Source organism: Cupressus sempervirens, chromosome 6 (assembly GCF_028749045.1).
Source record: "Cupressus sempervirens isolate cs-2001-9-10 chromosome 6, ASM2874904v1, whole genome shotgun sequence".
Lineage (NCBI taxonomy): Eukaryota > Viridiplantae > Streptophyta > Pinopsida > Cupressales > Cupressaceae > Cupressus > Cupressus sempervirens.
Window position 1 is genome coordinate 576,634,900 of NC_143123.1, and position 72,089 is coordinate 576,706,988.

The 72,089-nt window shown below is 34.6% G+C and overlaps 1 protein-coding gene across 1 annotated transcript; it reads right to left on the reverse strand.

Moving 5' to 3' along the window:
• Nucleotides 1-9,412: 9,412 nt before the first annotated feature.
• LOC149553568 (uncharacterized) lies at nt 9,413-47,286 on the reverse strand. The gene is made up of 9 exons (XM_089788974.1): nt 47,016-47,286; nt 46,716-46,916; nt 12,163-12,382; nt 11,320-11,390; nt 11,158-11,215; nt 10,782-11,020; nt 10,512-10,630; nt 9,873-9,987; nt 9,413-9,755 (listed from the first exon to the last, which is right to left on the reverse strand). The coding sequence occupies exons 1-9, from the start codon at nt 47,125-47,127 to the stop codon at nt 9,655-9,657; spliced, it is 1,236 nt and encodes a 411-aa protein (XP_089645100.1). The 5' UTR covers nt 47,128-47,286; the 3' UTR covers nt 9,413-9,654.
• Nucleotides 47,287-72,089: the final 24,803 nt, after the last annotated feature.

Here is a 72,089-nt window from a genome sequence, read left to right on the forward strand (position 1 = left end):
AGGAGAGGGAAAAAGACAAACTTTTGAAAATAAATGAAACTTTTATTAAATCAATAAATCCATTTATCCTCACAAAATGAAAATCCTTCTTTTATATTATAAAGAATTGAGAAAAATTCACATTTAGCCTCAAATCAAGACTTTTGAGCTCCTCCTCTTGTCTTTTATGAGACATTTTAGTTGAAAAGAAAAGTCCACATTTAGCCTCAGATCAAGACTTTTGGGCTCCTCCTCTTGTCTCTTATGAGACATTTTAGTTGAAAAGAAAAATTCACATTTAGCCTCAAATCAAGACTTTTGGACTCCTCCTCTTATCTCTTATGAAACATTTTAGTTGAAAAGAAATGCGCATTTAGCCTCAAATCAAGACATTCGAGCTCCTCCTCTTGTCTCTTATGAGACATTTTAGTTGAAATAAAACCCATATGTAGCCTCAAATCAAGACTTTTGGAATCCTCCTCTTGTGTCTTATGAGAGATTTTAGTTGAAGTAAAACTCACATTTATCCTCAAATCAAGACTTTTGAGCTCCTCCTCTTGTCTCTTTTGAGACATTTTCAATTTCACTTCTATCCACCAGTTAAAGGTAAAACCCAAATTCTTACCCCAACCCCCTCTAAAATCTTATAAATAGAAGGAGAATTCAAGAGCAAAGGGACCCAAGTTTTAGGCATCTGCATTATAGGCATATTCAAAGTTGCATTATTGAGCATATTAGCATTGTCATTCTAGCAAATTGATGTCATTTTGATAGTATTTTAGTTCTCATTTTATTTAGCATCATCTTAGCACATGTTTAGCTCATTGCATGTTTATTTTGATAACATTCTAAGAGTTATTATTTGCATGTAATCTACATTTTCATCTTAGATCTTGCATACATATTGATAGATATGCATTTTAAGCATACTTCTCATTCTAGAACTATCACTGAGATGTTGGTCTAAGAGCATTCTTAGCGGTTGTAGTTAGAGAAACATGGGACGTTTGTAAAATTTGCATTCTGACAATGATTTCTTGGGTTTAGTCTAGTTCATTGTCATTTTATCTGCACTCTGCATCAAGGTTTCATGAATACGTGAATATTTCGTGTACAATTAGTATTTAAACTTAACATTTATTTTGAAGGTATTAGTATTTCAAATCAACCCTAATAGTGGGGACATTACAGTGGCTTCCTTACTCCTTGGCTTGAACTTAAGAGGAAGTTCACTATTTCAAATTCCCAAATGGAGGACCTACTCCACCTTGTGATAAAATTGGTTTTCCTAAATTTTGTTGCTTAAGTGATAATTATTCCTTCCAACTTGCCTAGTCTAATTCTACCATCCTGTTAGAAACAATAGTCCACCAAGATAACTGAGAGGGGGGGGTAAATCAGTTATCCAACAATTAAAACATTTATCTTACTTAAACAAACTTAACCACTCAACCAAAGTAAACAGCAACCATACAAAGATGCACATAGATAATTACACCAGATATGTTGACTAGGGAAATCCTTGATCAAAGGGAAAAGCCCAATGGTAGTGATGCCCTCAAGATGATGTACTAATATAAATATTCCTTGTTAGAGGATGGACCCTATTAGGAGTCTATTATAACATTTAGTACAATGAGTCCCTTTTAGGAGACTTTGAATCCCTATTAGGAGATTTCAACCCTGTTAGGAGTTGTGGTATAATGTATGCAAGAAGAGCCCACTACCCAAACATGCAATTTCAACTACAAGAAGAGGTCATTGCTTGAACAAATAATATACTATTATCTTCTTCTTTTCTCTATCCTGTCAACTAGACCAATCACTGTCAAACCTTGTAGACTAGGTCATGAACCTCGGATCCAAAAACCAAACCTTGGATCACTCAGCAAAACCTCAGCAAATGAAATTTCCTTCACTTTCACACTGTTCTACTCAACTTCATATTTCGCACTATAAAATGTCCTTCCTTTATACCAAGCCCATAAAACAATTCCCTGAGTCAGTTGTTAGTCCTTCTCAATTAATTATTACAGGACCACATTAAGAATACATTACACTTAGCAATAACCTTAATCTTCCACCTTGCAACTTGAATAGCTTTTCGTACATACAATATTATGATGAGCGATCTTAGCCACGTCATCCTCAACATGTCTTCTTCATGTCGTCAACCTCGATCCTCAAGATATCAACTCTACTAAGAGATATAACAAGTTTACCAAAATATGCCTCTGTAAACTCTATCTCAGAACAGACATCACCAAAACATACATAACTTCTTCTGGACTTATCCTTTCTGCTTCCAACATTAACTGCATATACCAAATACTCCAAATTATCTCCCATAACCTCCAGAGGTTATCATGCTCAACTAGCCATCCATACCAACTTGATCTTTCCATTGATCTTCTATCAAATACCGTAGAGGACATCAAACATGCTATGTTAACATCAATGAAAAACTCAGTCATGAATGTAACATATCATTATCAAACCAATCTTCCAAGAATCTCCCCCTTTGGCATTGATGGAAACATAGATGAAAAACGTCTAGTTCCAAGAATACCAACAAAAGACTATCAGTCTTCAAATCCTCTTCATCAATCATACTCCCCCATTGATACACCTCAATGTGCTTTGTACCAAACTGTCATTCCCCATACTGTGCTCATGCTGAGCATCTTCCTCAACATACTACCAAGCTTCTCTCCTTAGCATAATGTTTTTTCTGCAATACTTCTTCCACATAGTGTGATGTTTTTCATGCCAAACTCTCCCCTATTGATATTAACATCAAAAGTTTTTGCAACCAACATCTTTGCATCAAACTCTACAACAACTGATACTTATTCAGCTCGAGTGTCAAAAGACATTGTTCACATAACATCAATAAGAGTTCTAAATGACTCTGTCTATCACAGATACTCCCCCATACATGAAGCATCAGCATCCAGTCTAGACAAACAATGGTGCTTTGTTACCCTGGACTAATGCACTTTTGCATCTTCTTACTCTGATGTAGGAAGGGGCATAACCCCAAGCATACCTCGCAAATACTCAAAAGTCCCTTTGGGAAGAGGCTTAGTGAATATATTTGCAATCTACTCTTTAGTGCTCACATACTCCAAAATAGTGAATTCTTAAACATATTTACCATGCTTGTGTTGTCACAATGTATAACAATAGGTTCATTGATTTCTATCATTATATCCTTTAGAATCTACTTCATCCAAATAACTTGATTGCAATTATTTGTTGTTGCAACATACTCTACTTCTGGTGTACTTTGAGATGTACAATCCTACTTCTTGCTCAACCAAGAAACCAATCTTTCTCCAAGAAAGAAAGCTCCTCCACTAGTGCTCTTCCTATCATCCATATTGTCTACCCAATCTACATTAGTATAAGCACTTAGAGTAAAATCATTAGATCTATCATACCATAATCCAAACTCAGATGTTCCCTTCAGATATCTAAATATCCTTTTCTCTGGGATCAGCCTGAAATCTTGCAACAATTCCAACTACATTTGTTATATCCAACCTTATGTGAGTTAGATATTGCAAACTTCCAATCATAGATCTGTACTAATTCTACTGAATAGTAGGTGTCTCATTTTTAGTAGATAACTTGTGTCCAGTTACCATAGGTGTTCCAAAAGGCTTACATGTTTCCAAACCAAACCTTTTTAGTAAATCCTTCAAGTACTTAGTTTGAGAAATAAAGATTCCCTCTTTATTTTGTATAATCTACAATCTTAGGAAATATTCCATTTCTCCTATCATACTCATTTCAAGTTCTTTCTTCATTTCTTCTGCAAATTGTTTACTTTCTTCATCATTGCCTCCAAATATAATGTCATCAACAAATATTACCAGAATCATCAAACCATCATCAATTTATTTTCAATACAAATTACTATCTGCCATTTGCTATATCTGAGCTTTGTCAAATGCTTGTCCAGCCTTGCATACTAGGTTCTTGGTGCTTGCTTCAATCCATACAATGCTTTCCTCAGTCTGCATACTATGTCCTTCTCATCTGTCAAAGGACATCTTTAGGTTGCTCAATGTATGTCTCTTCTTCAAGTTCTCCATTTAGAAATGCTTACTTTACATCCATCTGATATACTTTGAATTTCTTTTGTGTTGAATAGGCTAAAAATAATCTTATTGCTTCTATTCTAGCCACTGGAGCATAAGTCTCCTCATAATCTATTCCTTCTTGTTGTGAGTAACCTTTACATACCAATCTTGCTTTGTTCCTTACAACTCCTCCTTGCTCATTCATCTTGTTCCTGAATACCCATTTAGTTCCTATCACATTCTTGTCTGCTAGTCTGGGGACCGATTCCCATATTCCATTATTTTCTATTTGATCCTATTCCTCTTTCATAGCATGCTTCCAATAGTCATCTTTACATGCTTTGCATTCTTAGGCTCAACTTGAGATATCAAGCATAGTTCTTCATTCGCTCTACTTCTTGTCATCACACCTTTGTCTTTGCTTCTAATGATCTATTCGGATGGGTGATTCTTTATCATGTTCTTTCCTAAAGTAGGAGTTGTTATCTCAACTCTTGGCTCTACTAAAGGTTCTAAGCTTAATTCTTGTCTTGGCTCTCCTTCATTCTGAAAATCATTGTTAGTCTCAAGAAATAACTCATCATTCCTTGGCTTAGTAACAACATCATCATCTGAATTGTAATCAACTATTCTATATAGTATTCTGAGTTTCTCATCAATTCTCACATTAGCACTTTCCATAATAGTCACCAAAGTTGTCTCTTCTATTACTTGTTCTTCATTAATCAATCTAGGCTCATTAACACAGTCTTTCAAGGTTCTTTCCATATTTTCTCTAAATTCTTCACCTTTATCAAAAAGTAGACTCTTTCTAGCTTTTATCAACCTCTTAGGACATTTACTTGAAAAATGACCAAACTCTTTACATATCCAACAAACAAAAAATTCCATACCTTCAGGTTCTCTCTTTGTAAGCAAATCAATAATTTCCTTTATCTTTATGTCATCTTTTGTTCTGGATATATATTCACTTGTGTTATTGTTCCCTTGAATACAACAAAAGGATTCTGGATTTGTAAACTCAATACTCTGCTCTATACACAAATCCGATAACTCACCAAGAATTTCCATAACTTGGGTGTCGAAATTTCTTCTGTCAAATGTAGGACTATTTTCTCTAAATTTGTTCACCATGGATCTCCTAAAGCTGTTAAACTTTTTCTTCAAGGACCTAATGCTCTGATACCAATTGTTAGAAACAATAGTCCAGCAAGAAAATTAAGAGGATTTAATCATTCAACCAAAGTAAATAGCAACCATACAAAGATGCACATAGACAATTACACCAGATATGTTGACTAGGGAAACCCTTGATCAGAGGGAAAACCCTGGTGGGAGTGATGCCCACAAGATGATGTACTAATATAAATATTCCTTGTTAGAAGATGGACCCTGTTAGGAGTCTATTACAACATTTAGTACAATGAGTTTTTGTTAGAAGATTCCAACCCTGTTAGGAGTTGTGGTATAATGTATGCAAGAAGAGCCCACTACCCAAACATGCAATTTCAACTACAAGAAGAGCTCACTGCTCAAACAACTAATTTGTTGTTATCTTCTTCTTTCCTCTGTCCTATCAACTAGACCAATCATTGTCAGACCTTGTAGACCAAGTCACGAACCTTAGATCCAAATACCAAAGCTCGGATTACTCAGCAAAACCTCGGTAAATGAAGTTTCCTTCACTTCCACACTGCTCTGCTCAACTTCGCATTCTGCACTCTCTACTGCTTTTCGTACATTCACAATTCGCATTCATTCATACCATGATAAAAGAAAATGTCCTTCCTTTATACCAAGTCCATAAAACAATTCCTTGAGTTGGTTGCTAGTCCTTCTCAATTAGTTATTATAGGACCACATTAAGAACATGGTACACTTAGCGATAACCTTAATCTTCTGCCTTGCAACTTGAATAACTTTCTATACACGCAATATTATGACGAGTGATCTTAGCCATGTCATATTCAACATGACTTCTTCATGTCCTCAACCTCAATCATATCAACTCTGCTAAGAGATATAACAAGTTTATCAAAACATGCCTCTATAAACTCTATCTCAAAACAGACATCACCAAAATTTACATAATTTCTTCTAGACTTATCTTTTATGCTTCCGACGTTAACTACATATATTAGATACTCCAAAGTATCTCCCATAACCTCGGGTGGTTATCATGCTCAACTAGTTGTTTGTACCAACTTGATCTTTCTGTTGTTCTTCTGTCAGATACCACAAAAGACATCAAACATGCTATGTTGACATCGATGACAAACTCAGTCATGAATGTAACATATCATCATCAAACCAATCTTCCAACACACCCTTCACTTGGTCAAATCTAAATTAATTTATTCCCTCCTTACTGACGCAATGCAAGACAGGAGAATCCCCAAAGGGGATGTCTTAGCCCATAGCAAATGACCATATAGCGGAAGTATAAACAATAACACGGATATTTAGATCCACACAATGTCAATTCTCATAATAAGATTTCCATCCAACATGCCCAGTTGTAACGCCTTCCGAGTTACAACCAAATACATCAACAATTACAATAAAAGTTCAACAAGATCTTGCAAGATCCAAACCACTAGCAAGCCCAAATCTGCAACCTGGTAGAGCACTCCAAGAAGAATCTAAATTCGTGCTCGCAAGCCACCAAGCCACCTTCTCATTTCCCAAGAAACACTGAGCTACTAACTCTGCTACACTTCGCTCCTCTCAACTACTCCTTCTCCATGTTGAATGGTATCTCCCAAATCCTGATGCCTACAACACTACCCAAACCCTCCTTAAATGTTTACATGGCCACAGGTTAGCCTGTTGCAATTACATTAATTAAATACACCCTTACATTAAATATTAACCCTCAAGCCACCAGTTGGCTTGCAAAAAACATTAAATACATAACATAAAATTAAATACTTAGGATAGGCCCCAAGTTTACAATGTGTAACTAGCTCATAAGACCACATAAGAATATGCACACTTGGACATAGGTCCGCGTGCCAACCAACTATCCAAATCCAAGAGCATACACACCAACTCCCTCAAATCTCAACTCATAAATACAATCTCCAAAGCTCTGCCAATAAATAGGAACACATTACCAGCAACCACTAAAATGGCTCTAACTCCAAGACGATGACTCCAAATATCACGTGCACTTGAGGAAAGGTTCCCAATATGCCTCGAACAAACCCCCAACCGCGCAAATAATAACTTTACAAACTTGAGCACAAAGCCCCTACATACAAGATTGTTGACTTCCCTAAGATGCTCCTACATTGCTTACTCATAACTTGGACATTTTTAATCACCTAACCCTAAATGGAACCTCTACTTTGAGCCTTCAATTTGGAGCATAATGTTGACCAACCTTTGGAAACACCCCATCGAGCCCAAGTTGTCTTGTTGCTTATGGTCTCTTCCTACATAAACTACCTTTTAAGAACTGAGTAAGTGTTGTGTTTGTAGAAGCTATTAATCTGTTCACCATGTTTTCTTTCAATGCATCTTTTCCAGGGAAGTTTGGAATCAGTTTGGTTTGACCCTTGATACATACTTTTCTTTTGTTAACATTATTTCTAGTTGCATTGACAATAGTAGCAAGCTTTGTAACATCTTTTATTCTATTTTTCCTTCGGTCCTCTTATGGAACATTTGGAAAAGTAGGAATAATAATGTTTTTGAGGGGAAGGATAGGCATCTTATTGCAGGTTACAACTATCATCAAAATGAAAGAACCCAAATTCCTCCAGATCCTGAATGAAGGAAGAATTGTTTTAGAAAAGAAAGAGGTAGCCTATGGATAGGCCACTACTAGAGAAGGGAATGAATTTGATATTACTCTAACAAGGTTTATTCAGCAATTGAAGAGCGATGAATAGTGGAGGAATAAAGGAGATGCTGGAGTTGTTTGCCACAGAGATCACTTCAGAAGTGATCCAACATCTTCCTAAACCCGATTGTCTCTCCTAACACCTCTTCTCATTTGAGTAGTGATCTCCTAGACTATGTTGTGGATAACTCAGATGATAATATGTTTTTCTAAAATGTTATATTGCTGTTGTAATTTTTGAACCATTTGGCATCTTAGACAATAATGTATATTTTTTTATTATGGGGTTGGAGTCTCTCATGTATTGCATTCAATGATCTAAGTTGGGATAGATCTTTAATCATATAGGCACTATAATGCGTTAATTTCATTTGATCAATAATAGTCAATAGGAAAAAAGTTCCGTAGAAACTTTTAAAATGCATTGCAACACTGTATTACTCAATTATACATGGAATGAGTGCTTTTGCAAACTTTTTTTTTACTTTTGTTGTTTTAGCTTGATCTTTATGTTATGACTATTCTATAAGCTCGATTTGCAACATTTAACTTCATGTCCCAGTCCACTGGCAATTATTCATGACATGTAGATCCATGTAGACTCTCTAAGAGATCAAGAGCTATACTAAAAATATTTCAACTCATCAAATAAAATGAAGCACGACTGAAATTATTTCATCGATCTCTTAAATTGTTTTCTTTCCTTGTCTCTTTCGTAGAAGGTTTTCAGAAAACATAATATCCTCTTCCACTCATGATTATTCGGAACTTGCATTGATTTAATTATTGAAAATCAACCATTAAATTGATTATGTTAACGGTCATCATGCATAACAAAAAAATTATTCCAACTTTGACTTCAACTATATTCAGCTGAATATCACAACGATGCCACAGAAAAGTAAGCATCGTGCACTTAACTAGCTAGTTAATATTTGCCTCCCAATTCAATTATCTACAGAATTTTCTGTGTGAAATCAAGCAAAAAAGTTCTTTTTGACATTAACATCATCAGGTTTCCACAATCCATTTGTAAATAAGAAGTTTTCTTGATTCGATTGTGTGTGTTTTTTTACCATCAACATTTTGGATCATACTACATGATCCATCATCAAGATGTGAAAGAGTAGGATAGTAGAGATATGCAGACAAAGCTTAACTCAAGAGATACAAGAAGAGAAGTGGAGAGCACACAAATTCATGAAGAGCAAAAAAAGAGAGAAATGTCTCACCTAATGAAATAAAAAATAAAACAGACTTGAGATTTCATTAGGTGAGACAGTTCTCTCTTTTTTTGCTCTTCATGAATTTGTGTGCTCTCCACTTCTCTTCTTGTATCTCTTGAGTTAAACTTTGTCTACATATCTCTACTATCCTATTCTTTTTGACATCCCACAGGCTCTTGGGATATGGGAACCAACAATAAAATTATTCCTCTGATTACATTAAATATTTCAGTGTTCTATAATTGAGAATTACAAAAACCACAACAAATGAATTAATAGTAATAATTGAATGACATAATAGAAAATCTCCAAGTTGAAAATAATGTCATATTATTGTTACAAATCACATGAGCTTCTTGTTTCTACAAGTATTTTATTGTGTTGGTAGAAAAATATGGGATAGCTAATGTCCCCTCAACGACATGCACTCACAAATTTCTTTACATTTGCCCGAAAGATCAGGGAATAATTGTACAGACAATTAGGATATTGGTCCTTGCAGAAGGCCAAAAAATTATTTCAAGTTGACTCGATATATTGTCTCATCTCCTTGTTGCTCAATAGTCAAACAGTTCATGCGGACAAGCAGAAGCAAAAAAGGTTTTGCCTTTGGACCTGCAAGATGAATAAAATGAGTTCATATTGATGCACCAAAAGAAAAAGTAGTCTTCCAAAATATATTTGCAATCATCAAGAGTATATCCTCAACAGTTAAATTCATGAAAATAATACCAAAGCCAAGAGGTTCCAAATCATCTTGGTCAAGCCACTCTGCACCACTCTGATAGCCCTGCTTGGCTCTACTGGACAACAAATTATTTATTTTATGAATTGCATCATCCAATTCCTGAAAATAAGTATCATAATGTTGTAAGGTTAAAAAAATCATGACAGCTGAAGATTTTTCACATATAAGCTTTGTGTTTTGGTGTAGTAGGTTAGAGATATGATCACCGATCCTCTAGCTATTTTTAGTTTCCTAATATAATCCAACAATTAAACACAAATAAAAGGAACAAAGGAATTGCATGAAGCTTAACCTGAATATGACATGTGATTATTGAATAATTTAGCCTAATAAGTTGTTGCAAAACTCAAATGAATTCTTCAGATCTTCCCTTGAATTCTCTAATTCAAATATAGGAAGAAGCTCAAAAGAAAATACAAAAATATGCAAAAATATTCCTGTAGAAAGGTGGAAGAGAGAATAAATCATGTAAATGTCAGAAGGGCAAATAAGAAAAAATCTAACCAGGTAGTATGTAGCAATTAAAACAAAAGCATTCATTGAATGTCAAAAGGACACATGAGAACTGTAAAAAAATCTTAAAGCTATATCATAGAATAGGACAAATCATACACAAACATTACCTCCCACGAAGCCAAACCTCTTAACCATGAGGGTGTTTTGTCATACTCTTCTTTGCTGACCTCTAATAAACAGTTAGCAACGCATTCCTCTTTGAAGGTCTCAGTGTTTCCTTTATTTTCTGCTACCAAAATCCGTATCACGGAGTAAGCTAATAGTCATGTCAGATTAAGCCCCACAACCTACCCCTCATAGTTCAGGAAATATTAAATATTAAACTGGAAGCTAACCTCTGTAAGAAGAGCTACCAAAAGTAGACAAAATTTAATAACCTGTAGTGCTCTGATAGCTATCGATTGGATGATGTGCATCAAATAAGACACCTTGATCATTCCAGTGATATGTGCTCTGGTTGCTATCAATTGGATGATGTGCATTGGACAAGACACGTTGATCATGACAGTGATATTTGCTCTGATAGCTATCAATTGTATCTTGTGCATTTGACAAGACATCTTGATGATTCCAGTGATATGTAGGTGTTTCCTTGCCTTGATGTTTAATCCTTTGACTATACAAATAAAAATGGTTAATCAATACTTATATAGTATTTCATTTTTTTCATTCTAAAAACATAAGTAAAACGTCTACATAGCCTTCCTAAAATTTGGACTTGAGCATTGTACTCAATGTACACTTTACACCTACCGTTGTATTGGCGGATCACACACTGGACTACACACTGGGCTACAGTTTTCTGTGTTGGCTGAGAAATGCATATCAATTGAATAAGGTTAGCATGCAAAAACATTTATAAGCCAAAAGGTGGACAGATAAGAAAGGATGGAGATAGCAAAACCAGTCACTAACCTTCATGTGCTAAAGTAGCAAGGCATGCATCTGAAAAACCAAGGTCCTGCAAACTTATGGAGTCCCCAAATCTTGTTTTGTTAAGAAAAATAGAGGTCTGGCATTGTTAAAGAAAAGTTTACACCCTATTGTCACATACCGTGCTATAGATTCATTTTAAGACTTTTCAACAAACAAAATAATTCTTTATAAGAAAGACATCGTTTAAGATTTTATAAAAGTGAAGCAAAACAGAACCCATTCGTAATCTACTAGAACTTGCAAAACAATTTATTGCTCCAATGACATGTATAGATAAAAACATAAACATGTGTCACTTAAATCATTTTAAGCATACAAACCTGTCTATTGACCAAGGAGCACACCATCTCATAAAGATGGTATACATGAAGCCCTGTCATGAAAATCAATAGAAGAATCACAGGTTAGCTATGCTCTTGACAGATATTTAGGCATAGTGTGAGTGTTCAGCAGAAATTCAATTCATCAAAAGCAATACGATATTCAAGAAGACTTAGTTCAACAGCTTGTCAAATTATCTTTGATGTCTTCAAAGAGAGCTTTGCCCTGGATCCAGCATACATTAACATACATTCATGAAATCCCCACAAACTGAAGAAACATCCTGCCTACATCGTTAATTTATCTTGAAGTTACTTGACAGAACCCAAGAGTCCAAAATTAATAGGACTCTTAAACAAATAGAAAATCATTTACTTTCTTATCACTAACAGATTCTATGTTGCTGAAAATATTTGAAAACTTAATATCAGGCTATTAGAAATTTATTTTAAAAGCTCATCAACCTGTTTATTGTGAAACCAGACCTAACAAAAAGGATACAGTGGATCATCTTCAAACGTATTGTTGCTGCAGCCCCTTGCAGATGCTGCTGTAAACGATAAGTAAGATGCAGCTGACCTGCTTGTCTTGTAATCAGTTGTCTGTGCAGGGGTTTGACTTGCAAGAGTACAATTAGAAAGGGTTTCCAGCACAGAAACCTTATCTTCTCTTGGACTACTTCCCTCAAAAGGAAAAGGTTCTTCACTCTTATCAATTTGTGCTGTAAAACACACCAGATACAATAAGTCCACACCTCTAATATAAAATATCAATACAAGCAAGATAGTTGTGAAAGGACAAATTGAAGTTGTCAAACAAAATAATGGCAGATGTCTGAAATGAAATTGTCACAAATGTAGCAAAAGTGAATATACACAAGCATATGCATCTTTGATCTGGAATTACACAGAATCAACTCATCCTTCAAAGAGATCATAAGACCACCATCAGCATTCCATCCTTCAAACAATTAGCAATGAAAATACACATGTATAAAATTTGGTCTTGGAATTAAAGTGCATGACTCCACATAAAAAAATTACCACTACATATAATCTAAGATGCAGAATACTACAATGCATATAATGTTATAAATCGACAACCACAGGAAGAAAAAATACGATTCCAATGATGTAACCCAGGGACACAGCCACACCCCTAAACCCAGGCATTCCCACAACAAGGACATCCCTGGAATGTGGGGACAGTGTTCCCAAGTATTTCCTCACTGCAGCTCGTCAAACACTTGATTGCCACTGGAATGCGGGGATGTCCCAATGTTCCCAGAATGTCAAGGGAGATGCTCAGGCATCCCTCAACCTTCCCAAGAACATTTGGGCATCCCCCAATTAAAGATGTTTTTTGAGATGAGTTTTAATAAACATTTGCATGTTTTTTAATTTGTTTGTGTTCTATTGGAACCTTACTGGATATGTGGCCCATTTAAGGCCTTCCAAACCTACTAAAGGCCCTCCCTCCAAGCTTCATCTTTATTCACATTTTCCTTTCTAATTGTTTGCTACAGAAAGAAGAGTGAAAAGCTGAGAAAAGAGTGATTGGAGAATAAGTGAAAAAGGAGTGACAAGGAGCAAAAAGAAGAGGAAGATTCTTCACCTCATTGAAGAGATTTTTCAATCCCAATGTAGGGTTTTTAATTGTTTTTTTTATTTCCTGACTTTCGTTTGTATATTTAAATTTTAATTGTCATTGTTCACTCTTGTTTCAAATTCCAATGTTTTTTTCACTTTTTGTTGTTTCGTTTTCTAAATCAAATTGTATGTTGAATCTTTAGGGCAAAATGAAGAATCATTGTAATTCTACATTTTGCCCTCAAGAGTAGAGATTGAAAAATTAATTTAAATTTTGTTTTACAGTTTAAAATTTGTTTTTTAAAAAATAGAGTTTCAATTTTTTGAATTTAAATGTAGGCTGAAAGTAGGTGCTTATTGATTTTATTTTCTTTTTGTAGAATGCAGTGTAACAATGAGTCCCCATAGTCATGATATGAGTGAGGATGAGAAGGAAATTCATTCTCATGGTACAAGTCAATTAGCATATAAAACAAAGCATGAGGATGAGGGGGATGAGCATGGGCCAAACTCGGAAGACCAAGCTGGTGCCATGGCTAATGCACCAGATGCTACTGATTGCCTCTCCCAATTTTTGGAACCATTTGCTAGGGGTCCTTATGATCCCGAATCTACTCTTAAACAGTTTGCAACAAGAACAACCTTCATAGTACCAATAAGTGATGGCACAGGGATATGGAAATGTGACATTTGCGGTACAAAATGGTTGGGAGTATCCCTAGAGTTTATGCACACTTCCTCTTCTGGCCAGGAAAAAAGTGTGGAAGAATGTAAATTTTTTTAAGGATGCTAAAAATCTGCACTACAAAATTGAGTTCGACAAGCTTTGGGGTGTTTCAAATGGCATTGGATTTGGTCAGCAAAGGAATAGACAAGCCAAGCCTCCAGGATGCAACATAAATCAATTAGTAGTGGAGGAGAAGCATTTGCTCAAAGGAAGGTATTTTGTCTCGAGTCAGGTAGGAACTTAGGTGCATGTGTCAATTCCACATTGTTGAGGTGGGCACACCAGCCTAGGCCTGGAATTTGTGAAATCAATCATTTTGGCCATTCATTCCTATCAAATGCTCCACTAGATAAGTTGTCTACATCAGAGGCAAACGCATGTTTTATCCGCTTCACCACCCAAAATTTCTAGGCCTCATAGAATAGTAGGGCTTGGAAGATTGCAGTACATACTAACTTGTCTAGAAGGCAACTGATTCAAACTAATCAGCCTCAAGACCTTCATCCACTTGTAGTGCTATTGCTGAATTACAATAGAACGAGAGGAAACACAAGATGCACAATAACCCCATAGCTGATTTGTTCAATGTGCAATTAAGGGAATAGATAGATGATGCCATTGTCAAGTGTTCTCATCCAATGGCTTGATCTCCCTTATTATAAGGAGATGATGTCAATGGTGGCGAAGGGAAGACCCCTCATGTGTCCCACCAAGTGACCACAAATTGAGGTCCATGATCTTGGATAACAAATATGCCAAGATCCATGAAATGATAGAGATGATGAGGACATGTAGGAAGGAGAATGGGTGCAACATAAATATGGATGGGTGGACTAACATTAGGCATTGTCCACTCATCATCATCATAGTTGCATGCTCAAAGGGCCCTTTCTTTCTCAAGGTAGCTGATTGCTCAGGGCATTGAAAAGATATTTCAATTTGACATCCATCAAACCGCTATTGATGAGATTGGGTTGCAAAATGTGGTTCAAATAGTGATAGATATAGCACATGTGTGCAGCACTGCAAGGAAGCTTGTTGAGGCAACATACAAACATATTATTTGGTGGACTCCATGTTGGGTGCATGTTATTAATTATAACAATACACTCAAGAAAATGAGGAAGATTGACTGAATTACAGTAGTGATCAAGGATGTGACAAATGTGCGAATGTTTATTTGCAACCACCACACTTCACATGCACTCTTTAGTAGCTTTGTGAAGTAATTCTTAAAACCAATAAGACCAAATATGCATCCTATTTCTTGAGTTGCAAGACCCACTATAACTCATGGTTATGGTGCAAGATTAGAATCAGTGGAATGAGATCGGGACAAAATAGGGGAGGGTGAAGGACATAGTGAAGAATGATGCATTTTGGAATAATGCAAAATACATAGTCTAACTCATTGTTCTAATTTTCGAAGTCATTAGAAATTGGGACGAGGATGCACTTGTCCTTGGAGAGATGTATGATTGCATTGATTCTATGCTTGACCAAATGAGGGCAATTGTGCAAGAGAACCCCACCTTAACATTCTACAATGAGCACAGTCGGCCAATTATTCAACACAAATGGGACAGCATGAACACTCCCTTGCAAATGGTTGGTTATCCATTGAATCCGAAGTGGTACCATGCCTAGGCCTAGTAAAGCTGCATCACTTCATACTTGCGGTGAAGGAAGGGTTCTTCAGGTGTATTGATAGGATGTATGATGCTGAAATTGCTAGCAAAATTTGCACTAAGCAAATGAAATTTGCCACGCCTAGGGTTTATAAGGTTGTTACAAAAGCAGATATATCAAGACTATGACACGGGAGGTCCCAATTTTGTGGTGGAAATGTCATGGAGAGAAATCAGTGACTACCAAACTAGTCATTCATCTACCATATAGGGTTTCTAGTTCTCTAGATTCATAGAGGAATTGATCTTCTTATGGCTTCATCTGAGATCTTAAGAGGAGTAGACTTACTTGTGGGGGAATAGAGAAGCTAATTGTTGTACATGGTGCCTTGCATATCATTGCCTACAAGACGTGTGTACAAAGAGATTCCAATAGCACAATGGGATGTAGAGCCAGAGGAGCCATCACAAATTAACAAGGACGAGGATGTAATAACTTTAGATGTAGGGTTGGTTGGTGCTTATTTGGCAAATCTTGACCCATCACTACATTTTGACATTTTTTTTTTGTTTTGATATCATGCTACTCATTTTAATCATCTTTATGATATTTTTTATATAATAAATATCTTCGATTTGCCAATTCGACAATTTAAGTTTTTATTTAGTATTGAGCATTCTAATTTCTAATTTAGTAATTCAACATTCAAATCTTTAATGTTCAAGTATTCACTATTTAGTCTTTGGCATTTGCAATTTTGCTATTTTACTTCTTAATAGTCATAAACATCTTTTTAATACTTAGTAGCACTTTAAGTATTATATGTGCCTATTTAAGGGAGTGTCTCAATACATTTACATATCTACAAATAGCATAATTCATAAAGGTCAACTTCTTCAACCAATATTACCCACTTCTCTCTTATATGCATTGCTATACACTTATCCATATCTTCATACATTACATTCACCCCATTCATAAAAACAAATACACATATCTCCATGTGTACCCATTATCTACTTTGACTTGGTGCATGGTTGTAAGGTCCATTTAAGTGTGAATCAGCAAAAGGTGCAATTCATGGCAAGTATTTGTGAATTGCATAAACTTCTGCTTTTACCCAAAAATTTGCAAGATTTTAGAATCTAAATAGTTTTCTATGGTCATTATTTCATTTTTTTCTTAATAATCATGAAAACATGTTGCAGCTTAACCTTTCAATCATGTATAGTGACATGCTTTACCAATTTCTCACCATTCACCAATGAGTTTGAGTTCAGCAAGCAGTTTTTGGTTTGAAACACGAATAGACATACTCTATTCAAATCAATTGTAACAAAATCTGCAAATTAAAAATGTAAACAACCAATTGTATAAGGTAGTGCTTTCATTTTACAACCGGTTTTGATTTTTTATAATATCCCCATTTTTGTGAGCATCAGCTTTTAGTGGTTTAGCCTCTCATTGGGTCCTCGTATGCTGATAATGATGTTTAAAAGGGCCCTATTTTGAAGATATTTGGTATCTTTCTTGGTAGTTGGCAACATTTGTATTTCCAAATCCTTCGTGTATTTTGAGGCAATTATTTAGGGTGTTTTGGCTCAATTTTAATATACTTACTATTTGCAGTAAGTGAGTGGTTGATAAAGGACTCTTACTATTTTTAGAAAGGCAATTGGGTGCACAATGGACATAATGATTGACTTCCAAGTTCTAACGGGACAGATAAGTAATGATCATTTATGGAGTAAAGTAATTATAAATGAAGGATTGTTTTATAAATAATGCGCAATTATAATATAAGGCATTAAAAATCACTTTATGTGCAATGGGGCCATGACCCTCAATTAAATGCCATTTAGTGTACATTATTAATTGCATCAAAATGAGTGCCCAAGTTGACAAGATAATATTAAGTTTTTATTAAAAAATTGAAAGTGGATTTAAATGCTTTTAAGGAGATTTTGAGTTATAAATAGGTCTCAAAAAGCAAATAGATTCATTCTTGATAATATGAGAGTTCTGCTTTTCAGAGTTCTTTCTTGGAGAAGGAACCAGCTAGGGTTTCATCCATATTTGATCATTTCGTACAAAAACTCTCATTAATTCCAGCTACCAGAGGTTGTGGAAAATCAGATCAGGATTACTTAAAGGGTCGTGTTATCACTGGAAATTACACCCTTGTCATATTCAACAATAACTCGACATTCCAAGATAACAATGGAAACACACATAAGTTGTGGGCAACCTATAAATGGAGTGAATCTCCAGATAATGCCTGCTCCTAACTTGCTCACACTTTACACTGCTTAACTTTCCAAGAAAAGGAAAGAAAGAAGACTTATCCAAGGTGCTAAAACTGAGAAATACATAAAAACATAATGCTTGGGCTTAAATTAACCTTAACAAAGACGAAAACTTGTGAATGATACTTAATCTCAAATGCAAAGAAAAGGAAATCATAACCTATTATGGACCCCAATGCATAAATATTTTATTAACTGGCCTGAGTAATACGAACACTAATAAGGAAAGATGATTTTCATAAACTAGCACTTGAGACACCTTTATGACACAGCTAACAACCTGCACAAAAAGCCACTTGCAGAAAGATGAGGAAATGTGAGACAGAAGCTATGAAACAAAATGTCCTTAAAAACACTTTATATTTCTTCCTTTATCAATCACGTGACACATTGAACTGCAATAACAAGTAGGACGAAGAACTCTGCAAATGAGATAAGACCTGCAAAATATATTCAATCTTCCACTAAAACACTGAGTTGCAGACCAATAATGCCAAAAAACCAAGGATAAAAAATCACTTAGTCTCTTCAAGTTACTAGTCAAAGCTCAATACAATATGAGTTCAAAAACTCACTAAGTACACCTCAAACAACCCTTAGGTCGAATGCCAGAAAATAGCCCCCCAAAAAAGGACTTAGAAACCCCCAAATAATGTCCAATCAATCCCTCAAGCTCACTAAGTCATAATAAGACCTATGACTCATCGTTAACTGTCCCTAAAAGGCTCAAACTGACATAAAGACCTCTTAACTAACAAGCAAAAGTCAAATTCAACCTGCAGTCTCCTATATTCCCTCCACATGTCTCCAAACTGACTCATAACTCATAAGTCAAATATAATATCCTAACAACCACTACACTCCACATGTCATGGTTAATCTTTTAATGCATTTAAAAAATAACAAATGTATTTAAATGGTTTTTTAAATACAATTAAATAATTTGTTTCACAAGGTGCAAATGCATTAAAATTTTAAACAATGACATAGGAAGACTAGGATATTAAAATCCCCCCCAACCCCGCACAGCAAAAGAATTATCATGGACTTAGCGAAAAATAATATAAACTCACCGAAATGATCGGACCTCGAGATTTTGTCAAATACAACTTAGGGCATGATATATTTGATATTGATAATCCACAATTCATCTCATTTCTCCTTGTCAACCTTTCTGGAAACCTGGAGCTAGAGGTCGACTTAGGTTTTGGAGACAAAGATACTCATAAACTCAGCCACCATTAATGGTTTTCCTAGAGTCTGCCGTTTCAATTGCTCTACAACTTGGTAAGATTTGCTCTCAAAAAATTGCAAAAATGTTTACTTTTCCTTGCTGTTAGAGGTATTGAGGCCACCATTAATAATTTTTTCTGCTTTCCTTGCTGTTGGAGGCGTAATCTCTCTTTAATTTCTGCTTCTTAGAAAAAATTTGGGATGTCAAGGGTTTCGGGGTTTGTATTTGAAGGTTACCGTCTTTGACATGATAATATCATATGCGTTTCATTTGATTTTCCCTTTGTTGGATGCCATAGATATAAATTGGTACTTCATTCTTGCTGTGAGGGTTTGCTGGAAAATGCAATAGTTGTTGTTAGGGTTGAGATAGCCGCCATTGATGGGTTTATCTGATTCTTCTTTACTGATTTCTACAGCATATCTTTGCCCTTTTCTCATGAAGGTTAGATTCCACAGCCTGGGTCTGTAAAATTCATATTTCATGGGTTTCTGAAACATTTTAAAGCCACCATTCTGAGGAAAAGACCAGGCACTCTCAGCTTTTCGTACACAATGTAATGCTTCTGAGAAGTAAAAATCTGGTCCTCACGCAAGTTTATGAAGGTAAGGTTACTTCTAGTTGTGACTATACTCATTCAGCAATTTACCTTCATTTCAAGAATGATTTCTTCATTCTTCACCCAGATTCGTAACAAGCTGCAACCCAGTGCATTTTATTTATATTTTGGGTGATTTTCTCATAATCACATTCAGATCTGAGCAATGACTTCCTTCCAACTGATTAGTTTTAGATTCGCATTCCGTATCATATTGTTGCTTATCTGCATATCATTCTTTCTCACTTGTCATTCTAGGAAAGCTTCCACGGCATGTGATGCATTAAGAGAAAAAACTAGTAAGTCCAAGTTCATGCAGCATAATGCATTCATCGGAGACACCACATTCATGCAAAATTATCTGAGAGGGAGTTGCTACTTATGTACCCAATCCTGACAAAAATACCTCACTAGCAAAACTCTGGAACCCTGGAGATAGATGTCCAAGGAAACTTAATATAAATCTGGCCATGACCCTCATAACTTGGGCAGTTATTCAATGTTTTCATTGTTTTGTGGTTTCGCAGCATGTCTTTCTTGTGTCATCCTTATAGAAATATGAGTTTTGTAAAAAACTTCAGTCTGACCAGAACCAAAGCCAAGGTTTCTCTCTTTAACCAAAACATTTCTGCAATTATAATTCTTTTTCTCCATATCTAGAATAAATGCATGTTCAAAATGCTCTACAAAATTCTTCATCAACACATCTATACCCCTTCGCCCAGCCCTTCATCACTGCTGCCAAGAATTCATCCAATGTTGTTGAACCATCAATTCGGAGTACTTGACTAACACACTCATGCTTTTATTTATTTAAAAACTCTTGTAGCTGATTGCACATTTTGGAAATCATGTTGTTTATCCACTCACTTGTTCTCGTTGTACAAATTTTCCTTTTCCTTTATCAAACTTGGAACGAGATTTGCTGTTTGGTGTTAAGTCAAGCATATCACTTCTGATTTGAGGCCCTGAAGTTTTCTCGTCATGTATTTTCCCTGGTAAATATTGCACCTTTGGCATAACCTGCTTAAGGATTTCTTCCTCTTATGTCTCATGAAAGTTTTCCCTTGCTTCTGCATTCTAATTTTTTACCCATAAACATGATTGACATTCTAAAACTGTCTACTGTTCCTTAAAAAATCACCTGGCTGTCTTTTATGATGCATAAGAAATAAACAAACATGTGGCTCTTCCTTTCCTTTGCATAGCTGAAATGATAGACGGATCTTATCAAATCTGATCCTTTTGTTTTCCTGAGATGCCTACATACCTATGACTTTAAAAGATGCGCTGCTCTTCATTATTTTTTTCTACTTGTTCTCTGCTCGTTACTATGAATATACTTCATTTCCAAGCTGATTTCAAACAAGAATGAACTTGTAACTGTTTGGCAAAAGATATTGCAGCTAACTGTAAGGTTTCAAACTGACATAAATCTGTCCCTTAAAAAATTAGAAAATACCATGCCCTTTTTCCTTACTGAATAACTTCTTGTAGCATTCTTTGTTTTAAATATAAAAGTTTTCATAAATGAATACATCCCTTTGATATCCTTATTGTACTTTTGATCAGCTCCGATGATCCAACCTCTTTTAAGCATGCCAGGCTCAATAACCCTTGTGGAAGCCTGCGGTTATATCTGTGTACTTGTTAAGAGATTGGATGTGGCACAAGAAACAAACTTGTTTGGAAAAAAATAAGTCAAAATTTTTGGATTTTTGGATGTAAATGCGTATGTGGGGCAGAGGGTGAGTTTGTTGGCCATTGCTTAGATCATTTTGATCTAACTCATCTTTGCATTTGCAGGATTTGGAGCGGGAGCATGGAAAAACAGGACAGCGGAAGTGAGCACATGGAAAACCAGCGACAAGCCAGTCATTCCAAGCAATGGCTGGCACCTATGAACCTTTTTGCTTTTCTATTCTTTGTTTCTGCATTTGTATTTATATGTAAAAATCAGCTTCTGATTTATGTTTCTTTGCTGGTCAGTTTCACGGCTTGTGTGAAACACTATGGACATTTAATAAATAAAATTACATTTTTGTAAAAACTTATAATACTTGTTTTATATTTGCTCTTTTTGGTAATGCTTTTCATCATAAAATGTAATCTATAGACATGGAATACCAAGCGTTTGATAATAAATCATTTCAGCAGTACGACCTTTCTGTTTGAGCTGATAGGTCAAATAGATAACAGGTTGCTTACTACAATGGTCATATTTGAGCTTGATTGGTAAAGTTTTCAAGATTTTGGAGGAGGGTTTGAGCATGTATTTGAAGGTTAATCAGCTGCAAAACCTATTGATAAGTTTGCAGAATTTGTTTGTTGAAGAATTTATCTGTTGCTGGTATTCATCCTTTCAAAGGGTATTAAGGCAAGTACTCCCTGAGTTCATTAATTGGAACGCCTAGGTTTTATGGGTAGTGTTTTTTTAGATGCTAATTCATTATTATATTGTAACAAATCTAAGTATTCAAGCTGGTATAAATCTGGAATTTCCAGCTGTGTATTATCCATGCAATTTCAATTTTGAGTTGAAATTTTTATTATTTCAATATCCTTCATTTGTTGCAATATTTTGTCACATCAAAGTTCAAACATTGCAAATATACCCCATTCAAAACAAACACAAACAAGGCAAAATATATGTATTTACACAAATCCACCTTGATAGGGTTCTTAAAGCAGTATCAAAGCATGCATGTATGTCAACTATTTGAATAAATGTGTTCAATAAAAGTACAAATTGGAAGTTAGAACTTGTTAGGGTTGTTATTTTCATGTTTCTTTTTTAATTTTTTTACTTATATTTTTAACTTTATTCATATCACTGTGAGTTTTAGTTTTTAGGTTTTAAAATTTCCACTTCTTTAAATAACAAATTTTTCATTAAAAATACTGTTCTTATTATTAATTACTAATTATTATATTTTTGGGTTGGTGACAAGTGGCAAAAGGGTCCACACCTTTAAGTAATAAAAATATAATATGTATCAACCATAAAGAGGGATGTTTAAAATAAACAATAATAACTTAACATTCATAACCATCATATGTAATTTAATATAAAGAATAATTTAGGGGTCACTTAAGAAAATCAATAAAACTCAACCCACACAATGGTGATGTATAAATCACCCCCTTTCAATTGCTACTAAATTCTTTTTATTTATTTCTAAAATTAACAACTTACTCAACCAAGCATCTTTGTTCTAGCTTAGAGATGTAAACTTCTTAATTTTTTCACCCAATATGCTGGCAACAACTCTACGCCTCCATTTATGCTTACATGGAAAGGTGGTAAGCTCTTTATGTCAAGGTCAATCATCAACATAGACCTAAGCTTCAACGATTCATTCTTAATGGCCCTACTTAAGTATATCGTCGTGGAAATCAAAGGGCTTTTGTAGCTCACACTACAAAGTTGGAGGAAATTCATTCTCTTCTCTAGTATGAAATCTTTGATCACTCTTAAAATTCAAACTTTTAATTGAGCATAATCAAGTAACTTAGTTTGATTATAAAATAACTTGGTGACAAGAGCTAATAATGTGACTAGTTCAAACACATGGACATACACAGTGACTAGCTCTAGCATACATCATAACATAATTATAAATACACAATGAGTAGCTCAAGCATACACCACATATGCATAATGATTGGCTTCACCATACATCATATATATACAGTGACTAGCTTTAGCATGTCATATATATACAATGACTAGCTCCAACATACATTACACATATACTAAGAAGTGGGGTGAATCGATATACAACAATTTTCACTTGTTTTAACATTAGCAATCACAGAGAAATAATCACAAGTTCTAGCAATAAACACAAGATGCACACATGATTGTACATGGAAACCCTTGTAATGGCAAAATATTGATTCGTTTATGGATCTTCCTACAAGCGTCGTAGGTAGCAACACACATGAGACACCAATACCCTCTACTGAGCTCCTAATGACCCTACCTATGTCTACCCTTGTCGAAATCAAAGGCCTTGTAGTTCACACTACAATGTTAGAGGAAGTTCATTCTTTCATCTAGTGTGAGATCTTTGATCACTCTTAAAACCCAAACTTTTAATTGAGCATAATCTAATAACTAAGTTTGATTATAGTGTAACTTAGTGACTCGACCTAACAAGGTGACTAGTTCAAACACATGCACATACATAGTAACTAGGTCTAGCATACATATTAACATTAATCATAAATACACAATGAGTAGCTCAAGCATACACCACATATACATAATGATTGCTACCGCATATATCACATATACATAGTGACTAGCTTCAACATGTCATCATACACAATAATTGCCTCCAACATATTGTTGATTTCTAGGATCGCTGCAAATGTGCTAACAATTGTCATTCTATTGAATGTGTTCCAAATGCAAATGAAGGATTATAAATAAAAGAGGAGATGAAGAGACATGTCTCTACGGTTAACCATCACTAGTTAACATATTAATATATTAGTAATATAAATAACCATATATATAATGTATTATTATATATGTATAACAATTTATATATATATATATATATATATATATATATATATATATATATATATATATATATATATATATAATTTAACATTGATAAGTACATATAGAAAATGATGATTTACCAATAACAATAATGCATATCAGATCGAATCAATTTGACTGAAGCTACAACTTTAACACATATATCACATATATACTAAGAGGTGGGGTGAATCAATATACAACAATTTTCACTTATTAAACTTTAGCAATCACAAAGAAATAATCAAAAGATCATTCTACCAATAAACACATGTACACATTGTTTTACATGGAAACCCTTGCAGAAGAAATTCAGAGATAATATTTTTTCATATATGGATCTTCTTACAAGCTTCGTAGGTACCAACACACAAGAGACACCAATATCCTCCACTGAGCACTAACTCAACAAGAGATGTTATGGTAAATTGATGTTGTCACACAGAGGAGATGAAAGCTCCTTAATTAGATTTACAAAGACATTGTTTCTATTATGAAACAATTTTGAACTAGAGATGAAAATAGAAATTAAATAATAAACTCAGGAATAACTAAGATGGCCATTAAAGAAATGTAAGTACAATACCAGCAGAAATCAGAAACCATCGCTCAAATATGAAGTATCCAACACGAACATGGAATTTATAACTTGAGGGGATGTTAGCAGCGAATAGGATTAAGAAACATATGGAATCAACATTTAAAGTCAGTAACATATTCTGAGTGGCAGAATCGAACAAGAGTTCATGTAAACAAGGGTATTCAGAACTAAATTTAATAAGATATATCTGGAGGAAAATGAATCACACATTACATTTGATGCTTATAATATTTAGATCCCTGCACATCATTGTCAGAAATAACTGATTGGAAGGTCAAAAGACTTGTCAATCAAACTGCAGGACATGTTCCTTAAAAACACAAGTCATTACAGTGACAACTGATAGTAATTGTCGTACCATGAAGAAATTGCTAATACGAAAAAATAAAAATCATATGATTGTGTTTAGAATATAGATCACAACATGGGATCACAATCTAGTAATCTCCAAATATATGCAGAAATAGCGATTGGAATTGATAGAAGTATGAATGGGTACAATGAGCACATTTAAAAAGAACATCCAATCAATGATAAGAAGACTCACTCCAAAATTGATATTTTTACCAACCATTGATTATCGTCAGTGATTAAATATGTATATCAGAAATCTGTATATCACATATCAATCAGATTTTGACGAAGACATGTTTGAAGAGGGTATAGATTATGCAGTATTGACTAGAGCATGAAGGTAATGTTCAATACAAATATATTAACATAAAAAGTTGACTCTTGTCATCAAACAATGGTAAAAAAAAGGATACAATTCCATTAGAAAGAGAAGCGAAGGATAAACCAAGGAAGGGCCCACATCATCGGCTAAGAAGTCCATGCATAAGTGTAATGAAAGGTGAAAAGACTAGATACTTAGGACATCATATTTTGAGAATCTTAAAGCAGTAGAGCCAAGGAGTAGATTACATCCTTTCCCTTATATTATAAGGATGATCAACCTAGATTAAGGACAACGAGTTATATAGAAACCATCGCATAAAGTGGAGGAGATCCTTAAATGATTCAACTGATAGGATTCAGCGATAACATAAAATATTATGATGTCTCTTAACGGTGTCACATGTCAATCAATAGAACTACAATTAATATTAGGTGACTTCCTCCATATTAGCATAATGTGCTATCATCGAAAGGACCTTTGATTAGAGAATACAAATCAGACAGCAGGTATTTGTTCAGGGTCAGATATTAGTTTGAGTGCAACTTAACGATTAGCCTCTGAGCAATAAAGATTGCAGCTTGAAGATAGTGATCTGATGGCAATAACCAAGGCAGTGATGTGTGACTCAGATTCATGCTCAAATCTAGCCAACTCCTTTTATCATAGTGTTGTAATTATAAGATTATTAAAAGTAGTTCATATACTTCCATACTTCCAAGAGTGTGAATCACATCTCAAATCCACAGGCATCCAACATAGATAAAACCCATCAAAAGCTAATAAATAGCGCAGAATCTGAGTCGACATCATTGGCTCACGAAACGGACCAACCATTAATTCAGCAAAGGAAGCAAATTAGCAACAAATGACAAGGGGATATACAGGTCCGTTGGACACTCAATGATTCAACGTGGACACAATAGACAAACCAATACGCAATAGAAGCGGGTGAAGGAAAAAAAAAAATTGCATCAAGCAGCGAATAAGAAATAGTCATGTGTTGAGTGCAAAATAATATTTATTTCATAATGTAATTAAAAGGAAAGTACCCTGAAAAGTCAAGGAGGAAGAACAAGACCCACGCAATAATAATTACACACGCGGACAAGCAAAGATCAGGGTAAATTGTGTAAGGAATAATGATGCATACATGGTGATTTTCACCAAGAGATCACGTGGCATTCACATATTATGAGTGGGCTATCATAACAAACAAATATTGACGAAGTACCTGTTCAAGAAAGTGTTCCAATTGGAAAGGAATATTAGTGCAACACACACTTTATTAAAGGCCATATGTAAAAAGAGATGGGAGTGGATAAGCATTGTGTATAAGGGCATTCGGTCCCACCCTAGTGAATGAACCGTTCAAAAGAAATTACTTACAAAGAAAAGGTAAGTCGATAATAGATATGGTCCAAATTAATAAGGAAAAGTTTCATACAACAAAAAGGCAGGTTAACCTATCCTTCAAGTCATGTGACATCACATCTGTGGAAAAACATTGTTTCATTAAAAACTAAGGACTATAACTCCATACATAATGCTTTCTCAAGAAAATAAATATTGTAATGAAACTGTCGTCAATAAGATTATGAGATTTGGTATCCACTCCAACACAATAAGTTATCTTCTTCAGTCTCTCCTTTACTATGAGTGGAAAGAATCTACTTGCTCACCAAGTATTGTATACCATTCGGAGTGTTGGTTAAAGTGAAGAATTTTGGCATGGTCATTTCCTAGAAATAGATCATATAGAAATTGAGTTGCTATGAACTACTAAGGAGTAAGTCATATATATGAAGAGGGATCAAGAAGCATAAGAAATTACACTCAAGGAAGGACTTGATAAATCATTACCATAATACTTCAACTAGTTTTTCCTTCCTCCATATACAATAGATGCGCATTATGATTATATGTTAATCTAGAACATTGTAGAATTATGAGTACATATTACAATTTTACATTTGCTTCAAATTTTGTTGCAATAAAGAATGTCTGCTAATATGGTTGTAAACTTGGAAGACACATTATGCCAAAATTAAACAAATTAGAAAACTCAATGATCAGAAAATAAGCAAATAAGCAAACTAATTGAATGTATCATGGGGACATTAGATTTCTCATACAGATAGCTAAGGGCGTCAAGTTGATTGAAACTATGGTGAAAATGATGAATGATGGGAGTGATGATTATACAAGAACTCCTACCGCTATTTAGGCAGCTTTAGAGATGAGTGAAAATTGGATGACTATCTCTTTGGACTTGATAGTGACTAAATACTCCATAAAATGGAATGAGTGGGAATTTTATATTGTGGGGGGGATAATAACAAATGTTTCATTCCCACCTAAACTATCTTTAGAAAGGAGATGTTTCATTCTCAAATGCCTATGGACATCTTTTACATTTATCTACTCATTGTAGTTTCTCTCTTATTTGTAATTCTATACATACTATAAGAATTATTTGCCTTGATCTTTTCCTTTATGTTTGAAAATGTTCTTGCAGGAAAAGAACACTGATACTTTACACAAATATTGTGTAGACTCGATCTTACATCAACAACTCTAAAGAAGTTGTAATCTAGAATTCATTAATCATCTAGCAGCGAATATTCTTGATGATTGAGATTATGAGTATTCTTCCATTAAGAGGGAGTCTGACACTTCTTCAAAGGATATGTAAAATTTCAAAAGATTGATATTCAAAGGGCATCTAAAAATACAAGTGTGTGACTACATGATTTTGATGGGCCTACTGCTATATACATCATGAGAAGTAATGAGTTGTCACCTGAAAGTTGAAAGATTAATATCAAATTCAGAGGGAGTCCAACAGGCATGATTTGGCGAAGAGAACCTAAGGGAGTAACTAGAGGACCTGACTTCTCAGGATCTTTTGTTTAGAGGGAGAATTACATGATGCAATTCCTTGTTAATGAGTTCTCTACGAAAGAAAAGTTTGAAGTGAAATTCCTTGAGAGAGAAGTTTGAGGTGAAAACCCTTGTTCCATCCTCTTGGAGAAGCTATGGTGGATCTATCCTCTGACTTGGTTCATGGTGGATATCATGTAAGTTACTACATGATGTTGTTGTGATTTATGTCATATGTATTACGAAAGTAATCGGTAAATACTTTCTTGATATTAACAGCGATCAAAAGGTCAATTTATACAAAAGAATGAGACAATGTTTCCTTAAGAAATGATCATAAAGAATAGAAACATTCTATTCTAGAGAAAGCAAAAAACGAAAGCAAACTTCAAGCTTAATAGATATTTACAAGAGATAACCATTAACTAATAATAGACGACTTTATCTATTATTGTAATACCCTCCCTTAATGGTTAATCTATCTATCACACCAAGTTGTCCTCTAAATTTGACAAACTTATCAGGACCAAGAGGCTTGGTGAAAATGTCTGCAATCTGATCATGGTAGGAACATACTACAAATGTATAGTCTCATCTTCAACCAGTTGTCGTTTTGGAAGGTCGAATTTGCAAAAAAAATGGTGGGTTTCTTGAAAATAATGGCCGATCTACTTCCCAAAGCACAATGACAAACAGAGATGGTGCTGAAAAAATCATGATTGGTAGATATGGCAGGAGTAGTCATTTTTTTTTTAAAATGCAGAGTCGGGTCTTGGATACAAATCACACTGCATAAAAGCAATGGCACGATTTGCAGATGCGAGCTGTAAAACAAATGTCAAATGACCACGATTTGCAGAGAATTGTGTTTGATAGCAAGGCTGAGCCCCTCCGCCAAGAAACTGCGAGTTTCCAACAAGAAATTTGACACGATTTGCAAGTCACAAATCTCAAAAAAACACCAGAAAACAATCCGCGATTTTGCCAAGAACATCAGATAAAAAAACCTAGTTTTGAAAATCTTAGAGTTTTGAGATTAGGAAGCAAGGATCACAAAATAATTTCGAAAATTGGCTCTGATAATTTCGGAAAAGAAATTATAATTTTCAAAAAAATTAAGGAAAAATGCTCTGATACCATATTACGGAAGTAATTGGTAAATACTTGCTTAATATTAACAAAGACCGAAAGGTCAATTTATACAAAAGAATGAGACGATGTTTCCTTAGGAAACGATCGTAAAGAATAGAAAATTTCTATTCTAAAAAAAGCACAAAACGAAAACAAACTTAAAGCTTAATAGATATTTACAAGAGATAACCATTAACTAATAATAGACGACTTTATCTATTATTGTAATAATATGAAAGGTGACAATCTTTCATTTGGTATATGTGTGAGGTCACTATTGTAAGGTGATGATCTTAACAATAGTTTGACCATGTTATCATGATAGACTTCATTAAGTTGTCCTAGAATGTGCCAATAATCATGTTAACAAAATTTATCATGATCGACTACATTAAAATGTTGTCCCGAAATGAGACGGAAATCATGATACTAATATTGTCATGATGTATTCTTGATCCATTGTGATGATAGACTACATTAACTTGTTGTCCCGAATTGTGTTGGAAGTCATGACAATAAGTAAATCATGATAGTCCTGGATTGAGCTGAAAATCATGAGATCACGATTGACTACCTGATCAACTATGTTTGTGTCTCAAAATGTGTCGAAAATCAAATAGTATATATATTCTTAAAGGATGTAATTGAGTATAGGCATTTTTTATGCAAACTCGAATATGAGATTATAGAGATTAAGAAATTGATCATATCCTCTCTCACTATAAGAGAGTGTTAAAGTAATAGCTTTGGTTGGATCTAATATCAATATACGGAACATACATATACGTATGTATATGTATATACATGCATATGTAAATACAGACACGTACATATATGTATATGTTTGATTTACTTCACATACTGATATCTCATGCTATTTGATACTTTATGATCATGCCCTAATCAGATTATAGACATTAATATATATGTTGCGATAGTTCCTTTCATCGATTCATGACATTATGATAATAAACATATCATGACAGACTACACTAAGTTGATGTCCTAAAGTGTGTCAGAGGTCATGATACTTGTCATGTTGGACTACATTAAGTGGTTGTCCTTGAGATCATGACTATTATCTAATAGACTACATTTAGTTATTGTCTCAAAGTGTCAGAGATCTAGATAACACACATCTTTCCAGGATATAACATATTCTTTTGGTAGGCATCTAGGATTTGATGCCAGTGCACATACCAAAAGAATATAAGTATGATGAATAGCATATGATTGATATTTCTTGTTGAATCATACTACAGATTATATTGAAAGATAACATCTAAGTTGATGATATATGTCAATATCCTTATTTATGTTATTTCGGGAATATCATACTAAGATGATATCTTTTCATATACTTAAGAGCGTATGTGTTCTATAACAATCCTCCTTGGCTAAAAGGGAGTGTTAACGATGTAACTTCAGTCTGATTGAATTGGCCTGAAGATAAATCTTTTGTGGTTATTGGTAAATCATCATTTGGAAAATACTCTTATATCTACTTATATTATAATATATAATATAATATAAATATAGATATAGTTATATTATATAATATATATATATATATATAGATATAGTTATATATACATATATATGTTATTATTAATAAATTATTTAATGATGATTAACCATAGAGACATGTCTCTTCATGAGACATGCCTCTTCCTCTCGTATTTATAAGTCATTTAGATTTGCATTTGGAACATATCAATACAATGGCAATGTTATTACATTTGCAAAAGCAGTTCTTGTTATTCATCATTGGAGTCATAGTCGTGTACTTACTAACCATATCCCTTATGGGGATGGAATCTGGTACTATGCTACGTTTCTTGTTCACCAAAGTGGCCAACCATTGGGGAGTGGTATCTATTGTGGCTTTGGCAGTGCTAGACTTGTCAGGGGTCAAGGTGATCATGAGGGGTGAGTCATCCAAGTCCAGAATGTCATCTTTCAATTGGTCAGAGTCCATCATTGGTGGGCTGGTACATTTGTCTTCCTCCTCTTGTTTCACTTCTTTTTCTAATTCGCACGTCCACTATTTTGTCACTACTCACTTCCTTTTGCTTTTTGGCTTTCGCCTTGGATTTGGTTACTCCTACCATGGGGAAACTATAGTGGATGTTGAGGATGATCTACAAGAGGTAGATCTTTCAAACTTGGATCTGTTGTCACCTATATCACAAGTCCAAATATCATCATCAAAACATAGACTTGAGAAGGGGATTTAGAGATCCATACAAAAATTTTGACATGCAAGTCTTGAATTTTCATTTCTTTCTTCTCTTTAAGCCGCTTCTTAGTACTTTTCACCACGTTAAGTATTCTCATCTGTATATCATTCTTCTTGGTCTCAATCTAGTTCACCTCAGGCAAAGGTTGGTTTTTCACTTCTACAAATTCTAGATTTGTTATACATGAACCATCTTCTTGCACTCCTTCGATGTCCATCTCAAGTCCCAGGGTTTCAATTTGTAATAGTTGCCTCTTCCTTACCTCAACCTCGTCTAGACAGTCCTCCAACAAATCCTCGAGATGAGGTAGGGGTAAGAATTGGTCTTCTAATTTCAAACATTATATGATGAATCCCTTATTATTAAAGCCCTGTCTAGCATTGTAGTACTTGAAGTCAAACCTTCTCGGTCATATCCAATGCTTACTACATCAAAAAAGGTTTTGCAAGTGTAAAGGTCCAACTCCAAGGGGAAAAGACTTTCCCTCTCCTCTTCTAGTAGATACTTCTTAACCACCTAGGCTAACTGACTACATAGTTTAACCAAGACGAAGCAATCCACAACGTACATAGGTAGCTTTATCGATTCACCTTCATAGCCCCCTACCAGGATGTAGATAAAATGAAGATATTGGATGTAATAGTTATCGTAGGTATTGACCAATTGTCTTGCTTCATATGTCATTCTTTTAGCCAACAAATATCTTATCTTAATGAATAGCCTCCCAGTGAATACATCATTTATCTTCTTGTAATCTTCCAGTGCTTTCTCTCCTTGAAAGATAGGGTAATATTCATAGATTTTCATACTCTCAAACCAAGGTTCATGGGGGATACCTACCCATTCTTGGGTACAAGCAAAGCAATAGGTGAGGTACAAGGCATGTAGGTCTACGTCTCCCAAGTGTGCCATCTTCAATTGATCCCACATGGCTTCAACTATCACTTCCCCCCTGTCTAAATATTGTTTTACTCCAAGATGATTTGCACAAAGAAATACATTCATTCAGCAAAGAAGTGGGCTTGAGAAGCTACTTCCACTCTGTACAATAACACTACCAAGTCTCTCACATAAGGTTCCATATGTTCCCTTGAGAGAGATTTTGGCAATCTAGACCCGCCCTTGTAAAACTTGAGCAACCAATTTCTAGCTATAATACTCCAATATTTTATCAGCACATTTGTTGAACCTTGCAATGGAGAGATATGGAGTAAATTATGAGCAGGCCTTCTCAAGTATTTTAAAAACAAATGCAACAGTTTCTCTGTCGACCAATAATAGAATTCCTTCATCATTCTTCTGGATACATTGGTGTCTCACATCATATCTGTTGATACATTCTCTAATAAGCTCTGGGTATATGATGGCAAGAGGAAACACATCAGCCTCACCCAAGACACTTTCTGCAATTCCTTTTCATAAAGGGTTCATCTGCTCTTAAATTCTTCCAAGTCATACTGCATAAGGTTTGTATTTTAGGGCTTTCACAAACTAAATTAGTGGCATTATCAAACAAGTGGAAGGTTGACTTCATAATAACTATGAGTTCACTTCAACCAAGGGAAAAATTTCTCTAAGATACCAAAAAACTATAAATCATGAGCAAAAGAAGGCTTTTGAAACTAACATTTTTAACTAAAAGCATTTGCAACCCTTGCACATGCACAATCACCTTTTACCTTCACCGCTTCGATTCAAATTGGTAACTATAAATGATTGATTGAGATTTGCCACTCTAAAGTTCTCATAGCAAAGGAAATCTCAAGATTAATTGCAATATCCCTTACTCATTTTGAATGACCACAATGTGACATTTTTATGGCATGGGAACTTAATATCTGTCACATCATGGCATAACTTTACCTAAAACTTATTGATTTTGCCCCACCAACTAACCCATTTTCAATTGCTCTAAGGTGTACAAAAAATACCTTGGGAAAGCCAATGCAAAATTTTAACTTGCGTCATCTTTTGCAATATCATGAACCATCATGAACCTGCTTGAACTTTCGAAAAAGTGGTTCTCCAAGGTTCATGTCTCCTTTTCGACCCATTAAACCTCAGAGTCATAGATTTTATGTTAGCATTGTATGCCTAAAATGTGGGCACACTTCTATGAGTCATTATATCCAAGATTGCTCAAAAATGAGGTCTTGAATGGCGGCTCATAGCTCTCTATTCATGGAGTGCAAAGGTTTGTAATGGAGGCCCTCAGTTTGACCTAATTTGTGCCCATGCAAGTACACCATGAAACAAGAGATTCAAAGATCCAAAATATGCATGCAAATAAAAATGCAAACTGATCTATATGATAACAATGCAAGAAAGGAAATGCAATAACAATGCAATACTAATCTATGAAAATGAATATGACTCTAAGCTAAGATGCAAATGCAAGGTGATGCAAGAGCATCCTGGGTTGCCTTGTTATCCTGCTCATTTTTGTTCATTTTGCAGTTTCTTCATGTGCCTCGCGATCCCTCATGTGCCTAGCAGTTCCTTCATGTGCCTAGCAGTCCAATTCCTTCATGTACCTAGCAATCCAGTTCGTTCATGTGCCTAGCAGTCCTTCATGTACTGAGTTACTATAGCAATTCCTTCAAGTGTCAAGTTACCCAGTGTATGCTGAGTGACTCTTCATGTGCCGAGTTATCCAATGTATGCTGAGTGTTTCTTCATGTGTCGAGTTACCCAATGTATGTCGAGTGTCAGTATTTGGACGTGATTTCTACGAGCCGACTTGCGAGATTTATTTCAATCACGACATTTATGTTAAGATCTTTTCTTGAAATGTGTCCAAACCGTTGTTGGGTCGGCCGTCCTCTTATGTAATGTTCTAGAATAATCTGTAAGCCGTTTTGATAAGTATATATAGAGTGTTTAGGGTTAGAGCTAGGCAAGTTTTAAGAAGAAGATTGGAGAGCGGAATTGAAAGTGCAAATTTTCATTTAGATCTTTGAATGTGAATGTATTTGTAATTGGTCGTAACCCAGAAGGCCTTACAGTTGGGCATATATGTTGAATATTTCAAGAATCAATAAAAGTATTTCATTCTTCTTCCTCCTTTGGTTGTTGTTCCTCATGTTTGCTTCTGTTGTGTTAACTCTTGCAAGGTGGTTTCGATAGCTGGGTGAGCCTTTGGCCCTAGTTATTCATCCTTTGGCCCTAGTTATTCATCCTTTGCCTACGTCAGTTGGTATCAGAGCTTGAGGTTCATCCAGTGTAACCCGAGTGCGCGCACCCAGGTCAAAACCTAGGCGCACCTAGTGTGGGTGCGTCACGCACCCAAGCAGCCCCGCCAGCGGCTTTTTCGCCGCCGCACCAGTCGAGCACCCGAGTGGGACGTGGTGCTCAGGTGCGCCTCGGGTGCTCGTGGGGTGCGCCGAGAAGAGGCCCAAAAGAAATTTAGAAAAACAATACTTTTTTCTTCTTTTTTTTGTTTTTGTTTTTTTAGGTATGCTAACCCTAATTGGGTGTGGGTCCCATGTGGTCTACTTGAAAGCTTAATAAGACCAATAGATCTCATTTTCATTTCACCATTTTGGAGCAGCAAGAAGCTAAGTGAGAAAGAGTGTTTGGAAGAGCTTGTAAGAGATTAGTGGGTGGTTTTGCAAAGGATTGCAAGATCAAGAGGAGCAAGAGGAGCAAGAAAGTTTGATTTGGCAAGTGTCTCCTCAAGTTCAAGCCTTCAAGGTAGGGTTTTTTTTATTTTACTTAGTTTTTTTGGTTTTAAAAATCAATTTATAATTTTTAAATTTACTATTTACTATTTACTATTTAGTTTTACTAAATTACTTTCAAGTTTCAAGTTTAATTCTTGAATCTTGTTGATAGTTGAATCTTCTTAGTTCTATGATTTTTTATTTTATAATTTATTATCTATATTAATTTTTAGTTTTTTCATTGTTCTTAAAATAAAAATATGGAATATGGCATATGCTGAAATACGTTTCAGCATGTGCCATATTCCATATTTTTATTTTAAGAACAATGAAAAACCTAAAAATTAATATAGATAATAAATTATAAAATAAAAAATCATAGAACTAAGAACTAAATACGTTTCAGCATATGCCATATTGCCATATTCTTATTTTAAGAACAATGAAAAAAACTAAAAATTAACATAGATAATAAATTATAAAATAAAAAATCATAGAACTAAGAAGATTCAACTATCAACAAGATTCAAGAATGAAACTTAAAACTTGAAAGTAACTTAGTAAAACGTTTCAGCATATGCCATATTGCCATATTTTTATTTAGTATTTACTTTTAGTATTTACTATTTAGCTTCATTTTTTAATACTTTAAATTTTTAAATAGTAAATGCTAAAATTAAATAGTAAAGTTTTAACTTTTAAGTTTTAAATTATTTTTACTTGGGCTGAAATGTATCATGATCATTTTTATAGTTTTATTTTCATTTTGTAAAATGAAGTTTTATAAATGGCTTCTAGATCCAACCAAAGTGCAGAAGACATGGAAATTAATGAGACAAGTGCATCTGATTATGAGCCTGAACCTGAGCCTGAAGGAAGTGATCATGGGGCTGATATAGGTGGTCAATCTGAGCCTGAGGTAGAACCTCCTTATGTCGCACCAAGGGTGCCTTCTACTGATTGCCCTTCAGAGATTTTGAGGAAGTATGCTAGGGGTCCTTATGACCCAAAGTCCCCTCTGAAACAGTTTGCTACAAAAATTACAAGCCCTACACCTTCAGGGGGTGGCACACGCAAATGGAAGTGCAATATATGTGGAGCAGAATGGTTTGGCAGCATTACAAGAGTTAATTCACACCTTTTTTGGAGTGGCTATGGTGTGAACCCATGCATGTTCTTGTCAAATACTGAGAATGTCAAATACAGAATTGAAGTGAATAAACTATGGGGCATTCCTGATGATAGTGACGTTGCGGTGCCTAGATCTTTGTCTACTAGGCAACAGGTACAACATATACAGCAGTTACAGGAGCAGCGAGATACATCTACTCGTATCTTGCATCAGAGAGCAAGGACTATGTCACCTACACCATCATTCTCCTCACCTACACAAAATTCAGCAGGGGACAGCAGTAGGGGGAAACGGAAAGCAACCACAAGTTGTAGTGATAGTAACCCCATTGCTCATTTATTTAACATGCATGCAAGGGACCGGTTAGATGATGTTGTTGGTGATTTCTTCTTTGCCAATGGCATCTCTACACATGTGGCTCGATCTCCCTATTTTGTGAGGATGATGACCATGGCAATGAATGAGGGAGAGCCATCATATGTGCCACCAGGTGACCACAAGCTGAGGACTACAGTGTTGGATAGAGCCTATGACAAGGTTGGGATCTTGATGGAGCAAATGAAAGCATGTTGGATGGAGTCAGGTTGCAGCATTATCATGGATGGGTGGACAAACATTAGTCATCGTCCACTCATCAACATTATGGTTACATGCACGGAGGGCCCATATTTTTTGAAGGTAGTTGATTGTTCAAAGCATCGTAAAGATGCTAATTTTCAATTTCATGTGCTTAGGAAAGCCATTGAGGAGGTTGGACCACAAAATGTGGTCCAAGTTGTGACAAATGCAGCACATGTGTGCAAAGCTACAAGAAGGCTTGTTGAGGCAGCTTATAGGCATATTTGGTGGACTCCATGTTGTGTGCATGCCATGAACAATGCACTCAAAGACATGGGAAAAATAGAGTGGATTAGAAAGGTGGTTAATGATGGGAGAGAGGTGCAGATGTTTATCTGCAATCACCATACCTCACATGCACTTTTCAGGAGCTTCGCAAAGAAGCAATTCCTCAAACCAGCTGAGACCAGGTATGCATCATATTATATTCTCTTAGAGAGAATGATTGAGTTGCAAGAGCCATTGCAACTCATGGTTATGACACAAGAATGGAATCGATGGCCTAAGTCCAGAACAGAGCAAGGGAAGAGGGTAAAGGAGACAATGAAGAGTGATCAGTTTTGAAGTGATGCAAAATACATAGTCTCCACCATTACTCCAGTGTTTCAAGTGATCATATATGGAGATGCAGATTCACCTAGCCTTGGAGAGGTTTATGAGTGCATTGATTTCATGCTTGGGTAGATGAGGGTTGTTGTATGTGAGAGAGACCCCACTCTAGCATTCTATATGGAGCACATTGAGCCTATCATTCACCGCAGGTGGGAGAAGTTGAACACTCCTTTGCACATGGCTGCCTATGCATTGAACCCGAAATGGTACATACCTAGGCCTGGTAGAGTCACACCACTTCGGGATGATGAGGTGAAGAATGGGTTATTCCGATGCATTGCCAAAATGTATGATACTGAGACTACTAGTGAGATTTGCACCGAGTGGTCTGAATTTGCTAGTCTTTCAAGTAATCCTTAAATCTTGATTCAGTGCTCTAAACTCTTTATAATTATTAAATTATAAGTTCTTTTAATAATTAATTGTTACTTTACTTATAAGTTATAACTTTATTTAAGTTATTTATAATTTTAATATTATGTTGTAAAATTTAAAATTTGTAACTTGTAGGATACTCGGATATTGCAAAGGTGGATCTGAAAACCATGGCACAAAAGAATCCCATTTTATGGTGGAAATATCATGGTTCACAAAAGTTACAGATCACCTCACTAGCCATTCGACTGCTTTCTCAGGTTTGTAATACTAATAACTAATTCCAGCCCTTTACAATCTTAACTTGAAGAGTTTTACCTTGCTGATTTTAATTTATGATTCATTGATTCAATAATTATTAATCATCGATTTACCATTTATCATTTGTTACAAATTGTATGAACATTTGTTTGTAACTTGTAAGTTGTAACTTTCAACTTTGTTATCTCAGGTGTCTAGCTCCTTAGCTGCAGAGAGGAATTGGTCCACCTATAGCTTCATTCACTCTGTCAAGAGGAACAGACTTACTCTAAGAGAGCGGAGAAGCTAGTTGTTGTACATGGTCACTTGCGGCTCAAAGATCGCAAGACACGCGAGTACAAGGAGAGCCCTACAACACGATGGGATGTGGAGCCAGACTTAATGTAATATGGTTGGAAGATGTAAGATGGCTGGAAAATGCTACAAAGTGATCATCGACAATGGAAGTTCTACAAATCCGGCATCAGAAGAGTTGATTACCAAGTTGCAATTGCAGAGGCTAAAACATCTCAAACCTTATCATGTTTCATGGATCAAAGATGAGCATAAGATATTGGTAAGTGAGCAATGCCTTGTGAAGTTCAAAATTAGACATTACTTTGATGAAGTTTTGTGTGATATTATGCCCATGGATTGTTGTCATATTTGGTTGGGTAGACCTTGGCAATATGATAGATATGTTGTGCATGATGGAAGATTGAATCAATACACTCTTTAAGTGAATGGGAAGAAACAAACATTGCTGCCTTTGATTGAAAGTCCAGATGAGGTTAATTGTACTACTGTAAAAATTTCTCTGGTTAATAGGAAACAATTTGAAAAGGAAATGAAAAAGGATCAAGTCTATTTTGCCATAGTTCCTAGAGGAACAAGTGTTGGTAGTAATGACCGAGCAGCAGAAGCTAGTAATGACTGGGTGCCAATAGATAGTGATAGTCGAGTACCAGTAGAAATTATAGAATTGTTGAATGAGTATAAAGACATTATTGCTGATAATATTCCTGACGGTTGACCTCCAATAAGAAGTATAAGTCATTGTATGGATCTGGATCCAGAAGCTAGTTTGACAAACAAAGCATCATATAGATTGACACCTGCAGAAAATGAAGAACTTAACAGACAAGTGCATGAGTTGTTGCAAAAATGTTTGATCAGAGAAAGCTTAAGTCCATGTGTTGTACTTGCTGTATTAGCACCTAAAAAGAATGGAGAATGGAGAATGTGTACTGATTCTAGAGCCATTAACAAGATAACAGTGAAATATAAGTTTCCTATGCCAAGGATGGATGACATAATGGATTGTACCAATATTGATTTGAAGAGTGGCTATCATCATATCAGAATTAGAGAAGGTGATGAACAGAAGACTGCTTTCAAGACAAAAGATGGTTCGTATGAATGGTTAATTATGCCTTTTGGTTTGACTAATGCACCTAGTAATTTCATGAGGCTGATGAATGAAGTTCTGAAATGATTTTTGGGTAAGTTTGTGATTGTTTATTTGGATGATATTTTGATATTCAATAAGACTAAAGAAGAACATCTTGAGCATATTAGACAAGTATTGCAAAGGTTGAAAGAGGAAAAGTTGTTGATTAATCTGAAAAAGTGTTCTTTTATGTAAGAGGAGATTGTGTATTTGGGATTTGTGATTTCAGCTGATGGATTGAAGATGGATCCTGAGAAGGTTAAAGCAATTTTGAAATGGCCTACACTTGAGAATGTGGGTGAGGTAAGATCATTTCATGGTTTGGCTAGTTTTTATGAAAAGTTTATACAGAATTTCAATGTTGTTTGTAATGTTATGACTGAGACAATGAGGGGAGTTAAAAAGGAATTCAAGTGGACACACGGAGTTGATAAGAGTTTTGAGACTTTGAAACAAAAAGTTGTTGAATTACCTGTATTAGCTTTACCTGATTTTAACAAAGTATTTCAAGTTGAATGTGATGCAAGTGGTAATGCAATAGGAGTTGTATTAAATCAAGAAGGTAAGCTTGTTGCTTTCTTTAGTGAAAAGTTGAATGGTGTTAAAAGGAAGTAATCTGTATATGATCAAAAAATTTATGCCATTGTTCAAACATTGAATAAGTGGAAACATTATTTGATTCCTAAGGAGTTTGTGTTGTATATTGATCATAAAGCTTTACAATACTTGGAAAGTCAATATAAATTGAATTAGAGACATATGAAGTGGGTTGAGTATTTGCAGAGTTTTACATTTGTCATTAAGCATAAGAGTGGAGTTACTAACAGAGTTGCTGATGCATTGAGTAGTAGACATTCCTTGCTAACACAAATGAAGATTGAAGTTCTTGGTTTTGATGAAATGAAAGAGTTGTATGTTGTTGATCTTGATTTTTCTGAGGCGTGGAGAGAGTGCAGAGCACCAAATCTGACAAATTACATAAGTAAGTATGACGAATATTTCATTCAAGAAGATATATTGTTCAAAGGTATTCAGTTGTGTATTCCCAAAAGTTCTATGAAGTTGAATCTGATTAAGGAAAAGCATAGTGGTGGATTAGCTGGACATTTTGGAATTGATAAGACAATGAGTTTGCTGAAAAAAAAGTATTATTGGCCACAAATGTATAAGGATGTTCAAAAATTTGTAAAGAGTTGTGACGTTTGTCAAGTTGCAAAAAGGGTGAGTCAAAATACTAGTTTATATGCACCTATTACTATTCCTGAGAAACCTTGGACTAACATCAATATGGATTTTGTTCTTGCATTACCTAAGACAATGAAGGGGTATGATTCCATATTGGTTGTAGTGAACAAATTTTCTAAAATGGCTCATTTCATACCATGTAAGAAGACATCAAATTTTGAGCATGTTGCTGAACTTTTCTTTAAAGAGATTGTGAGATTACATAGATTATCAAGAAGTATTATTTCTGATAGAGACAATAAGTTTGTTGGCTACTTTTGGAAGACTTTGTGAAAGAAGATAGGTACTGAATTGAAATTTAGTTCTACATTCCATTCACAAACAGATGGTCAAACAGAGGTTGTGAATAGAAGCTTGGGTAATTTGCTGAGATATTTAGTTGGAAATAAGCCAAGTAATTGGGAGATGGTATTGGCACAAGCTGCATTTGCTTATAATAATTCTATGAATAGGAGTACAAAGAAGACATCTTTTGAGATTGTTACTGAAATGCATCCTAGAGGCATATCAAATTTGAGAGATGTTGCTGGTGAAGAAAAAAAAAGCGTTGCAAGAAAAGAATTTGCTGATTTTATGGAGTCTTTGCATGAGGAAGTGAAGTTGAGGTTGGAACAAAGTAATTAGAAATATAAGGAGAATGTTGATCAGTCTAGAAGACACCATGATTTTCAAGTTGGTGATGAGGTGATGGTTCATCTAAAGAAAGAAAGATTCCCAGTTGGAACATACAGTAAGCTGGAGATGAAGAAATTTGGGCCTTGTAAGATCTTGAAAAAGTTTGACAGTGGTAATGCTTATGAAGTTGAATTACCTAATGACATGGATATATCTCTTATATTCAATATTGCTGATTTGTATAAGTATCATGAGTCAAAGGATGAAGTTGTATCAGATGATTATCCTAAGAAGCAAATTGAAGAAGTTGAACAGATATTGAATCAGAGAGTTGGCAAGAGCACAAGAGGAAAAGATTACTATAAATATTTGGTGAAGTGGAAAAATAGACTTATTGAAGATGCTTCATGGATTTCTCAATTTGAGTTGGATTCAGCCCAGGTTGTGACATCTCAATGATTCAAGAGAATCATTTCTTTCAACCCCAATTGTTTGATGCAGGAGCATCCTGGGTTGCCTTGTTATCCTGTTCATTTCCGTTCATTCTACAGTTCCTTCATGTGCTTAGTAGTTCCTCATGTGCCTAGCAGTCCAGTTCCTTCATGTGCCTAACAATCCAATTTCTTCATGTGCCTAGCAGTCCTTCATGTACCTAGCAGTCCTTCATGCGCCGAGTTACTGTAGCAATTCCTTCATGTGTCGAGTTACCCAGTGTATGCCGAGTGACTCTTCATGTGCCGAGTTATCCAGTGTGTGCCGAGTTATCCAGTGTATGCCGAGTGTTTCTTCATGTGCCAAGTTACCCAATGTATGCCAAGTGTCAATATTTGGACGTGATTTATGCAAGCCGACTTGCGGGATTTATTTCGATCGCAACATTTATGTTAAGATCTTTTCTTGGGAAGTGTCCAGACCGTTGTTGGGTCGGCCTTCCTCTTATGTAATGTTCTAGAATAATCTGTAAGCTGTTTTGGCAAGTATATATAGATTGTTTAGGCTTAAAGTTAAGCAAGTTTTAAGAAGAAGATTGGAGAGCAGAACTAAAAGTGTGAATTTGCAATTGAATCTTTGAATGTGAATGTATTTGTAATTGGTCGTAACCCAGAAGGCCTTACAGCTGGGCATGTATGTTGAATATTTGAAGAATCAATAAAAGTATTTCATTCTTCTTCGTCCTTTGGTTGTTGTTCCTCACGTTTGCTTCTGTTATGTTAACTCTTGTAAGGTGGTTTCGATAGCTGGGTGAGCCTTTGGCCCTAGTTATTCATCCTTTGCCTACATCACAAGGATGGATCATGATGATGGAAGCCATGGACGCATGAGAGAAGAAGACAAGAAAATAGAAGTTCTCTACAAAAAGCTTTAGTATTCAAACTCCTTCAAAAATCGCTCTCCAAACTTGCAGCATAATAATGGATGTCAAAAATGAGGAGAGGGCTCTCCCTTATAAAGAAAAATGTGGAGGTGGGAAGCTTCTCACGACCAAATATGGGATAATAGAGTTTGATCCATGTGAGACAAAATCCCACCAATGAGAAAAGAGGAGAAGAATTAAATGAGGGAAGGAAAAAGGAATTTTTTTAATTTTAATTTATTTTATTTCCTTTTTCACGTGGTATTTATTTAATTAAAAGGGAGCAAGTTCTTTTAATTAAATAGGAAATATTTAATTAAATTAAAAGAGGGGTTTTTCTATTAATTAATTAAATGTGGATGAATTATTTAATTAAAAGAGAGGTTTTTTTTAAATTAAATAGGGACTTATTTTATTTAATAAAAATGGAGATTTTTTTTTAATTAAATAAACCTTAGGATAAAATGATCAACCTTAGGAAATAAATAATCGAATTTGATCAAGGAAATTGATTTAAATTGATTTAATAAAATATTGTAAACCATTGATTCAGAAAATTTGATAAATTGATAAATTGAATAATGGGGGCCCATAGTCTAGGCGACCATTTTAGGGTGCATACAAGCACAGGTTGATATGATTGGTCGATGGGACCAACGCTACGCAAAACTTGAACCTCTTTGAACCACAGTACACCTGCTTGAAAATGGTTCAATATGGTTCACCTCAATTCAAAGTGGTTCATTACTTCAAAGTGGCTCAATAGCTTTTACTAAAAACTTAACAGGTTTGGAGGAGAAACAAATGTTAAATGAGGGATTAACAACCATGAACCCTATGTGTTTTATTGACCACAAAGAACCTAGGTTTCAAACAACGAACCGTGATGAACTCCTATAGACCAACTTGAACTAAACTAAACTCTAAGGAAGACACTTTACCTTAGAAACTTTGGGTCCAAAAACTCCAACAGGTATATAAAAGAAAGAAAAAAGTTGTGGGGATACACAGTATGCCAACAAACTCATGTATGAGAATATTCAAAGAGAATGAATATCACAATTAGGATAAATTTCCTAGTACTAAGGTTAGCAATACTCAAGATCTATTCATAATATAGTAATCTACTAATATGGTCAACCATCACAATCACATTAATTTCAATTATAACATCTCATGCCTCTATAAGGCAATACAAACATTATCAAAACTTCAAAACGCATAGCACAATAGTTATAATTTGTTTTCCCTAAGTTGAAACAATGTGCAAGTTGACTTTAGACGGCTGGCAACACTATATCCATTGGATCAATGTCCAAAGATATACATCAATAACAATATATTCTCTATCTTAAAATATAATTTACCTTCTTGTGAAACCCACTACTGCTAAGATAGTCCAAACATGAAATATTCAATCTTGCCACTTACAACTAATTATGACCTTATTAGTAAGCAATAAGAAATTGAAAGTCATTACATGGTATGATCACTAATAGTTTAGCTCTTAATCTCAACAAAATCATCCCATTAAATAATAATTATCTTCCATTCAGTATGCAATAATATTATTATTTACTATAGCTATAATATCCTTCATTCACATGATAATTCCCTTATCAATGCTCTTATAGTAAGAAACTGATAGACATTGTGTAAAATCAAACCTTTATCCTCAAATCCTACATGGGTATCAAAAGTATCAACTTGCAACATTGAAATATATCTAATATTAATGGTTTGAGTACCACTAAACAAGTTATAATTATTTACATTATCAAGCAACCATAGTCCCAAACTTAGATAAGGTAATCATGTTCCTAGTTCATAATTTATAAAGAAGTTTGTACAGCTAATATTTATAATGTACTTCACTCTAGCTCTTTAATAGTTATCAGGTAAATGATATTCAGAAGAAAATTAGATCCATTCTATCCGGTGGGAGAGGTGTTGTATGGAGAAAGGGTATGGTGGGCTAGGACTTAAAGACTTGAAGTTGCACAACATTGCCCTGAGAAAAAGATAGATTACTAAGGCTCTTGAGGGAGATAAACCCTGGAAATTATTGATAAGAAACAATATCCTACTGGTTGTGCCCCAGCATGCCACGAAATAGAAATATCTGCCACTTATTGACCTCCTCATTAGCAAGTATAGTATTTCCCCTGTAGAATCTGAAACTTCAATTAGCCTATGGAAGGTTTGAGAATTGGTTAAATATAAGGTTATAAATTGACATTTCTTGCAAAAATATTACAAGGCTGTCCAGAGACATAGATCTATTTGGTGGAGTCTTAAGCATAAAGATATGACCCTCACTCTTCTTCTGGAGTGTTCAGCCAATATCTGGAACCAGAAAGGTATAAATGATTCATATCAACTATTAACTAATGGTCTGTTGATTGATTGGTCATCCCTTTGCCAGAAGTATGACCAGCCTCAGTCTAATTGGAAAGCATTCTTTATTATGAGGGAAGACTGCAAGGATTTCCAGATCCCTATCTAGTGCAGTAACGATACTGATCAATATGAGAAGTTCAAATGGAATGATGATACGTTGTTATGCTATACTAAAGCTAAACTTATTTATAAAGCACTTGTTAAAAACAATAATATCTCTAATTATAATTATATGAATAATAAATGGATTGTTAAGTTAGATCAATGATTCTTCTATATGTAATGGAAAAACAATTGCAAAGCAGTGGGAACTTTATGATCTGGAGATAAATAATAGACAAAGCCATTCAATGCCAAACCCTGAGGCATTCAGATTTAAAGACCATACCACGTGTTCAATCTTCAACCACAGAGTTGGGTGCATTTGATTTCTACATTTATATTCAGACTTTTGAAATTTAGTGTTACAGAATGCATTAGCCCACAAGTTTCCACTCGTTAATACTTAATAGTCTAAGTTGATTGTGCTAGGTGTTTACACATTCATATCTATAGAAAACATTTCTCTAGCATTTTAAAGACTCATTCCATATGTTTTTTAACTACACTTTCCATGAATTTATAATTTTATGCATTATTTAATTTACTGAGTTTTTGTCAAGTGGCCCGGGTCCAATATTAATTGAATCTGCCTAATTTTACTAAAGGCAGGAGCTTACATAATGAGTAAAATGTCATCTAAACATGCCTAGCATGCTGGGTACAGCAGACTAGAATAACTTGTGGAGAGAGAGAACAACAGACTAGAATAACTTGTGGAGAGAGACACATGTGTTGAGATTAAAGGACAACTTGAAAAATAAATATTTCACAAACAAAACCAAAGAGATTGCCTCAACAGTGGCATGTACAACAGGGACTAGAAGACGACAAGTTCCTTTGTCTGACAAACAAATTTTAATTTGAAGGGGGGAAAGGGGCACAGAATCATTACCATATCAAGCTTCTCCCTCGAGAAAATTTGACTAGGGAAGAATTTACCAACTTCAGGGCAGCCGTTGCCCAGATTGAAAAGAGTCGGGAGGAATTTACCAAAAAATAAATTCAGGTGCAAGGTGTCAAAGAATCATTCAATTGCGGAGAAACCGGATGTATAGGTTTAGGGTTTACGATTTAGCTTACCAGGTTCATAGCCATATTCTTTGAGTCGATCCTCAATAATATTAACGGCGTTCTCATTCTGTTTGTACAATTCATTACAGTAGCCCAGAAGCTCCCGAAAAGATATAGTATCAATCGTCATCGATTCCAAGGCCTCTACTTCTTTAACCATTGATGTTGCTCGGCTGCTGAGTCCTTCCACAAACGGATTTACTGATGAATCTGAATACATGAAAAGAGTGGTTTGGAGTCCACTGGATATGCCAGATTCTATGGAATGCATGGATTTGACTGTTAATGAGATAGTAGATGAAGTTTTACCTATTGGGATTGGGCGCTGGTTCATGGAACTCTTGAGATTGCCACACATTGTTTGAAGATGCCCGCAGAAACTGCGAAGCTGATTGCAGAATACATACGATGGGTCCTGCATTTTGATGTTGCTGGTTTGATTGTGCTGCAGTGGCTGTTCGATATTTAATCTCGCGCGGATGAATTGGTAAGAAATGAATCCTTTTTGTTTTAGAAATTTTTGAAATGGCTCCGAGGAGGGAAACCGTCATACATAAACTTTCAAGGGATTTGGTGGGACAAAGATTGGTAATACAAATAACCTTCTTTTATTATTATTATGATAAAATAATATTACATACTCTTGATGAGATATGAACTTTTTTAATAATTCTAATAAAATTGGTTGATTATATATATGTGTGTGTGTGTGTGTGTGTGATTTTTCTGGAATGTATTATATTTTATAAATTTTGTATATAGTTTGTGTTAATAAGATTTTATTTATTGTATAAAATTTTAAAAATTTTGTAGCTTCTATTTTTGTAAATCTTTCATATGCTTCAATATATGTGATTATTGTCTTTGAGTCCTCACATTACCTATAAGTTAATTCTATAATGAAAGGTTCATTGATCACTTTTTAGCTTTGATTTATAATGAATTGCCTCTAACTTAACCTTGCCCTTTTCCTCACGAGCCTCTTCCATTAAAGCTTCTAGATCTTTCAATGTCTTATGCATCCCATCTTTCTCATCTACAAATGGAATCACTAATAGAACACTAGACAATAAACTTTTTTTTATAATAACCTACACTCAACCCCTCATTTTACTGTACTATTATTTTGAGCCCATTAGGTCATTTCTAAAACTCAAGTTCTCTTATTCAATATTTTTATAATCCTTATATACTTTTTGCTTGTGATTCAACTAAACTAATGTTGTAAGTGTTGATCTCTAAGCCATGTTGCGTATTAGTGTTAAACACTTACTCATTTTCTAGGCAGAGTTGGTCAGTCATCATTGCAACTAAGCCAACCAATAAGGGTCGAGCAATGTATGATAGACTTTTTCACATTACAATTTGAGTCGAGCAGTTCTTTAGTTGCTGAGTATTTCAGTTTTAACCAACTGACAGTTCATGTTGAGTCACATAGTATGTGTCAAGCATTCAAATGTCAAGGGACAACATGAATATCAATATGGACCGAGCGTCAGGATATTCAAATGCCAAGTAAACCAGTTTTGACATATGCGTTTGTGATGACACAAATACTTATGTAAACCATTTTTGGTCAACTTCTACACTTAATTTACGGATTGTGAAGATAGCTAAGGAGGTAATTACACATCTTGTCAGAGTTCATTGATCCCTATGTGAGGTGATCAACCAATCAGAAAAATGGAAAGACTAAACGACAAAAGGGATGAATCTATATTATTGATCTTAACCTAGAAGGTTTGTTAATTGATTATTTAAAGAGGGACCCAAACCCTGAATCATAAGGATGCGAGCAAAGACAAAGTGATAGCAAAGGAAGGCTATGTTTGTGTCTTAGAAGCAAAGATACCAGACAGTGCAACCTAGCAGTGAAAGAGCAAAACAAAGAATATTTGATAAGGAGATCAAATCATAATTGGAAAGAGAATATTTGTAACCCACCAATAGAGTGTTAACCGAAGACTTGGGTACTAAGACATTCTAACCAGTGTATCAAGGCAAATCTCTTAACAAAGTGGTTTTAACAGGCCAATTCAAATCTCCTCACGTAGTGCTTACTTAGTTGTAAGTTTAAATCCTTTAATCAAGGTAGACTAGATAAGTCTTGTAAGATCCTAATAGGGTTGACCCCTCACAAGGTAGATCATCAAAAGTTATCAAATATTGTAGCCTTAACATGCACACTTTATTACTACGGTAGTGAAGATTTGTGGGTCTCATCCCCACCCGAGTTTTACCTTCACCTTGGAGGGTTTCTAGGTTACCAAATATTGTGTGTTATGTGTTTACATTTATTGTTATGTTTATGGATGTGATGGATACTTAGATCTATTTGAATATTGCAGTTATGGTCATATAGTTCATAATTTAGATATGAGATGGGTTAATCGTGAATGCACTTGATTTACTATTTGTTTTAAGAAGTGAAAAGTTTTATAGATCCTTGTTCACCCCCCTCTCAGTATTGTACTTCCCAATAAGACTTCCAACAATTGGTATCAAATCTTAGTTCTCTTAGAAGAAGTCTAACAACTCAAGAGTTAAGATCTTGGAGATGGAGGTCTACAAGTTGGGAAAGATCATTGAGAATTAGATGCTTGACATCCAAATCATATTGCAACTTGAAGAAGCAAGAGAGGAGTTAAAGAAATCCTTAAAGACAAGGACAGTGTTGGCTATTCAGCAAAATAATACACTTTATCGAGAAGAGGACACTAAAGGACTAATTGACAATGGTAATTCTAGTGAAACTGATTCAACTATAGCAGATATATTGGAGAAGAAAAGCATACTGAATTTTGAACTTAGAGGATTGAAGAGAGAACATGAAATCCAATCAATAAGGCTATGTGAAGTGACTGAACAGAAAAATAAAGTTGAGGAAAATAAAATCATGGTAGAAGAAGACAAGAGACAAATGGCTACCAAGCTTGATGAAAGGATATCTCATGTGTAGAAGATCACAGACAATCAGCTGGAAATGGTGAATCAACTACTACTTGTAAATCAGGAACTTAATAGAAAGGATATGGAGATTGCAAATTTGAGATCACAAAATGATAAACTAAGGATTGAGTTAAGATCTAAGGAAGAATTAGTGCAAAGGATGAACAAACCTAATGAAGTGATAAGATACTTTGAAGAACTAATGAGATCACCAAGAACATGTAGTGACACCTCTAGACTAGGATATTACAAGCATCTATCATCCACCGAAGAGGGAGAGTCATCAAAGAGCGAAGAACGGAGGAATGTAGAGTCAAAGCATAGCAAACCTACATGTCATCACTATGGGAAGCTTGGACATACAACCAATATCTACAGAACCAAGAATGGTAAGCAAAATCCTAAGCCAAAATTTAATGGACATTGTTTTAACTAAAAGAAACAAGGACACTAAGCACATGAATGCAGGTCAAAGACTAGCAATACACAAGTTGCACCTAGATTTGAAGGTCATTGCTACAACTATCAAAAATGTCGACATAGAGCTCAAAAGTGCAGATCCAAAGAAAAATCCAATTGGACAACCAAGAAGCAAGGGAATGCATCCAAACAAGGTTGTGTCTATAATTGGGATTATAACACATGGTATATTTGTCATTGTTGTGGTGAATATGGTCATATTCCCAAAAACAGTATCAAGACACATTTCATAGGCAAATACAAGAGTTGGTTGAATGAAAAACTAGTTTGTTTTAGTTGTCACAAGATTGGACACATAAGCAAGAATTACAGGACCTGAGCACCAACACTAAGCAGTGAAGACATCAAAGGAAAAAGAAAAGTTGATGAACAAAGAAAGAAAGAGATGAAACAAACTTGGAGAAAGAAGACCTAGATGCTTGAAGTAGTAGAACCAATGAAGGTAAGGTCACTTGATCCAATGGATAAGGTGATCACACCACCTCAAACTAAGCAAAGAAGGTATTTAAGGAACTATACATTCAAATGCTACATCTTATACCAATTCCTAACATAAATATGTTAAAGTCCATATCTGCATGAATTGAGATGCATTAGGACAGACTTGAGGAAAGAATTGAGCAAACAAATCATTAGCATGATTAATTTCAAGTATCAGTATTAATGTTTATAGTGACTGAGTATCACTATATGGACCGAGCTCCTATACAGACCGAGCTAAGGATCGAAATGGTAATGGAGATCAAGTGGTGGTTATGACCGAGCAATGAAAAGGAGGTATTGTGAACAAAGTTTTATGTGATGATTGAGCTAGCTGTAATGCACCTACCCATGTATGGAGCATTTATTGAAAACCTATTTAGACCTTTTGAGGGTATATATCAAATTTTGAAGTCTATTTTTCCTCACCCAACAATCAAAAAACTTACAGGCGATTTAGGCACTTAAACAAAGTAACTTGTGTGAAGATTTATCAGAGTGCCTTCAGAAAAAATTTAGTGATATACTAAAGGGATTGTTGTTTTTGAGCCACCTAGAATTTATTTTCCAAACCCTAGCGAGAAGGCATCGTAGCAAGCACATTTGTTGAGATGAAGAAGACATGCAAGGAAATCAAGAACGTTCAATTGGTGAGTAACAAAGCATATCCACTCCCAAAATTTCAAGCTATACCAGAGATTGCGTTAAAGGGAAATCCATCAAGCACCTTATCATCAACTCCATCAAAGGTACTTATGATTCACGATTTAAGATCATGTTTTACATGCAGATTTGGTGAAATTGGATATTATGAGTTGAGGGAAGCATACAATAAGTTGTGCGCAAATAGAGTATTGAAGGATGAACACAAAATTGTCGCTAACAAAGGGTTACTATGTGCCCTAGATTTTCCTTGAGATTTTAAAATTGAATGGATAAATATAGTTTTGAGCTAAATTCATGATATGCAACTATGGTTGGAGAATGAACCGATTAAGATTACCAAGGAGATCATCCATCAAGTCACAGGGTATCCTACCCTAGATCAAGTGAAGACCATGCGTTGCCAAGCCAGGAACCTTGTTGAAGATCAAACAAAGGCCAAGTGGAATGACCAAGGAATGTCAATTGATGACATTGAAGATCTTGTTATTGAATTTATGGTAAGTGTGATAACTCACAAATTCTACCAGCGAAGACGACTAAATTGTGTGCCCTGCATAGCAGTGGACCTAGATTACAAGATTGTGGAGAAAGACCACATCTACGACCTTGCCAAATTGCAATTAATGCAATTAGCTGAGAATTTTGGAGAAATTAGGAAGGCCAAAAATACTTCATGTAAGTTTGGCTCACTTTTTATGTGTGTATTCTTCTATGTGCAAACCACTTTTACTACTTTTGGAGATGTTGTATGGAGAATAGTGTTAGAAATAGATAATACCAAGGAGGGGGTGGGTGTGTGAATCAGTATTCTATAAACCTTTTCCCACAACGGATATTATTAATTACTTTACAACATGCATATGAAAGTAAACCAATAATGTTGAACAATAAATAAATCCATACACAAAGAGAACTCATAGCACCATATTTTGTTAACCAAGGAAACCCTGGCCAAGGGAAAACCCAGGTGGGAATGGTACCCACAAAATGATCTACTAAACAAAAGAATTTGGTTAAGGATATTGACCTTGTTAGGAGTCTATTAAGTACATATAGTATCTTAGTCCTTGTTAGAGGACTAGACCCTGTTAAAAGCCTCAACCCTGTTAGGAGTTGGTATTACAATTACAATTGTATGCAAGATGAGCTTACTGCCCAAACATGTAGTTATACAATTCAGTCCTTTAAACAAAACAAGATAGATACAATAACCTCTCTTTTTTTATTGTTGTACTTCACATATCTCTAATCTTACATTAGAATTCACATCATAGATCTCTTACATAAGTTTGCATGTCACATAGTTCGCATATACACCATAAACTTCGCATTCGCATCACATACATATTCACCTACTTTGCAAGTAGTAACTTCTTACTTATATCTTTTTCTTTTACAAAACTATGTTCTAGCAGCTTGATGCTTTCACACATTGGTTATATACAAAACTAGCCCATGCTAACTTAGGGTAAACATCTAGGATGTCATCCCTAAATAACCAAGTAATTATTTTGTGACCAAAATAATTCCTTGACCTGTTATTAGCCCTTTTCTGATATGTTATAGTTTGTTCTATTTTTTGTCTTTCCAGTGTTTCACCTATAACTTAGCCTGTATTGTTTGTATTGATCTATGCACTTAGGGATGTCATCATGACACTCTAGTCTACCTATCCTTAACTATGCATGTGCCAATTGTAACTGCAAACTTCACAATATCAAAAATCATCTCTGTACCAATATTGAAGTTGTTTAACACTCAAACAAATTTTTGTCTCTAATCACAAAATTATTAGCTATATGATCTGCCTTCTATTCCAGAATAATATGTTTCCATAAATGACAACCCTTTCCTAAAGAACTGACCGAGATGTGACACAGCAGATAGGTGATTTTGTTCAACAACTTGGAGCAAATTTTGATAGTATAATAAGTAGCTAGTTTAATGAACTTAAGCAAAAGATGAGGAAGAGAAGCAAAATTCCCATGTCTCTCATTGAGTAATATTATGATGATGTTTGTTTTCTTATTGACACTAATTATACTTATGTGCAAGCTGTAATACTGAGGGTAAAATGGTTAAGGCCCTTTCCCTATGAAGTGAACATTGATGAAACATCTGCAACTATTACAACATTACTAGCATAAGAGGTAGATGAGAAAGATGAATAATTTTTTAATTATGAAGAAGCTAAAACAAATATTACCATTGGTTTGAAGCCTACTACCCGAGTGAGGAAGAAGAAGAAACTAATGAAAAATCTTGAGAAGACTTTAGGCCAAGGTGAAGAGAAGAGTGCACCACTACAGATTACACAAGGTCAACATGAGCACGACTGTAGTGATGAGGAGGAGAGTGAGGATGAAGAATAAGTTGAAAAAAAGAAAAGTAAAGAGATATTAATAGCTAGGCAGAAGGTAAAGAAACCAAAGCTTATTACTATTCTTGAGACATCAGTGAAGGAGAGCCTAAAGAATCCTACTCCTCCTAGTACTCGACCAAGGACAAGGGCTACAATGACTACAACTTTAGTCAAGCCACAAAAGAAGAAACAACAAGCAAAAGGGGCTAGTTCAGGAAAAATAAAGCAAGCTCAAACAAAGACTTAGATGAGTCAACTTGCTAAGAAGTCAAAGAGGACGCTAGTTATGCAAGATGAGGAAGAAGATGAAGAAAAGACTGGCTGTAATGATGTTAGCCACTTCAAATTGGTTATGCACGAGCATCCAACTAATGTGGATGAAATTTGTTAGAACATTAAAATCAATGCAGGTTTGTCAGGGTTCAAACTTATAAAGTGCGAGAAACTGATTGAAAATGATAAAGTATAGATAAAAGAGGCAATAACAGATATGATGGGAACTTTCAAGATGACTCTAATAGAAATTGGAAGTCTCATGCCTAAGTATTTGTATAATAAAGTTAATAAACAATGGAAATCTATCATAACCACTTAAAATCAAATAAGGGAAGGAACTTTAGCCCAAGTAATGCTTGAACTGACACCAAAGCAAAGGGAAAAGTTCATTGAACAATATAGAAATATATTTGTTTCCAAATATAGAGCATTCTCTATATTGAAAAACAAAACTGAAGAAGTTGTTCAATAAAGCACTTTAATTTGGAAAGTGATTTTTGGATTAATGCCAGAAAAAAAATACAAACATGGATATAGATACATTAGGCCAAAAAGAGATGGACAACACATAAGACATGGATGAGCCTAAAAGTTTGGAAGAGGTAATAAGAAAGAAAGTTGAGGAGAGTGAACAATAGGATGTTGTCACCATTGAGGACATTTCAAAAGTCAATCAATAAAATATTAATGCTTTGATAGAGGAAGAGATTAAAAGTGAAACACTCACTAAGTTAACCTCTGATTCACCTCTTCCACGCACTCATCCTATACTTATTCAAATTCAAGAATATCCAAAGGTAGAGAGTTTTTCAACTGTGAGCACTATATCAGACAATTCCATCATGCCTACATTCATAGTTGAGATGAAAGAGAAGGAAGAGACTCCAATTATTCCAATTTTTAACTCTCCTGTCGAGGCCACCAATATCATTGATAAGGAAGAATAAGTAGAGAAAGATCAAGTAGATACATCTACACATGATGCCTTAGGACCTCACATTAAGGGACAAAAGGAGGTCGATCAATAAATTGAGGAATCTCAAAAGAAGATAGAGGCAATTTAAGCCTTAGTACAATTGTCGAGTGTTGCAGCAGTATCTATTGAACCATCAAGTGTCACAACTAGTCAATAGATATAAGGACTGAGTACCAATGCAACACCTTTGCAAATATCACTACTAAGTGTCAATACTCCTAGGTTAAATAAGTTGAACAAAGTCACTTGGGAAGCCAATGACATTGGATGAGGTCATTGTCATTCCAAAATATATCCTTGAAAGCATAAACTTTGAGCAAAAACAAACTTTACAAGACCTATTAAAAAGGAAGACAAAACAAGAAGAGCTAATAAGATAACACCACCAACAATAGGTATTATATGAGATAAAAGAAATTTTTGTAGATGCATTTGATATTCATGATGTAAATGAGAAAATACTGATTATAGACTAACTAGTTCATATTATTGAGAAAGTCAATAACGCGGATATTGAGGCCAATAAAAAATTGTTGAAGTGGTCTAAAAAGAAATTTGAGCACAAAATATTGGAGAAAGTTTCAACAGAGATAGTAATCAAGCAGTTTGAACTTTCAACTCTTGTAAATAATTTAGAAGTAGTCTTGCACAATATTTATTCATTGTATAAAAAGGTTTCTAATGTTGAGTTCTTCACATTGGAGAATCAACACTCTATTGATAAAATTCAAGCTGATTTGAAGTCCTCTAGACATTCTTTGAGCATGGATGCAAGTTCAAGCTCTATTAACTTCAATAGACTCACTTTTGCTTGAGGAAGGTTAGCTGAGTTATAAGCCAAAGACTATAACATTAGAGTCAAAAAACTTCTCTATTGAGTCTGTGTTGCTACCTCGTTTGGAGCTTATGCAAAAAGAACTTTCAGCTACAAAAGATCTAATTAAGAGAGATCCACAACTCTCTATAGCAGACAATTTGGTTGATCTTGTTGCATAGCTTGAGTTGAAAATACAAGTTTTGGAATCAATTAGATCTAGTTGAGATCATGCATTTGCAATGATCATGTAGAGTCATAAGATAGTTTTGGACAAGTATAACTTGACTCCTACACCCCCATAGCCACGAGTGATAAAAACAAGGGGGAAATAAATTGATTATTTGAAGGGAGGAAATAATACAGAGCTCAGATTAGAACAAGGGGGACAAAATAAAACATGGAGATACATTTTTTGGAGATATGTATGTATTATGTACATAGACTGAGTCACAATCAAAGGGGGAGTGTTGTTTTGTAATTTTGAACATAATGATAAGTCATGACAAAGTGTTTTTGCCACTAATGTCAAAGGGAGAGATTGTTGATCTCTAAGCCATGTTGTCTATTAGTGTTAAACACTTAGTCATTCCCAAAGTAGAGTTGTTCGATCATCACTACAACCAAGTCATCCAATAAGGGTCGAGCAATGTATGATAGACTTCTTCACATTACAATTTGAGCCGAGCAAGTCTTTGATTGTCAAGTATTCCAATTTTCACCAAGGGACAATTCATGCTAAGTCACACATTATGTGTTGAGCATTCTAATGTCGAGGGATGACATGAATATTAGTATGGACCAATCGTCATGATATTCAAGTACCGAGTAAACTAGTTTTAACATATGTATTTGTGATGGCACAAACACTTATGTAAATAATTTTTGGCCGACTTCTACACTTAATTTATGGATTGTGAAGACAACTAAGAGGTAATTACGCATTTTCTTAGAGTTCATTGTCTGAGGTGATCAACCAATTGGAAAAGAAGGAAAGATTAGATGACAAGAATGTAGATCGTTGATCTTGATCTAGAAGGTTCAGCAACTGGTTATTTAAAGAGGGACCCAAATCCAAAATCATAAAGATGCGAGCAAAGGAAGGCTATGTTTGTGTGTTAGAAGCAGAGATACCAGAGAGTGCAACTCAGTAGTGAAAGAGCAGAATAAAGAATATTTGATAAGGAGATCAAATCAAAATTAGAAAGAGAAGATCTATAACCTAGCAACAAAGTGCTAACCAAAGGATTAAGGTATCAAGACATTCTAACCAATGTATCAGGGAAAATCTCTTAACATAGTGGTTTTAATAGGCCTATTCAAATCTCCTAACATAGTGCTTACTTAGTTGTAAATTTAGATCTTTTAATCAAGGTAGAGTGGATAATTCTTGTAAGCTCCTAACAGGGTAGACTCCTCATAGAATAAATCATCAGAAGTGATAACACATTGCAGCCTTAACATGCACACTTTATTACTACAATAGTGAAGATCTATGGGCATCATTCCCACCCTAGTTTTACCTTCACCCTGGAGGCTTTTTGAGTTGCCAAATCTTATATGTTATGTGTTTACATTTATTGTTATGTTTATAGATGTGATGGATACTTAGATCTATTTCAATATTATAGTTTATGGTCATATAGTTGATGATCTATATATGAGATGGATTAATGGTGAATGCACTTGATTTACTATTTGTTTCAAGAAGTGAAAAGTTTTATAGATCCTGATTCACCCCTCCCTCTCAGTATCTTACTTCCCAATAAGACTTCCAACAGTAAGGGCTACCAATATCATTGTGTATATGGTCAATATGTATTTGACCTTTTTTTATCATGATTAATTGTGTTAGTTGTTGAGAAACTGGATCAATTATATGTCTCATATACTTTTTATATGAGAAAGTTGACATCAGTAGGGTTGTCCCATGATTATATTAACATTCTAAATAAAATCTTAATTGTATTAGGAAATTTTCAAAGAAAATTAACTCTTATGAGTCATGTCAATGATAGTCATAGACCCCCATTACTAGAATGGTCATGTCTAATGATTACGTCATCCATAATCATATTGAGGCACATGTCATTTGAAATAAATCATTTTCCTAAGAAAATTCATTTTAATTTTTTATATTTGAGTTCCAAGTCCAAAATAATTGTCACAAAATGAGAGGAGAGCATCATTTTAACCCTATAATTAGTAATATATAGTATGAAAATTAGCACCATATAGATGACTTCCCAAGACAATCAATGACCTTGATTAACAATTTTTGTTGAGTCCTTGATTAATCAAAGGATTTTAGAGAGTTATTTTCATGATACATGTGTGTAGAGAGAAAGTAGGATCCATGTTGTTTGATAGCTCAAGAACGTGCAACCAAATAAAGCTTTGGGAATTTAAATAAATGAGTTTGAGAGAAGTCACACCCAAATACCATAATTTCACCACCACTCAGATAATTGTCCAAAGTACCAACCAAGCCACCAAAATATATTAACTCTTCCTCATTTTAATGTCTACTAGGCTAAAGATGGGTCATGGGAAAGACAACACCCTAAACTAAATTTTTTTGCATTTCAATTCTTTTGGATAGATGCATTACCTTTTTATTTGTATTAATGACATTATTTTATAACTCATTTGATCAACTTTTGGCTTCCCTAAATATGTGGTCCAATTGTAACTCTTTAAAGAGGCCAAAGAGACTTGGGAATGGATCAAAATTTATGTTTTAGCTTTCACTTGCACTCTTCTTCTTAAGGATGTTAATGGTTAAAAGGAAATCCCCTACAATATAAATCTTCCATGTGGTCTAAATTTATGCCTAGCTTCATACAAAACTTGATAGCATATAGCTTTACTCCATTACTAGTTCCCTTAGACAAATGAAAAATAAACTTAGAAAATTCTCACCCCTCTTCATCACTGAAAATACAACCCATTTTGGATTGGCTTATATTACTTCATGAAGTGTCATCACAATTAAGTTTGATCCACCTGGAGTCCAAGAGAATATGAGTTATAGTTAATCTTGCCAACTTAGAGGAATTTATCTCTTGCACACTATTAGAAAGGGAAAAATATTGGCATACTTAATGCAATAAATTTTAAATAAATTTTAAAAAAGTTACTATATGTCCCTAGCCGATAGCATCCAAGTTTGCCAACAAATTTTGTCAGCATATACTATCCATTACTCTTCAACATTGATTTTTAATTAGTATCAAATCAACAATGTAAAAAAGGTCACAAGGAATTTCTTGTGTTCTAATGGTAAAGGTAAGAAGAAAAGGCATGTTTAAAGTGGGAGTGGTATGTAAGAAGGAAAGAGATTGGTGGTTTGGATTTGAAAGACCTAAGGTGGTAATGCATTGCATTAGCAGTTAAATGAGTGGCCAAGGCAACATATGGAGAGGAACTATGGAAAATACCGATTAGGAACAACATAGCCAAAGGTGTGCCTCAATTAGGTAAGACTTGGAAAAACCTGCACATCCACAATCTCTTATCTAGTAAGTGGAAAAATAAAGTGGAAGGCTCTGAGGTGTTCAAGGTTATTTGGAAGGGCTAGGATCAGGCTCAGTCTCTAGAGCAAGATTAACTGATGATAGCTTGAAACTTTGCAGAGAAAAGTCCCCATGGTGGAATTTGGAAAGGAATGGCAAGTCATTACCATTGTTGCAAGGTTTATTTGTTAGGGTACAATGCAAGTTGGGCATTTCTAATCTTAGTAACCTTATTAGTAATGGTAGGATGATTCCATGGGATAGGATCTCTCTCAAATTCAAGACCCCTCAACCCAAAGGAGAACATATTCTTTACTAAAGGATGCTTGAAGATAATTTAAGTTGCATTTTGAATGTGGAGATACCATAGACATGTTGCCCTTATTGAGATGGTCAGATGATTCCTCCCTATTGTTAATAAAGCCAAATACATTTATAGTATTTTCTATGATTCTAATGTTATTTTTAATCACCTTAATGATAAATGGAATGCTGATTATAACCACTCATTCTAGACTAAATGTCTTCACTTTGTGTGGCATAGACCGGTGGAACCTAAAATTCAATGTTTTCTATGGAAAACCTTACATCACAAAGTCCTCATTGTTAAGTTTGATAGAAACTCCGACCTATGCTCTATTTGTCAATTACCCAAGTTAGTTGATCATATATTCTTTGATTGTCACTTTGCTATGGAGGTCTGGAGCTTGTTTGGTATCATAATTGGGCATCATATCTCTATTTTCCATGTTGTTTTCTAGCTTCTTTACTGACTTATCTAAACAATTTAATATCCTTTGAGCTACTTTCTCTTCTTTCTTGGTTTGGCATTTGTGGATTCTTAGAAATGAGAATATTTTCAAAGGTAGACATATGGTTCTTATTGAGTTTGTACACTCATAATAAAGTATATGTATATGCAAGTTTCTATTAGCTTCAATGTTAAAAAGTAGTAGTTTGATGGAGTGATTAAGGAATGCATTGATATTTGTAAGAAGGAAGGAATACCACATGAGATTCAATCCAAGGAAAGTAAAGAATCTGATGTTAAATGTACACTAAAAGAGATGTTTGACCAAATCATTAGGAAGAAGAGAGTTATATAACTTGTAGCCCTACATAATAATGCTCTAGGTGGATCCAAGACTAATGTCCAACCTGCCCCTACTGGTCACTCTACAACTACACAAAAAAATCCTAGGCATATTACACCAAGGTAATATATCAGAGGTGTTAATAATAGGAGCAATAACAATATGATTGTTGGAGATGTCATTAGGATGATTCCCAACAATGGTTTCGAGAATGCAATCATTGTTGTCTAGAACAATGTTGAAATAAGAGTTGTGCAACATCCTATTATTATGTGCATAGACCCCCTACTATACCATTGGAGATCTTTCTTAACAATCCCCATAATGTCGTGAGGGAGAATGGTAAGCGATTCAGATGGGTTGAAAGGTACATGCCCTAGATACCATGGATGAAAATATATGTTGTTCTAAGTTAGTTACTTTCAGATGTGTCAGTTTTTTGATTTTTTGATGGCTTGATGTTTAACCATGTTGATTTGGACAAGCCTCAGATCTGGTTAATGCTTTACTTGTTTTGATTGCATTGTCTAATAAACAACTATAATTTACATGGTATTGTGGTAATTTGACTTACTTATATTTAATAGAAAATTATATTAAAATAATAATGCAGTACAAAAAATCATGAATGTATAAAGAAAAGATTTCCTTTCAAATAATTACGTCGAGAGGCATTCTATACAATGGCAGCACAAATGCCCAACATGGGAATATGCCAAGATTCCTTGTCAATAAAAAAGAAAAGGTAGGAGTTACAAACTTCTAAATTAAATATTAATTATTAAATCATAAAATTAAAAAAAATATTACTGAAATAATAGCTGGCTAAAATAATAGGATGCCAAATGGAGGCCAAAATAATAGTGTTAGGTTTAAACCATAGACACAAATAATAATTACATGCAAATATAACCAATAACAGAAAATAATAGATCACACAGAAAAGAACACAAGGCACCAAGATTTAACATGGTTCACCAAATCCTTGGGCTATGTCCACCAAACAAAAAGTCCAATATTTTTATGATCCAATGATTACAACCTGATTACAATTCGTAATCCCTTACAACTCAATACCGCTACAAGAACCAATTTTGCATCACACCTTATGAAATAATCCCTAACCATAAGCCATTTTTTATACAAATATTTTAACCGAAGGGTTATAGTTAATAATTACATTTCAGCCCAAAATCCCAATAAAATAAGGTCCAAATTTATTAATTTATGAAGTATGTACAGTACTTTCTTGTTTAATCACCACAATCTAACAATCTCCCACTTGGGGATTGATCAGGCTCCACACTAAACAACAATCTCCCACTTGGAGACTAATCCTATAGCAATATCACTACCAAATGGGGCTCCCACTGGATCAAACCACCCTGGACTCTACTGTTCTTTTATTCATATTCAGTCTAGAAGACCAACCAAAGCTGAAGAGGAGTTCAACGTCTCCCTTGTGACTACCTTTGTCAACATATCTGCTGGATTGTCATTGGTATGTATCTTCTCCAGCTTTAACTATCCATCCTCCAAAATGGACCAAATAAAATGGTACTGCAACTATATCTGTTTGGTCTTTGAATGCATAGCTGAATTCTTTGCAAGATGAATGGCACTCTAACTATCTATGAACAAATAATTATCCTTCTGAGGATGTCCCAATTCTTGCAAGAAGAACTAAAGCCATATCATATCCTTGGCTACCTCTGTAGCAGCTACATACTCTACCTCTGTAGTGGATAAAACATAAACCTTTTGTAACCTAGAAACCTAGCTCACGGCTGCCCCATCAATAGTAAAGATGTAACCTGTAGTACTCTGCCTAGTATCAATATCCCCTACCAAATTTGAGTCAACATAGCCCTGTAAATCAATAGTAGAGCCCCCAAAGTGTAAAGACTTATTGGATGTTCCTCTCAAATATCTGAGAATCCATTTGACTGCATTACAATGCTCAATTCCTGGATGACTCATATACCTGCTAACTACTCCCATTGCATTTGCAATATCTGGCCTAGTACATACCAGAGCATACATCAAGCTTTCTACAACTAAAGCATAGGATACCTTGGACATTTTATCCTCCTCTTCATGTGTCTTGGGACACATCTCCTTAGTCAACTTGAAATGAATAGGTAAAGGTGTGCTAACAACTTTAGCATACTCCATAGAGAAATGTTGCAACACCTTCTCAACACAATCAGCCTGAGATAGCATCAATGTTCTATTTTTCCTATCTCTACAAATCTTCATACCAAGGATTTGTTTTGTTGCCCCCAAATCTTTCATAGAAAATGCATGTGCTAATTGGCTTTTCAGCCCCTTAATGTGATCCATGTTAGACCCAACTACAAGCATATCATCAACATATAAACATAAAATAATGTAGCTATCATCATCCAACCTCTTAAAGTAGACTCAATGATCTGAATGACACCTGCTATAACCATGCTCATGCATAAAACTATTGAATTTTAGATACCATTATCAAAGTGCTTGCTTCAAGCCATATAAACTTTTCTTCAATTTGCACACTAAGTTCTCCTTACCTTTGACCACAAATCCCTGTGGCTGAGCCATATATATCTCTTCATCCAAATCACCATGAAGAAAGGTTGTTTTAACATCCAGCTACTCTAAATGCAAATCTTCAGTAGCCACTAGACTTAAAATAGTATGGATAGAAGTCATTTTAACGATAGGAGAAAATATCTCATCAAAATCAATGCCTTTTTTCTATGCAAATCCTTTCACCACTAACCTGGCTTTAAATATTTTCTTACCTCCATCCTCTTCTTTTAACCTATAAACTCACTTATTATGTAAAGCCTTTTTACTTGCAGGCAACTTGCACAAATCCCATGTCTTATTCTTCAGCAAAGAATCCATTTTAATTTTGATTGTAGACTCCCATTGAATCTTAGTATCCACCTGCAGAGCATCATCATAACTTTCAGGTTCACTAGCATTAGTAAGTAAAATAGAATACAAAGAGGGAGAAAATCTTTGTGGAGGTCTAATTTGCCTTGTTGACCATCTAACATTCACTAGTGTGTGTGGTATTTGTTGTTGGGGTTGTTGCACATCATGAGCAATGGCTGGAACATCAACTTTTGGAGTGTCATCCAACACTACATAATCATCTTCTTTCTTCTCATGTTGCTGCAATAGATCATTGTACAATACTTTCTCATTGAATAAGACATCCCTACTTCTTACAATTTTATGATTTTCAAAATCCCAAAGCCTATAACCAAATTCATTAATACCATATCCAACAAATACACATTTCTTTGACTTAGCTTCTAGCTTGGTTCTATTTTCAGAATCTATGTGACCAAATGCTTCACAACTGAAGGTTTTGAGAAAAGAATAACTCACCTTCTTACCAGTCCATGCCTCCTTTAGAATACCATAGCCCAAAGGAGTAGAGGGACCTCTATTAATCAAATATATAGTAGTATTTATAGCTTCCACCCACATGTGTAAGGGCAACCTAGCATGCAACCTCATGCTCCTTGCACTTTTCATTATAGTCTCATTCATGCGATCAACCACTCCATTTTCCTATGGAGTCCTTGGAACAATTTTTTGTCTATGAATACCATTAGTGGAGCAATAATCTTTAAATTCATGACTACAACACTCACCGCCATTATCAGATTTGAGACATTTTAATTTTTTTCCAGTCTCATTTTCAACCAAGCATTTCCATTTCTTAAAAGTTTGAAATACATCAGATTTTTGTCTAAGGAAATAAACCCATACTTTTCTATTTGTTTCATCAATAAATGTAACATAGTAATGAAAGCCACCAAGGGAAGATACCTGAGTTGGTCCCCATACATCACTATGCACAAGCTCTAATTTCTTCATTTTATTTTCCTTCCCAATCTTTGCAAAACTCACTGTCTTTTGTTTTCCATACACATAACTTTCACAAAAATCCATATTAACACATTTCAGACCTGGTAAAACTTTCTTTGACTGAAATACTTTCATACCTTTCTCACTCATGTGCCCAAGTCTTTTGTGCCACAGTGTTGTATTAGAATCTACAATAGCTATTTGTTCTTCTTGCTTAATTGTAGCAATTGTTCCTGAACATTCATTTTTCTCTGAAATAATTAAAGTAGAAGGAACAATCTGACCTGTACAAAGATATAAGGTGCCTACTTTCACACCTTTTGCTACTACAAGAGAACCTTTTGAAACCTTCCAATTTTTATCATTAAAAGTAACCACACAACCCTCATCATCGAGTTGCCCTGCTGAAATTAAGTTCCTACTCAGGCTTGAAACATGTCTTACCTCACGTAGTAGCCAATGATTCCCATTCTGCAACTTAATCTTGATTTTTCCCTTTCCAACAATCTAATAGGGTTTATTATCCCCCAAATAAACAAGCCCAAAATCCCCTTGGACATAATCAATGAAATAACCTCTATGAGGTGTAGCATGAAATGAAGCACCTGAATCTAAAACCCATGAATCATCAACACTTTCTAAAGATAGAAGCAAAGCATCCTCTTTGGATTTGTTACTTACCACATTTTCCTCCTTGTCTCCATCTGATTTATCTCCTTCATTTTTCTTTCGATTCCAACAATCTTTCTTTTTGTGCCCTAGTTTCCCATAGTACCAGTAATCATTCGATCCTCTCGATTGAGACCTCCTCCCCTTTGACTTTCCTCTTGATTTCCCATGATTTCTAGAATTACTTCCTCTCTCAGTTGTTTTGTCCTTGCTTTGTGCATTCAAAGCACTTCTTGATGTAGATCCACCTGAGGTTTTCCTATGAGTTTCCTCACTCAAAATAACACTGATCACATCATCATATTTTAGGGTACTAGATCCAGGAACTGAATTACTCACAACCATTACCAAGCCATTCTAGCTTTCAGGCAAAGAACACAAAATCAAGAGAGTCCTAATTTCTTCTTCAAAATTGATACCCATAGAAGATAACTGACTAGTAATAGTATTAAACTCATTTAAATGATCTGTAACGGATCAACCTCCTGCCATTTTCATATTAAATAAATGCTTCTTGAGAAATACCTTATTTGAAGTGGAGGGCTTTTCATACAATGTCGCTAGGGTTTTCATCAATTCTTCTATCATCTTTGGTTTTGTAATATTAAATGCCACTGATGGTGCCAAGTATAATCAAATGCTTCTAAGTGCCTTTCTATCCAAAAGATCCCATTCATCATTTGACATAGATCCTTGATTCTTGGCTTTGCCTTCCAACGGCTTCCATAAATCCTTCTAATATAGATAGTCTTCCATTTGCATCTTCCATAACTGAAAGTTCCGCCCATTAAATCTATCAACCCTCAGCTTACCCTCATTCGCCATTGCTCTCACTCAACCATGAAACTTTCCTGTAGAGGATAACTAAAAAAGAACTAGGCTCTGATACCACTTGTTAGGTTTAAACCATGGACATAAATAATAATTACATACAAATATAACCAATAACAGAAAATAATAGATCACACAGAAAAGAACACAAGGCAACAAGATTTAATGTGGTTCACCCAATCCCTGGGCTACATCCACCAAATAGCAAGTCCAATATTTTTATGATCTAGTGATTACAACTTGATTACAATTTGTAATCCCTTACAGCTCAATGCTACCGCAAGAACCAATTTCGCATCACACCTTATGAATCAATCCCTAACCCTAAGCCCTTTTTATGCAAGTATTTTAACCGCTTTAAGGTTATAATTAATAGTTACATGTCGACCCAAAATCTCAATAAAATAGGGCCCAAATATTTTTTTTATGAAGTATGTACAATACTTTCCTGATCAGTCACCACAATCTAACAAATAGGCCCAAAAAAGTAGGAGCCGAAAAAATAGGGCCTGAAAAAATTGGGGTGAAACAATTTCAATATGATTTTTTTTCTGTTAAATATAATTTTGCATTCAGATTCATGCTTTTTTTTTGTGGGGAGTGGGGGAATTTGAAATAAATTCGTGGAATATGAAGAGACGTCTATTGGGGGCAATGAGGAGTCTCTCACAAGCTATAAAACAAAGGCTCCTCATTTCATTTTCATTTTATGTTTTTGCAATAAGGAAGAGGTGGAGATTTTTGAAGGATTAGATTGGAGTTTTTGAACAGGAGTAGATTGAAGTTTTGGAGTAATTTTTTTGTTGGTGAGATTTTTATATTTTATTTAGATTTAGATGTAGATGTAGATTCAGATTTAAAATTAGTTATAGATGTAGTTATGATATTCTACTTTGATTTAGATTTCAATTTCAATTAGTTACATTTAGATTTAGAATTATATTTGAAATTGTTTATGCTTGCATTTAATATTTTAGTCTTGCATGTTTGATTTAGATTTAGATTTGCATTCAAAATCTTTTGAATTATATATTTTATAATACTTTTCATTTGCATATTTTAAAAGTGCAGGTTTCAAATTAGTTTTAGAATTACATATTTCATATTAGTTTTAGATTTGCATATTTCAAAATAGTTTTAGTTTGCATGTTTTAGATTTGAATGTTTCATAATAGTTTTACATTTGCATGTTTCAAAGTATTTATATTTTCATGTTTCAAAGTATGATTTTATCATTTATGTGGATGACAATGTCACCATATCAATACAATTTATATTTTATTAAAGTTAATGATTTATTTAAAGTACATGAGTCATATATTTAGTATATATTTTATCATTATTAGAGTAAAAAAATTCTTGAAATAATAGCTGGCCAAAATAATATGAAGCCAAATGGATGCTGAAATAATGGGGCCTGAAAAAGGGGGCCAAAAAAAGGACCCAAAAGATAGGGCCAAAAAATAGGACCCAAAAAAATAGAACCCAAAAAAATAGGGATGAAATAATTTAATTAAAATTTTAAATATAAAATATTTTCTTTTTGTTAAATTTAATTTTGCATGCACATTCATGTTTTTTTGTGGGGAGTGGGGGAATTTGAAACAAATTCGTCGAATGTCAAAAGACATCTATTTTCATTTTGTGATTTTATAGGGAGGAAGAGGTGGAGATTACTGAAGTAGATTAGAGTTTTTGAAGAGGAGTAGATTAAAGTTTTGGAGTAATTTTTTGCATGTGAGATTTCTATTTTTAATTTAGTTTTACATTTAGATTTAGATTTAGTTATTTATTTAGATTTAAATGTAGATTTAATTTCAAATTAGTTATAATATTCTCCTTTGATTTAGATTTCAATTTCAATAAGTTTCATATAGTTTAGCCTTGCATGTTTGATTTAGATTTAGAATTCAAATTGAATCAAAATCTATTTGATTTAGATATTTGATAATACATTTCATTTGCACATTTTTAATGTCCATGTTTCAATTTAGAATAATATTTGCATGTTTCATATTAGTTTTAGATTTGCATATTTCAAAATGCTTTTGGTTTGTATGTTTTAGATTTGTATATTTCATAATAGTTTTATATTTCCATGTTTGAAAATATTTATATTTTTCATGTTTCATAATTAAATTTTATCATTAATGTGGATGGAAAGGTCACCTTGTCAATAAAATTTATATTTTATTAAATTTAATGATTAATTTAAAATAAACAAATCATATACTTAGTTTATATTTTATCATTATTTAATTAGTTTAATTATGTATTTTATTTAAATATTTTTCATAGTATATATAATTTTTTATTAATATTTATGTTTGTACTGTTTGAAAAGTTGAAGACAATGCCACCATATTTCAAGCATTACAATCTAACTATTTCATTTGAAATAGTTTTGATTTTTATTTATGTTATTTTAAAAATGATTCATTTGAAAGAATTTGTGTTAATTATGAATACTTTTTTATTCTGATAATTTTTATATGTTGATGTTTGTTTATAAGTTTGCAAGTTACTATTTGAGTTATGGATGCCTCGAACAGAGAATCAAACATTATTTGATACTAGCCTGACTACTTCAATAACCTCAAATGATTTCTTTGAGATTGAGTTTAACAGATGCTTACAAATAATTAAAGAGACGTGCACAACTATAATTAAAGCTATGGAGAATGCAATATTTCCAATTGACTATGTTGAGGAAATGGAAGTAATGCATATGAAAGATGCATAAAAATCCATGTGTGACATATCTAAAAAAGTGGATGAGTTTCCCTCAATGATGAAAGAAGTCTTTCATGATCATTGTTTGAAAAAAGGTCACAAAATAATCCTAATCATTAAAGAATGTGACATGTATTTACACCATTACAAAGATTTTTATTTTTTGTATGCGGTTCATTATTGTCTCCAGTTTCAGAATTTTACTTCTAATTAGTTGTATTGGCAATTTTGTTTCCCCATTGTTCTATGTAACTTTCATCAAGAAGAGAACAAGAAAAAATAAATTTATTATTGTACAAAATATTTCTTTAATGGATGTGGCTACTAAATATGTTAATTAAGAAAGAAAATCATAAGTCTAAATAGATGTCCTTCATGAATTAAAAGTTTTACACCTAAATCTCATACTTCCCTTAACCATGTCCCTTATTTTAGTGTAACATTTAACCACTTATTAACCCTAACCATAACATCAAGTGTCATATAAATGAAATTGTAAACGTTGGATCCTAACTCTAACTCTTACTCTATATATGACTGTACTAAGAATTTAGTAAATTATATACCTTAACCTAACCCTATATGTACTAGAAACTAGAAATAATATTATATTTTTTATAAGTGGAAAAAATATATATGTAGAGAGAGAAGGAAATAGATAGTCATATGATGGTGTATCTAGAGAGAGAGAGATTAGGGGGTGTATTGAGGGAGGGAGGGAGGGAGGGAGAGAGAGAGAGAGAGAGAGAGAGAGAGAGAGAGAGAGAGAGAGAGAGAGAGAGAGATTAGGAGGTGTATGTAGAGAGTAGGGAGAGAGAGAGATTAGGAGTGTATCTAGAGAGCATAGAGGGATAGAGAGATTAGGAGGTGTATCTAGAGAGCAAGATGAGAGAGAAAAGGGGGTATATCTAGAGATTAGAGAGAGGGATTAGGGAGCATATCCAGAGACTAGAGACAGAGAGAGATTAGAGGGTGCATTTAGACAGGGGGAGATATTACTAAGTGTAGTTAGAGAGTACAGAGAGAGAGAGAGAGAGGGAGGGAGGGAGGGAGAGAGAGAGAGAGAGAGAGAGAGAGAGAGAGAGAGAGAGAGAGAGAGAGAGAGAGAGAGAGAGAGAGAGAGAGAGAGAGAGAGAGAGAGGATGGGAGGGGGAGGGTTTACATTATTAAAAAGGTTAATAACTTGTATCACCATAACACTAATCATGGCCACTAAAATAGAACTAACCCACATAAATAATTAACCTAACAATTACCCTAACACTAAGATAAACTGTAATAATAACACTAACATCAGCAATAATATGATTAATAACCTAGAAATAACCTTAATCGCAATAATAATACAAATCCTAACTCTAACTCTAATTCTAACTCTAACTCTAACTCTGACTCTAACTCTAACCCTAACCATAACCCTAACCCTAACCTTGACTCTAACTCTAACTCTAATTCTACCCCTAACCCTAACCTTAACCCTTTATAACCCTAACTCTATACCTAATTCTAATCCTAACCCTAAGCCTTATTATAACCCTAATCCTAACTATTATTCTAACTCTAACGCTAATTCTAACCCTAAACCTAACTTTAATTTTGACCCATATTCTAACTCTAACCCTAACTCTAACTCCAACTCTATCTCTGACCCTAACCCTACCCATAATTCTAACCCTAACACTAACTCCAGCTCTAACCCTAATTATAACTATAACTCTAATTGTAATCCTAACCCTAACACTAACCCAAACCCAAACCCAAACCCAAACCCTAACCCTAACCCTACCCCTCATCCTAACCCTAACACTATATATAATGCTAATCCTAAGCCTAACACTATATGTAATTCTAACTCTAACCCTAACACTAATTATAATCCTAACCCCAACCCTAAATCTAACCCTAACTCTAACCCTAAATCTAACCCTAACTCCAACTCTATCTCCAACTTTAATTGTAACTCTAACTTGATCCCTGACTCTAACTCTAATTCTAACCCTAACCCTAACCCTAACCCTAGCCTCAATTCTAGCCCTAATTCTAACACTAACACTAACCCTAACATTAACACTAACACTAATTATAACCCTAACCCTAATGCCAACCCTAACTCTAACTGTAACCCTTACACTAATTCTAACCCTAATTCTATCTCTAACCCTTCTTCTAACTCTAATTCTAACTCTAACTCTAACTCTAGCTCAAACCTAACTCTAAATCTAACCCTAACCCTAACCCTAAATCTAACCCTAACTTTATTTGTAACTTTAATTCTATCCCTAACATTAATTCTTGCCCTTACCCTAACCCTAACTCAAACTCAATCTCTAACCCTAATTATATTTGTAACCCTAATTCTAACCCTAACCCAAATCCTAACTCTAACTCTAATTGTATCTCTAATTCTACCCCTAACCCTAACCTATATATCCCTAACTCTAATCTTAATTCTATCCCTAATCCCAATTCTAGCTCTAACCCTAACCTAATTTTAACCCTAACTATAACTCTTATCCTAACTCTAACCATAACAATAACTCTAATTCTCACCCTAACCCTAACACTATTTCTAGCCCTAGCTCTAACTCTAACTCTAATGCTAATTCTAATCCTAACCCTAATTATAACCCTAAATCTATCTCTATCTCTTACCCTAACTCTAACTCTAACTCTAACTCTAACTTTATCTCTAATTCTAACCCTAACTATACCTCTGACTCTAACTCTAATTGTACCCCTAACCCTAACATTAACCCTAAACCTGACTCTAACTCTAAACCTACCCCTAATCCTAACCTTAACACTATATATAACTCTAACTCTAACCCTAACCCTAATTTAATCCTAATCCCAACCCTAACTCTAACACTAACCCCAACTCTATCTTTAACTTGAACCCTAACTCTAACTCTAATTCTAACCCTAACCCTAACCCTAACTCTAACTCTAACTCTTATACTAACACTAACACTATCACTACCTCTAATTTTAACTCTAACTCTAATTGTAACCCTAACCCTAATGTTAACCCTAACACTAACCATAACCCTAACACTAACTGTAAGAATTTGCCTAAGGGCAAAATTCACCCAAGAACTAAGAACTCAAACACAAGCACACAGTAGACCAAAGAGAAAGAGTACGATCAGAATGACAATGTATTCAATATGCCATGATTAAGAGTACACTAGGAGAGCCTGTATATAAAGGCTTCTCAAGAAGCACTTAGAATGTCTCTAGAAACAACCAGGAGATAAGACAACTAAGCACCTTATCCAACATTCTAGATGAATGGATAAGAATGACAAAGTGTCATATGTGTGTAGAAGATTCCTATGTTGTAGACAACATGTGCTTAAAAGAGGTGCAGACCCTTGTGATGTCATCATGACAACTCACAAGAGTGCACATACTCCTAAGTGTCTAACAAATAAAATAATGCAAAATAATAAACTAATGCATTAACCTAAGTTAAGTAAGTGTAATAAGTAAATACTTATTTACACCAACACCCCCCCTTAAGTGCAACTTAGGGGAATGCCCTTAAGCTTACGAAACTAGGATGAAGACGCAAAATGGGTCTCGGCTACTAGGCCATATTAGGTATCCATGTACATAATGAAAATGCAAATCTCCCATAAAGCAAGGAAAGAGGGAAAACCTCA

Excerpts from the sequence above, each read along its gene's own strand:
- LOC149553568 (XM_089788974.1), bottom strand. The coding sequence starts at position 47,127 with ATGCAGGACCCATCGTATGTATTCTGCAATCAGCTTCGCAGTTTCTGC. Across the intron at positions 11,216-11,319 it reads TGCTACTTTAGCACATGAAG|CCAACACAGAAAACTGTAGC; the intron begins GTTAGTGACTGG and ends TGCATTTCTCAG. Across the intron at positions 10,631-10,781 it reads TAGCTATCAGAGCACTACAG|AAAATAAAGGAAACACTGAG; the intron begins GTTATTAAATTT and ends TTTTGGTAGCAG.